General features: G+C 38.8%; 3 protein-coding genes across 4 annotated transcripts; 2 read left to right on the forward strand and 1 right to left on the reverse strand.

The window, feature by feature from the left end:
- Nucleotides 1-22896: 22896 nt before the first annotated feature.
- LOC114287193 (Ribosomal protein L9/RNase H1) lies at nucleotides 22897-31343 on the reverse strand. Of its 2 annotated transcripts, XM_082884535.1 has the most exons (7): nucleotides 31211-31343; nucleotides 31055-31098; nucleotides 30867-31022; nucleotides 30627-30761; nucleotides 25700-25807; nucleotides 24892-24963; nucleotides 22897-23408 (listed from the first exon to the last, which is right to left on the reverse strand). In XM_082884535.1, the coding sequence occupies exons 3-7, from the start codon at nucleotides 31020-31022 to the stop codon at nucleotides 23244-23246; spliced, it is 636 nt and encodes a 211-aa protein (XP_082740661.1). In that variant the 5' UTR covers nucleotides 31055-31098; nucleotides 31211-31343; the 3' UTR covers nucleotides 22897-23243. The 2 variants fall into 2 exon arrangements, with proteins under 2 accessions (XP_082740661.1, XP_028086270.1); XM_028230469.2 differs by having other exon boundaries at nucleotides 30867-31098; nucleotides 31211-31334.
- Nucleotides 31344-41758: 10415 nt separating this feature from the next.
- On the forward strand, nucleotides 41759-42574 carry LOC145819978 (uncharacterized). The gene is made up of 2 exons (XM_082914184.1): nucleotides 41759-42098; nucleotides 42378-42574. Exons 1-2 carry the CDS (start codon nucleotides 41759-41761, stop codon nucleotides 42572-42574), a joined length of 537 nt encoding a protein of 178 aa, XP_082770310.1.
- A 207-nt stretch (nucleotides 42575-42781) lies between these two features.
- On the forward strand, nucleotides 42782-43408 carry LOC114287181 (uncharacterized). Its single transcript, XM_028230458.2, has one exon. It carries the CDS (start codon nucleotides 42782-42784, stop codon nucleotides 43406-43408), a length of 627 nt encoding a protein of 208 aa, XP_028086259.2.
- Nucleotides 43409-72089: the final 28681 nt, after the last annotated feature.

The raw sequence follows: 72089 nt of genomic DNA on the forward strand, positions 1-72089 counted from the left end.
ATGGGTCGAAGAACTATCGAGTGTACTGTGGGCTCATCGAACTACACCGAGAAGATCGACTGGAGAAACGACGTTTGCCCTATTCTTTGGAACCCAGGCAATCTTACCCCTGGAGATCGGCCACCAGACACTCAATTCGCAAGTTTTTGATACAGGCCGAAACGACATGATGTTGGCTTTGGATTTGATTCTAATCGAAGAACAAAGACACCGAGTTCTTGCGTCCATGGCACGGTACCAGCAGCAGCTGGCAAAGTCGTATAATCAATGGGTTCAGCCGCGCCGCTACGCACCAGGAGAATTGGTCCTGAAGAAGGTGCTTCCAGCTAACAGGAAACCGGCCGATGGAAAATTGGGTCCTAACTGGAAAGGCCCCTACCAGATTGATTCAATCGCCGGAGTAGGGGCATATCAGCTCAAAGACATGTCAGGAAGGAGTTTGCCGCGGCCCTGGAATTCCACGCATTTACGCAAATTTTATTATTAACCCGACTTGTGGGACATGATGCTTGTTCCGAACTGTTCGCTATGTACATCTCTTTTTCTATAATACAAAGATTCCCATTCACCTACTACAGAATCTAGTTCAAAGATGTGTCGATAAAGCCTCCGGATTCGGAGCGCCCTTCGTGGCTATCACGATTGGCCAATTCAAGTCTCCGGATTCGAAGCCCCATCGGCGAATGACGTCTTTAGGCTGATAAAGCCTCCGGATTCGGAGCGCCCTTCGTGGATATCACGATTGGCCAATTCAAGTCTCCGGATTCGGAGCGCCCTTCGTGGATATCACGATTGGCCGATAAAGCCTTTGGATTCGAAGTGCCCTTCGTGGATATCACGATTGGCCAATTCAAGTCTCCGGATTCTGAGCACCCTTCGTGGATATCACGATTGGTCGATAAAGCCTCTGGATTCGGAGCGCCCCTCGTGGATATCACGATTAGCCAATGCAAGTCTTCGGATTCAGAGCCCCATCGGCGAATGACGTCTTTGGGCCGATAAAGCCTCCGGATTCGGAGCGCCCTTCGTGGATATCACGATTGGACAATGCAAGTCTCCAGATTTGGAGCCCCATCAGCGAATGACATCTTTGGGCCGATAAAGCCTCCGAATTCGGAGCGCCCTTCATGGATATCTCGATTGGCCAATTCAATTCTACGAATTCAGAGCCCCATCGGCGAATGACGTCTTTGGGCCAATAACACAATGATGTCGATTAAATCAAGCCAAACAATGTCCATTCAATCGTCTGGAATACGTTTATTTAAACATTTATATAAAAAAATGCATGCAAGCATGTGTGTGCCGAACAAAACTTATAACAAAACATTGAAAATAAAATGCTTTTTTATTCGACCAACCAATAATTACATAATCTTAGACGCGATCCGCGTTTTAACATTTATCACAAATATTTTTATTCGGCGTCTCCCTCATCATCGCTCTTTTCAACTTCAAAGGTGGAAAAGGGCAAACGATCACGATGATCCAGGTCACATAAGTTGAAATCGACACCCTTCGTTCGGAGAGCCTCCGCGGCCTGAAGAGCCGCAAGCCAACCATGCTTAAAGCCACGATTCTCACATCCGCAGACCTCCTCGGCAAGTGTCTCTTTCGTTTTGTCGATCCTAACTTTTCGGCTAGCATGGAAACCCTCCTCGTAACCCTTGGCCCTCGCATTTGCTACGGCAAACATGACTGTCGTATCTCGGTCGGCAATGGCATGACTCAATAGCTGTTGGGTCACCCTCTCGTCCACAATCGGGTTAGATTGACCCGCCGCATGCGAATCAGCGACTTTAACCTTCCTAAGCTCCCTAAGCTCGCCCTCCGCCTTCTCCGCACGAGCCTCCGAACTACGGACTAGTTCGTCCATTTTCTCCATCTCTCGTTGCGCGACACACAGACGCATGCCGACTTCGTAGGCGGTGTACAGCCCCTTCACCGCCCCATGAATTCCTTCTCGAAACACTTCGAAATCTCGTCATCCAACCATCGATTGTTGGACTTCCGGTGGAAAGATCTGTCGGGTGAACTCAACCGCTACACCCAGATCATTGATGATGGAATCTGCCTCAGTCATCGGTTTATTCCCCACAAGCAAAACCCAATGGTCATGGCGTCGCGTCTGACTCATTCCTCAGTTGTGGTCGCGGGGAGCTTCCCCATTGATGTTTCTCTCTTCGGGGTGATCTGCTTCGACGGCTTGAAGGTTGACGTTTTTCACTTTCCTTGGACGCCCTTCCTCCCACATGCGCAGGCTCGCCGCTGCGATTCATCGCAGTATCTAGCTCAGCTAGCGTTCGTCCCTCTCCTCTGTTGTTGAAGAACAGTCTGTTTGACATTCACCCTCGCCCCAAGCTAGTTCAAATCGAGTTTGAATAAGAATAAGTGGACCGATTGGCGCGAGCTCACCCCATTCATTCGTAGGCATGCAGCGACCCCGAGGAAATTTCATTAACGCTTTGGGCAGTCTCCAAACGACGGATGCCGACTGATATGTGCCACAGCCACTTCACGTACTGATTTTTGGCTTGTTAAAACGGCCTAATTATCTAAACGGCGATTATGGGCGAATGCCTTGAAGTCCATGCACTGGCTAGGGCAAGGGCAGATTTATTAATTCCATTCATTAGTAACAGCAAAGTACAAAATGAATTTTCATTAAGTAAATTGGGCACAAATTGTAACCATTTTACACATGAAAATTACTAGATAAAAAGCTGTAAAAAGCTGAAAATTACATGCAAATCCTAAAACAAAAAACAAGAGCCGCCCAAATTAGTCCTCGAAGTCAGACTCCAGCGGCTCAACAACCACTTGCTCGTATGGAATTGGCGTAGCCAATGTCACATCAGCAGCAGCAAGGGCTTTGAGCTAGCCGTGTTTAAATCCCCGATTCTCAAATTTGGGGACTTCGTCAACATATTCATCAAAAGCAGATTTTTTTCGAGCATCAAATGCGCTAGAAGCTTTCAGGTCGGCCGTTTCCTTCACCACCTTCATCTCTTCCAACCCAGCCTCCAATTTAGAGATCGCCTCCTGGGCCAATTTAAGCGCGTCGTCGCTCGCATCCGCCCTTTTCTCGGCGACTGATCTCAATTCTTCAGCATTGCGGGCTCTCTCCATCTCGGCCTCGGCACGGGCGCCTTCCGTCTACGCCCTACTCCTTTGGCCCTCAACCTCCGCTTGTAAACGGCCAATTAGCTCGACAGCATCGTGATAGCGACGACCCATGTCGACTATTCTTCCGACAGCCTACAAAATAGGAAGATAAGAACAAAATAATATTTGCGTAAAGAGAAAAGACAAAGTGCAGATATATACCAAAAGTGCCGATTGCACGGCCAACCCAATTGCAACCAGATTCGGCTCTGCCCGAAAAGCCGCCTTGTCAGCAGGCAGTGAAACGAACGTCGCCAAGCTGAGTGCAACCGCTGGATCTTTGATCACTGAAGCATCAGAGGAGATCAGCATATTCTTTATCTTGGGCTGAATAACAAAAGGTACGATCATATCCGAATCCTCCAAATGAGGTCGTTTGTCGGCACGTTCTTCTGAGCTGACCTCGACATCAGCAGGGCGTTTCTCCACCCTTTGCTCAGCTTCCACACTTGCCTGCACAAAAGGTTCTGCCTCGGTACTTCTGTTCTTTGCCGTCCCCTCAATAACAAGCAAGGAGGTCTGGGACTGAGATTCGGCAGCCCGAATCTCCTCCACCCTTCGCCGCGCGGCCATCCTTTCCGCGTTTGCCTTCTTGGCAAGTTTAGTGAGGCTCAACCCAGCCATATCTTCTGGGAACGTGCCGAGAAGGTCCTCTAGACATTGAAAAATATCGTCAAGCGGACGGTCCTCCCAACCCGAAGTGGACGGAGGATCAGCAGAATTGAGGCCGGCTTCTTCAAATGCTAACTTTAAAGCCTCGTCAACCTCAGTTTCGAATTGGTCTGACTCGGCGGCCTCAGCTATCTCTGGTCGCTCTGAATCTAATCCCTCGCGATCAATTTGCCTCAAATTTCTAAAATCAGTTAAGATAAGGGCGATAAGAAACTCCTCACCCTCCGGAATTAGAATTTTCTCCGCCGCCGAAAAGGTTGTATAAGTCGGTTCATAGCGGAGCAGAACGTGGGCCGCCCTCCCCTGCTTCTGAAGACTCGGTTGGCTGAAATACTTAAGCGCAGTCTTGATTTCCGAAAGGACGGTGTCGTCGGTCAATATCAAGACTTTCTTCAAATCGTTTCCTGCAAAAGCAAAACCATGAGGTCCCAAAAATAAAGTCTAATAAATATAACAAGTAAATAAATAAAAGAAGATACTCGGCCACCTGGTTCGCCCCTCTGTCTAGGAATACGATCAAGGCGATCCTCACCATCACCGAATTCCCAGTTTCCTTGGACGACAACCATAACATCATCGACTCGCTTCCCAGAGCTGGAAAGCATAGTCACTAGTTAATGGTCGGTGTCTTTGGCCCTAAGGAAATAACGACCGTGCCGACCAGAAGACTTGGCCAAGGCGTAGCAATGCCAAATAGCGGGAATGCCAAGGTTAAGCCTAAGGCGGCGATTTAGTGCGATAATCCCCATCACGATCCTATAGAAGTTGACGTTGGGTTGGGAAGGTGTAGACGTCCCTGAACGTCCCGAGGGAAATCCCCCCCGTTCTGTTCATATGGGCTCACTATAGTTCAGGACTCAAATGTCACGGTTCTTAATCTGATCTCATAATGTGCGATGTGAGATTGATAAATCACTAAAGAGTCCAAATTCGGCAAATCGTTTTGAAAAACAGATTTTTAGAAAGAAGTGCCAAACATGGACTGCTTTGCCAGATACAGAGTCGCCACCTAAATGTTTTATTTTTGGAAAATTTAGGAAACCCTGACTCGTTGCCTAAGGCCACGTGTCCGTCATCACCAAAGTTGCCTCGGCTCGGGAACTTGGGTACGATTGGGGAAGGTCAGCTATGAGCACCCCCGCGCGCCCGATCAAAGATCGGCCTCTACTAACCATGATATCTAGTTTTGAAAACATTATGCATTCTTAATCCGATTAATTAGCTAATCTTACTATGTGATGCGCACAACACAAAAGCATAGACTAGATCGCCTAATTTGGAACAAAGCATCGCATATCCGTTGTTTGGAAATGATTTGAGGTTTGCTACTCGCAAGTAGGTGTAGACGTCCCCGAACGCCCCGGGAGGGTGAGCTCCCGTTCTGTTCATATTGGGGTCACTACAGCTCAGGACTCTCAAATTTGTCACGGTTCTAAGTCTGAACCAAAGAGTCCAAATCCGGCAAATCGTTTTGAGAAAACAGATTTTGAAAGAAGTGCCAAACATGGACTGCTTTGCCAGATACAGAGTCGCCGCCTAAATATTTTTTAATGGGAAATTTAGGAAATCCTGACTCGTTGCCTAAGGCCACGTGTCCGTCATTACCAAAGTTGCCTCGGCTCGGGAACTTGGGTACGATTGGGGAAGGTCACTTCGTGAGCACCCCCGCTCGCCCGATCAAAGATCGGCCTCTACTAACCATGATATCTATTCTTGAAAACTTTGTGTGTCCTTAATCCGGTTATTAGCCTAGGTTACTATGTGATGCACACAGCATATAAGTATAGACTGGGTCGCCCGAATTGGAACAAAACATTTCATGTTTATTTTTTGAAAGATGGTTTGCTACTCGCAAGTAGGCTTAAAATGCAGATTTTGCCACCCGCAGGTGGGCTTAGAAGAGATGGTTTTGCCACTATCTAGTGGACTTAAAACAAACATTTGATGAATTATTCCAATTCAAAGTAACCCAACCTTTACCCACAGGCATTCAGGCAGTTATATCACATAAGCATATAGTCTCATGGTAAGCATGCTATCATGGCATTCACTCACACGCATGCAAGGATGCTAAAGCATAAAGCTCACCGGGTACTCCAAGCCAAAACAAAAACTACATTAGAAATCATGCATGATCCTAAATATACAGAAATGCCTAATGCAACACATGCAAAAATGCAAACTATAGCAGGCTCGGCTATTCTAAACATGGCATATGAGATGCTACAACTATCATGTATTCAATTTAGAATTGAAAAATACAATGCAGTTAGTTATGATGCGCCGAGCCCGGTGCATGCAATACAGATGAATGATGCAAACATGCTGTCATACTGTATGCTAATTGAAACATGCCCTAATCTAACCATCATAAGCAGGTAAATAAAAGGGAAGAAAGACGTGGGGTTGGAAGACATACATCACACTCACGCACACTTATTACAGTTGTGCCCTCGCGCAGAGGGTCCGAATAAATATACAGTCCCAAATAAAAGGATATTACAGTCCGAATATTACAGTCCAAATAATATACAAATTCCTAATTAATTAACAAATTAACTAAGAAAACTGTAAACTGGCGTGCAAGCCAGGGACTGCCTTGCTCCTGATGAATGATGCATGTCTGGGCTGCCTTGCGCGGAAATCCACCGGGATGCCCCAATTAGCCTCTGTTTAGCAGTTATTCTTAGAAAGCGTGCTAGACTCTGAAAAGTTGTTGATTCTTCATTTTGCTGCAACAGAGAGCAGGAACGGGGCATAGCAATGTATTTTCACAGATATATGCATGCCTCGATCCTCGTGCCACCAATCACGCATATCGATGCATGATGGCAGAGGAGTCGAAATGTGCAACTTAATATAGAATGAATGCACGTGTAAACGCAACAAGAACCTAACTCCATCATGGGTAATCCGGAGTGTCGGTGACTGGGAATTGAGACACGTTCCGTCACTCGGAGTACGAAACGCACCTCGTTTCCCGGGCCCGGGCTAACTCCTATCCCGAACACGATGCAATATGCATGACATGCATGAATGCAACTAAGATACAGCCTAGCATGCACAATGCTATGAAAATGAGATGCCTCGAATTGCGTTCACACGGGCACACAAACTGAGGCAATGGCAGAACGCGATCTAAGATACAACCTAGTATGCACTATGCTGTAAAAATGAGATGCCTCGAAATGCGTACATGCGGGCACGCAAACCGAGAAAATGACATACGCAATGCAAATGACATGAAAATATGATATGGGCTTATACCAACATGAGAGAGCCTCAGCCACACTCACATAAGAGGCCGATGGATGAAAATGAAGTGCCTCGAAATGCGTGCACACGGGCACGCAAACCGAGGCAATGGCATACGCAATGCAATATGGCAAAAATGGCATATAGAATGCAACATGGACTTATACTAACATGAGAGAGCCTCAGCCACACTCACATAAGAGGCCGGTAGATGAAAATGAAGTGCCTCGAAGTGCGTGCACACGGGCACGCAAACCGAGGCAATGGTATATGCAATGCAATGGCATGGAAATGATATGCAAACATGCTAATGGATTTTCAGCAATGAAAAGTGGGGGAAAACAGCCCCGAAATGAGGCGAAAACACACCCGATGCATGGAATCTCTCCCGAAATGCAAATTTAGGCGCATAGAATGAACTACAGCTATACAAAGCATGCATAATTGGTACATGGAATGAAAAGACAGAAGCAAGGCAGCCTCAAAATAAGCATTTTTTCAGTACAAATCATGGCCAAACAGCAAACAAGGATAGGGCACCAATGGCATGCAAAAATGGCCCTAAACATGAGATTATGAAGCAACTCATGGCTGCTAATTCCAAATAGGTTAGGGTCCTTCAACAACATTGAAGAGGGGCCAGAAATAAGCCACTTTACAGAACTGTAAAAACCCTAAAAACAAACATAGATATGGCTAAGCTCTTGTGCAAGAAAAAGGGCCAAAAGGTGGCCAAAGAGGCAAGTGGTATATGCAAAGCCCAAACTGAAAAATTCCCTTCTACAACATTGAAGAGGGACCAAAAATAAGCATATTTACAGAACTGTAAAAACTCCAAAACAGTATACAAACATGCTAAAAATGCAATGCAAAATGAGGCTCAAAAAGTGGCTATAACACAAAGTATGCAAAGCATTCACCAAACAGCCAAAGACCCTTAATGAAACATGTTAAGAAGGTCAAAATAAGACTATTTCTAGGCCTGTAAAAAGACCAAAAATAGAAGCATGATAGGCTGCCAAAGCATGCAAGAAAAGGGGACCAAGGAGGGATATTGAAGCAAGTGCAATATGGGGGGCTCAAACAGGGTTGAGCCCTTAATGAAACAAGAAAATGAGCTCAAAAAAATGGCCTTTTCAGTTTTGGTCGGAGCTCAAATCAATAAGCATGTATGGCTAAGGAAAGATACCAAAATAAGCTCAAAAAAGGAAGAACACTACTTACCCTTGAAGGCTTGACTTTGGTTGCCTCTTGGCTTGAGTTTGTGGTTCCCTTAGGCCTTGGAGAACACCTCCTTGCTGCTGGAAATGGAGTGGTGGTGGTGGAGCTTGGTGTTGTAGAAGAAATGGTGGTGTAGGGCTTGGAGTTTCTTGCTTGAAAGAGAGGGATAGAGAGAGATTTTTGTATGCAAGTTTGAAGATGAATTTTTCCAACCACTATCCCCAATGCCACCTGCTGGTCCCCCGGATACAGATCTTTTCTGGGGGAAAAGGTTACACAACTGTAAAGTGTATCACACAAGGAACATGGCCGGCCCATTATTGGACTTGGAAGTGGCCGGCCGGCCACCCCCCCTAGCCGGCCGGCTAAGGGTCAAAAAGGCCAAGTAGAAATAGTGGCCGGCCACCACATATTGGTGGCCTCCCAGGTCTCCTCTTCACAACCCTGTGGTTCGAATTTAGAAACTCTAAAACAGGAGAGAGAACAAGCCAATTTGAGGAGGGGTTCAAAAGGTTCAAATGGAATTAATGGCCGGCCATCAACTTTTAGGGTCCTCCCATGTGTGTACATCACAAATATGTGGTTTGGGGTTGAAGAAAGTGGCCCCAAGGTGTTCAACATTGGCTCGGAAGGAGGGGTTCAAAAGGGTCAAATGGAATTAGTGGCCGGGCACCAACTTTTAGGGTCCTCCCATGTGTGTACATCACAAATATGTGGTTCAAAGTTCAAGAAAAAGGGCCCAGGTTGTTCAACATTGGCTCGGAAGTGCGAAAAAAGGGCGCCGGAGGGCGAAAATGGAATATAACTGGTTGCTAAGATAATTGCTGGCCTCCCACCGTCCAGTGACCTTCCTGGTGATAAAACAGAGGCACCTGCCAAAAAAGAACGAAAACTGATGCAAAACGAATGCTCGGGGGCCGAAATACGCAGTTTGGGGTCCCGAAAATTGCCTGTTAAGCACCGAAAGTGGCGTTCGGCCACGAAGTGGGTTTCTCAGACCCAAGTGTCCCTCAAAAGGGAGTAAAAAGGAAGCATACCAAAAATCAGAGCAAACGGAGATGGTTAAGCGGTCCCGAACCGAGGCACACGGCCAACAGCCGAAAAACCGGAAACCGGACTCCGAAATGGGCAAAATGGCCTGCGGCCACAAAATGTAGCCCACGGCCACTGAGAGATGGTCTACAGGACCTCTCCCTCCCCTCAGGAAAAGAAACAGAGAAAATCGAGTCTGGTTCGCAAACCGAGACAGGGCACAGAAGAGGGTTCGGAAATCCGGAGGCAGGGCTCACGGCCGCGACTCTGAGACTTCTGAACGAGCACGATATGCAACGTCACCGGGCGCTCAATCGGTGATGTCTGAGTCTTAAGGTCGGTCAAAAATGGGGTGTCTACAGTAGGCTAAAATACGGATTTCAATGAATTATTCCAATTCAAACAATCCAACCTTCACCCACAGGCATTCAGGCAGTAAATCAACTAAGCAGTTAGCCTCATGGCAAGCATGCTTTCATGTTAATGTTCACATACATGTGAGATGCTAAAGCATAAACACTCACCGAGTACTCCGAGCCAAAACAGAAACTAGTTAGTAATCAATGCATGATCCTAGTCCATGTTAAGATGGCTAATGCAACACATGCAAAATGCAACTAAAATAGGCTCGGCTAATCTAAGAATGGCATATGAGATGCAACAATCGATACATGTATTCAACTTGGAATTGAAATACAATGCAGTTAGTATGATGCGCCGAGCCCGGTGCATGGAAAACGAATGAATGGATGCAAACATGCAAGCATAAGTATGCTAATTGAAACATGCCCTAATCTAACCATCGAAAGCTAGTAAATAAAAGGGAGAAAGACGTGGGGTTGGAAGACATGCACAAACGCACGCACACTTATTACAACATTGCCCTCACTCGGAGGGTCCGAACAAATAATACAAACCGGATAAATAATTAACTTCCCTAGCTAATTAAATATTACATAACACTTAACTAATTAAACAAATTAACTATGCTATGGAAAGTAGTAAAAGGCCTCGAGAAGAGGGATGCACGCATGCTCGGATTGGCTTCGTCCGGAAACCCATTGCCATGCCACTGTTGCCTCTGTTTGCGCTATTCTGCACCTCTGAGGGATGTGAGAATCCTTGGGATGCCTTTGAAATACTCCCCTAGCACTGTGGAATGTCACCGGCCAGAATACAAGTCCACCGACCATATAAAAATGACCATCGACCAAAAGTTGGATCACCAGCTGGAGTTTGGTAGTCGGTCGGTACTTAATGTAGTCGACCGGCCATATGTTGCTGCAGAATACTGGTTTTGCTGCAGCAGAGGACAAACAGTGTGTGGCAAAGAATTTACAAGACAATGTATGCACAACCACCCTCCCTATCATGTTTAAGACTCAAGGGAGTATGGTACTCGATCATCGGACCATCAATCGCGCATTTCAATGCGTGATAGCCAAAGAGTCAAGTATGCATTTGATATCGAATGAAATGCACATAAAACAAATAAGAGGCCTCCAACCCCTATCATAATTGATTCAAGAGGCTAGAGATGCATGCAATGATATGCAACTTAAACATGCAAGCTAAACATGCAACATGAGCATGTGAACATGCAATATGCATATAGGCATACAACCTAAACATGTGGATGTGTATAGCATGCAACAACATGCGAAATGAAACAAGCATGCGACAACATGGTGAGATGGACTTACACTAACATGGGTAGCTCTCAAGCATGCCAAAATCAGTGGCCAATGGGATGCAACAAAAGCATAGAAACATACATACAAGCATGCATGCACAAAGGCCTATCATCTAAGGCATAAAAGAAGCAACTTTTGAACACATTTAAAAGAGACTATTATGGACAAATGGCAAGCATACTAAGCTCTGAAGTTACATGAAAGATGATGCCAAATCAACTAATCAAGACTAGCAAAGCATGTTAATGGACTTAAAGCTCAAAGCAAGCCACGGGACTTGAACCATGGCCATGTCGACCAAGCCCCAAAGGGCTAAGGTGATCCAAAAAAGTCCCAAGGGAGGCCAAAACAAGGCTAGAACATGCATGGAATGAGGCCAAAACATGCTACAAAGGCAAGTACAAAACAAGACGCATACAAGGCCTAAAAGGGAAAATGCACTACACCTCTTACAACCAAACATGGCATGATTTAGGCAAATAAAATCAGAGTTAAAACACATCAAAATAAGCCCCAAAACCCAATGAGAAGGTCTTCCAAAGACCAAATCATGGAGGCGCATGCAATGGTCTATTCTTAAGGCATAACACACAAACTATCCCAAGCATGGAATGGATGATAAATGCAAGTGTGTGGCCCTAGAACATGGACTGAAATGGCATGGGAAGTGATTCCAAATCACTGAAATAGCCTAAATGAAGCATGATAATGACTCACACACTCGAAGCTAACAAGCTAGAATGCAAAGAAGCTATACAAAGCATGGCAAGCATGACCAAATCGACACCAAACAGAACTTAAACATGTTAAAACATGACTAAAAACTTCACAAAGCTAAGTCAAAACATGCAAGCATGGTGGTCCAAATGCAAGATGCCTTTCTAGGCAAAATAGAGGAATGCAAGGCAAGTGTATGGTGCATGCAAGGGGTCAACAAACCAACCTAAAACAGAGGTAAAGCATTCCTAAATAACACCAAATACCCACTGAAATAGAGCCAACACATGTTAGAATGAGGCGCTCCTTTGGAAGGCCATGCAAGGGGTTGTTCTACACATGCAAGATGAACATTAAATATGACAAAACCACCTTTGGACAGAGGTTATATAGGTCCTAAAACTCACCAAAAATGGCCTGAACCAAGCTTGGGATGCATGCAAATATGGGCTCCTTTGTAAGGCCAAAAATGCAAGTAAACAAAACAATAAGGAAAGGGGATGGCCCTCTCCTTCTTAGGACCTCAAAACATCATCTCCACCACTGAAATCCCTCTGGATTTTTAGTGGTGAGAAGGACAATACAAGGTGGTCCCGAAGCTCACAAAAAATGCACAAAAAAGAGGCCAAACAAGGCCTAAGAGGGGGTAAACAATCCCAAACACCAAAGAGACCTTAAACAAACATGTAAAGGACCTCAAAAGAATAAAAGAGGAAAAATGAGTTACCCTTGAAGACCACTTCCAAGAACACCAAACCAGCAGCCTCTTTGGATCAAAACCAGCTCAAAAACCCCTCAAACAACTCCTTAGCACCTTAGTAACCAAAGAGTAGTGTACTCCTAGGTGTTCTAGTGCAAGAACAAGAACAAAAACTCACTTTGGAACACTCTAACCCATACAAATGTAGAGAGAGAGGGAGATATAGAGAGAGAGTGATATATATATTTTATATATCAGATTTTTCAACCCTTGAAATGGAAGAAAAGGCCCTCTTTTATAGAGGAACAAAGGTCCAAGCTTCTCTTAGAAGCTTGGAGCAAATGGGCCAAGCTTCTCTTAGAAGCTAAAGCAAAAAGGGTCAAGCTTCTTGAGGAAGCTAGAGCAAAGGGGCCAAGCTTCCTCAAGAAGCTAAGAAAGGGTCAAGCTTCTCTTAGAAGCTTAGAGCAAAGGGTTCAAGCTTCTTGGAGAAGCTAAAAAATGGTCAAGCTTCTTGGAGAAGCTAAAAAGGGTCAAAAGGTTCAAGCTTCCTCAAGAAGCTAAAAAGAGGTTCAAAAGGTCCAAGCTTCCTCAAGAAGCTAAAATAAAGGTTCAAAAGGGTCAAGCCTCCCACAAGAAGCTAAACCAAAGGTTCAGAAGGGTCAAGCCTCTCCAAGAAAAGGTCTCAGCCAGAAAAAGTGGCCGATTGATCAAAACAATGGCCGGTCGACCAAAAACAATGCCGACCGGCCAACACCTTTGGCCGGTAGCAAGAAAACAGGGCCGGTGGCCTCAGGCCATTGCCGGTGAGGTGTAGGGATGGCCAACAAGCCATTCCCTGCCCTTAGAAGCAAAACAACAAGTGTTTGGTGCAAAACCAAACACAAAACAAACGAGTCGAGAGGTCTTAAGGCAAGGCGCATAGCCGAAACCTCCGAGAACTCAAGACGAACACAAACATGGATAATCATCGAGTGTTCAAACGATGACGTCCAAGTCTTGAGGACGGTCAAAAATGGGATGTCTACAGAAGGGATTAACCCCCAATGGCAAAGCACGGCCCTAAGGAGAGGGTGAAGGGGAAAATGGACCCCACCCTTTGCGATTGATAGAAGAGGGAAGACGATCATGGTCTCATCAACCCTCTCCATATAGAGGGTGCCGTCTGCCACAAATGACAGACGGACATCATCAGGAATGGAAAAATGACGTCGAAAGCCAGAAATTCGATCTGGTGAGAGGAGATCTTTTAAATGTTTTGCCATTCCCCCAGCCAATAGGATTATGCTAAGCCAAAAGAAAAACAAACCAGAGAAGGAGAGAACTTACAAAAGGCGAAGGAGATAGAGAAGAGTAGGAAGTTGCAGAGGTAGTTTGGAAGGCAATCCAGCGACGGGCGTCTAAAAGCATGTATGCATTTGAAAAGACGTAGAAATTTTAAATCACAATAAATAGAAATGTGCGAAGAGGCGGGAAGTTGAAACGATAACCGGGAAACGTGTGTACAGACATTTGCGTTAGAATACGGTCAGCCGCCGAATTTCGGCTCTAACTCTTCGAGTTCGAAACCAAACATTACAGCCAACTGTCGTTAGTTGAGTGCTTGGGGGGCAATTGTGGGGGGCGAGAACAGGGAGTCGTAGAGATTCTAGATAGTCGAATCTCGGAGAGTCGAGATTCGAAGCACTCGGCAATTTGCTCGCATGTTCAAATCCAACCTTATTCGGCCAAATAGCCGATTAGGCAAGGGGCCGAGTGAAGGTCGGTCTATTATAAGATGTGCCGAATATGAGTTGGAAATGGACCTAATCCCGAGGCCCATGGAAGAAAAGATATAAATAGAAGAACATTAGCCAGAAAGAGGTGTGTGAGAATTGTAGTGTTTAACTTAGAATATAAGTATTCTTGAGTGTGGTTACTGACTTGTCCGTCGGAGTACTAATTCTGGCACCCCTGCCGGAGTGTATTTTCCTTTTCAAGTGACCGGAAGAGGATTACGAGCATTCCCTAGGATCAGAAAAGTATTTCCAAACCACTTCTCCACAGTAATAAAAAGTGAGGCGTGACATTGGGTTTTTAGAAAAAGAACTTAATGTCATCGACAATGATAAAAAAATGATGGAAGAAAGAAAAAAAAAATATGTTCTAAAAGAAATAGAAACATTTTTTTTTTCCAAAAGAGCTGGTTGAAAAAATTAAACAAATTGTCAAAAAAAAAAGATGAACACGAAGAAATACTTCGTATCCTATCCTTAGTAGAATCCTTAAACTGGGATTATGATTGGCCAAATCTTAAGTTTGTATGTCATCCTTAGCAGAATCCTTAAACTGAGATTATGGTTGGCCAAATCTTAAGTTTTTCGTGGATAAAATTAATATGTATTGGATTGAACTTGAAATTGTTGATTTTTTGGAAATTGATAGAGAAGATTTTCACCTCTTAAATGAATTTCTAGTAATAGTTAAAGAAGCTATTACAATTACGGGGAGCAAGTCCGATGCTAATTACGACAAACATTGTGTCCACTCTGGTTGAAAGAATTGAAGCTCAGTTTTATCAACCATATCGAATTTGGTATCTATACCCAGTAAACAGTCAAAATCCTTTCAAAAAAAAAAAAAAAAAAAAAAAGATCATGGAAGAGATGTGATCCTACCATTGACCATAGGCACATGTTTTTCCATAATACATTGGAAACTCTTCTCCAACATTCAGAGCCAGTAATTTTCAATGACGGGAAGAGAGTTATGGTGGTAAGAAGCCAAAAAGTTTTTATTAAACCATCTAAGTTATGAGAAGACAAAACAAAGGAAATACTCAAGATGCTTCAAGAAGAGATAATTAAAGCACCAGACATCTCTGCAACTGTTTGGGAACTCTACAAAATCAATATGAGAGCCTAAATTTACTATGAATCAATGCAAGACATGGACCTCTGCATTTCTGAAAAATAAGAAGAAGTTCACATGACAAATCAAGCCAAAAAAAGGCAAGAATCCCTCAGAATAATCAGTCACATGAAGAACAAAGCCAAGAAGGGCTCACATAACAAAAGAAGCCAAGAAAGAAGAAGTCAAAAAAGAACTCACATAATGGATACAACCATGAAGACACAACAAAGTGGATCACATGGTGAATAAAGACAATGGAGTCATATGTTGAATAAAACCAAAGTGGTAGAGATACCACTACTAAGTTGTTAGTTTCAATAAATCAGAATGTAAAAAGTTTCTTGTCTTGTTACAAGAACCTTATCTTTTAATTTTATGCATTTCAATTCTGAAATTGAAGTCCACTCTTTGCTTATAAAAGGGTGTGGTTGCGTCTTGTAGAAGTGAAGTCAAGAAGCAAAGTCTTATAAGTGAGTAAGAGTGTTCTCTCTACCTTTCTTGTAATCTCTATAGTTTTTTAAGTATTCAATAAAAGTTTTCCATTTCCATATACACTTTGTCTAATGTCTTTTAATTTTCTAGAGATCTGAGAGTAGTGATACAAGCAAAAGTAATATTCACCAAGAGTGATAGATTACGCTTTCTACTCGTTGAAAAACTTGAAAAGTATTCGCAGCAGACAAAACAAAGTGGGCATGGAAAAGCAAAAATCTTAAGATAATTTTATATATAATCAGTATTTAATTTCTTTATTTACAAATATTATCTTTGTGACTATGATTAAAAATAAAATAAAAAATTCCACGTCACATATAAAAAGTTTTATTTTATTCCACATCATTGGGCCACATCATTGAGGACATAATTAGGGATGGCAAGAATAAGAGACGTATCATCACCCAGTCCAAAAACAAAAACAAAAAAAAAAATAGCTCAATAACGAAAGGAAAACTCTATTTATACTTACAATTCATTAAAAAAAATCACAAGAATAATGTGCCAGTGTCATTTTTATAAATATAAATTGCGGGAGGCAAAAAAGCGAGCCGATGTAAGGCAGGGCTGGAATTCCTAGGATGACAAAGAGAAGGCATCCCCACTAGAGTCAGCCCAGGATAGTTTGAGTCTGGCCTAACAGCCCAGGTCCAGACTAGGCCAAGGAGTTTTAGGATAGAAAAGAGGTGGAAGGAAGGGCGCCCAAGAGGGGCGCAGACCCAATCAACCCAAATTCTTATATTTTAGGCTCAACCAACTTCTAGAAATCCACACCTAGTGGAGCACAATCCCAAGGAAAAGGGGCTGATGTGAGGAGTGGGGGAGAGCCCAAACGGCCCATAACGGCTAGTGGAAGCAAGCTATAAAAGGGAAAGCAATTAGCACAATGGAGGTACGCAAACACTTCCACCTAAACCTCACTAGTAATCATGCAACCTTGTCTAATCTTGTCACTGACTTAGGTATCGAACGGCTCCCAGGCTGCTCCAACCACCCCTCTTACCTTTATTTGAGTGTTTTTCAAGTCAGGAACAAGGTTATCTCCACCGCATCACCACCGCAGGCTAATTGGTTTGATTTTTACCCACCACAGTTGAAATTCCAAATTATCCATGGCAGTGAAGATGCTAACCTATTTGCTGAAGACGAGAACGATGGAAATCTCTCCCCAAGCCAACGAAAGCGCCCTTTGAATGTAGGAACACCTCAGGAATGGCGCGAGCAACTTGCCACTGAAAACTCATATGGCAACCATTGGGCACAAGAGTTGGCTAGTCTTGATCCAGCCATATGTGTCATGGACCAACAACTCCAAGTGCTCACCGACCAAGTTAGGGCTTTGAAGCAAGACCAGAATCAATCGCTGGTGCCTCAAGGGAAAAATAAGAGGTGCTCGTGTTCCCCAAGGAAGAGACAGTCAACAATCTAAGGGGAGGATGCGAACTGAGGCAAATTAGAGACTTGTACTGACCCGTAGGATCGGTGAAACCAGCCGTGTGGCAAGCAGTATGCCCCGATCTAAGGGGCGTCACCAGACCTCTTCCAAATAAAAAGAATATCAAACAGAGGATTACCCCTATTCAGACGACGTAAGGTCCTTTCTGCACAAAAGGGAAGTGGCACGAGAGACAGGCCCAAGGAGGTCAGGTCCAGCCCAGAGTTCTGACTTCTCTATAGAAGACATGAGGGCACCTGGAGTCTAGAAAGGGTGACCCGGGACCAGACCAGACAACACTCTAGATCAGTCGTGGAAATATGAGGACAAAACAACCCACGGGATAGGCCAGGCCGCAAGGCCCTTAGTGGTAAGATCACCAGCCACAGGGCTCCACAAAAGACAAACACATGGCGAATAGAAAAAGTTACACAACCAGACCCCAAGATTCAAAGTCTTGTTCAGAAATAGATGGAGGGGATAGCTTTCCGAGCGACCAATAGGAGACCAGTCCTGTTAGTATCGCCATTCACGAAGAGGATTTCTACAGCAGAACCACCAAAAAGGTTCAGTATCCCAAAGTTCAAACTCTATGATGTAAGATCAGACCTCTTAGACCATCTAAGCCATTACCGCTATGCCATGGCCCTCTGGAACGAGAATGAGGCACTTATGTGCCAAATCTTCCCTTCCAGCCTGGGAAGAACATCCTGCGCCTAGTATGACAAGCTCCAAGTAGGATCCATCGATAGTTGGAAACAGCTAGCTGATAAGTTTTCTGAATGGTTCATAACAAACAATAAAAGGGCAAAAGGATTGGATACACTTATGGCACTAAAAAAGACAGAGGATCAGACCATCAAGCAGTATGCACAGCTTTACTGGGAGACTTTTCATGAGATAGTGTTCATTTCTATCCTATCGAAATATGCCTTGATGTATAGGGGCTTAACATGCTGAGTCATAGATACTATGGGATATGCGAAAGGATGTGACAAGGTAACTATACTTACCTCTTCATTCTCTTTATCACTTTCCATGGGTTTGGCCACTTCAAACTCATCCTGGACTATGCTAGTCTGTGAGCCCTCACTAGAGACTTCTATGGGATCATTCTCCTGACCCTCCTGATTCTCCTTTTCAGCCTGAGACTTCTACGGCAGCACATAGACCATATTGATTGGCATTGAAAAAATGAGCCAAACTGTACCAATGGCTACATTTGCTCCCCCTCTTTGTTGGTTTGACCTGATGCCTGCGATGTCCATGCTACACTTTGGAACCTCCAAGTTGGCATGATCTGCAATCTATTGTTGGTCTGCCATGAACACAGACTCCGTGTGCTCAGCCATGAAGGCCTCGAACATCTCATTCTCAGCCAATATCATCTCCTAGCTAGGTTCAGTTCTTTCATCTATCTCAGTCTCATCATTACTCTGCAATAAGGCCTTTTCGAGGCCTGCCAAACTTGATTTTTCCTTGGCTTTTAGTTCAGCATGAACCTCAACCAATTTTTCTCTGGTAGTTTGATTCATGTTGGTCTTGGGAATGGGCCTTGAACTTCCTTTTTTTCCTAATTGTCCTCTTGGTTATACCAAGGAAGCACCTTCACCCACTACTTCTAGATTCTTCTGACATCGTGTAAACCTTTGTTGGACCTTTCGTCTCTAGGATCTAGAGATCACAGGAACCATGTTTGGTTCCTTTTTCTTTGGGTTTTTGAGCAAAATCTAATTGTTTGGAGCCACCAAAGGAGGCCTGACCATTCTATCCTTACCTGCAAAGGCTTTGCCCTAGCTTGGTATCATTTTAGGTTTGTTTTGCATGACAAACCAGTCTGGTACTCCTGGTACCCATGAACCCACCATGCCAGGAGTTATGCCTATTGTTCTCCTCTTCGAGGGCCAATCATTGGCCTTGGTTTCCTATCTTGAGCCTAACCCAGGCCTACTTATAGGTTTGTTGATCATCTTGTAGTAGTTTGGTGGCCTCGTTTCATACAAAGGCCTCTTACCCCTTGACTGATTCCTGGCTTCCGGTGGCACAACCAAAGATAGTTGTTGCTTAGGACCACTTAGGTAAACCTTCCTATAGGTATTGGCTACCCTACGCTCCTTTTGCATGTCCTTGTAATACTGCTTCCCATCAGTTAGAAACCCTTTTAGCCACTTGTAGCTCAACATGCACCTTGGACACATCCGCTGCATCACTGCTGCTTCAAGTGAGTCATCATCCAGAGTGTTGGTTTCTTCACTGGAGCCATCCTACTGGTCTACGAAGCTCTTTCCACTTGTTGGTGAGCCTTGAGTAGCCTTCCTAAAGGCTGCTTGACTAGCAACATGCATCTGCACATCGACTTCCTCCAATTCTTTCAAGGAACAACTCTTTTCCATAGCATGAGCAAGGAAGTCTGGCAAACCAACATTGGCTACTGCTTCTCTAATCTTAAGAAATGAATCTATGTCAATCTCCATTGCCTTTTCTGCTTTGGCCAGAAATTTTAACATTCATTTCCGAATTTGCTCTTGAATCCTGTCTCGAAAAACAATACAATTTTTAGTTGAGTGAGACCAAGAATTATGCCATTTACAGTACATTTTGCCTTTAATTTCTTCTGAAGCTGTGATTTTAACCCCTTAGGCAATTTTAGAAATTGTGCTGGTAGTAAATGATCAAATCTTTCATCTACTTTTGATACATCAAAAGAATATTTTCTATATAGGTCTTTCTTTTTAAATTGATGATCAATAGTTGTATCCTTTTGAATTAATGTTTCGCAGGTCACAGGCTCCTTTCCTATGATCTCTGCTGCAGCAATTTCAAAGTTAGGGTCCCTATAATAGGTCCTATAAGATGCATTACCAAGATCTTATTCTTCTTCAAGGAAGGTCTCATATCTAATGACCTTATAATTAAGTTAGTTCTACTAGGTCTCGAAACTCTATTGAGTCAAATTTCTTTCAAAGTCTAAACTCTAACCCATTTTGGGTCAACCTCACAAATTCAGGTTCAGGTAATATGACCTTACATTTGTTTCGTGCTCTCTTGAATCTGGCAATGAATTGAGCAACCTTCTCATTAGGTCTTTGGCTCAACCTTGCCAAGTTTTCCATAGACACTTCGGGCTCTGTTTGAAAAAACTGGGCATGAAACACTTCTTCTATTTGTTTCCAGGTCTGAAAAGAACCAGGTGTAAAGTTTGTATACCACACAAAGGCTGCTCCAGTTAAAGAATTTGGAAAGAGTCTCAACTTCATGTAGTCATTGTTGGTAAATTCACCACATTGCCCTGTAAACCTTACAATATGTTCAATAGTTGACTGGTTTCCATTCCCATAAAAAGGGCAATGTTTGGTATCTTATACCCTCTTGGGTATTCATACAACATATCTACCCAATTTGGGTAAGGTTTTCTGTAGACAGGGGTTTGGACCCCCTAGGCCATAGGCCCACAAATTTCTCTAATAATGTCAGCAATTTGGTCCCTAGGTACAACATTTTATGTTGGTTGGACCACTATTAGAGGAACAAACACAAGGTTTAAAGGAACTCCTTGTGCTTGAAGCCCACTTGGTCCATGTAAAGGCACATGTGGGGCTAGTTGTCCCTGTTATACTGGTTGATTGAGGGTGTGGTTGCCCCTTTGGGGCAAGTATTTGTCCCACAAAAGGTGCTGCGAAGGGAACCACTAGAGGAGGAACATGTGTTGTTTCTCTTCTAACTGCAAGAATTCCTTCCAACACCCCGCGTGTAAGTTCGAACACAAGATTAGTGAATACTCAAGTGCTAGACATAGGTTCAAACATAGGATTTGAAAACACTCGAATGTCATTTCCTTGTGCCAACCCAAATCCATCAATGTGTGGTTTTACTAGTAGGCAAAGGTATGCTCTAACTTATTAGTGGTCTAAGAGGAGCTATGTACCATGATTGAGGCATAGGTGATAGTCTCTTATGATTTTGATTATTAGCTTGACCACTAGTTTGCCCATTATTTTGTCCATTACTTTGCATAGGTTGTTTATCTCAAGCCAATCTAATCTAAAATAAGTTTATATTTTCTTCAGTTTGTCTAATGGCAAGTGGTTGATAGGAGTTCATTCAATCCAAAAAGGATGTTGCCCTCTTTCCATTGTATGCATTAATTGTTGCCCCATAACATCAACCAATCCTCCCCACGGATTTACTGGTTGGGCAGGTGGAACAATTGAAGGTCCAGTTTCTTGGCCTTGTCTAACATTTGGACTTGTGTTGCATGCCCTGAAATACTAGTCTCTTCGACCAATTGTGCACGACCACTTGAAGAAGGCACATCCACAGGATATGACTCAACATTATCCTCTATGTTATGTGCTTCTAGATCTCCTTTTACACCTTCTTCGAAGCGTTCATTTTTTCTTTGTCTCTTACGTCTAGCCATTATAATGGAAGTCCCACCGGGCGTGCCAAAAATATATATTGGCTTTTTTGGCTTTCGAAAGTTAAAAATATGACTAGAGCGTGCCAACAAGAATCAATAAGTCTTTACAGAAATAATAAATGCTAACCAATTAATCAGTCAATTGTTTCGAAGTTCTTTTAGCCTCAATGAAGAAAACTTTTACTAGTGGCTTGTTTTAGGAGAAAATTCAGAAGAACAATTCACAAAAATAAAAGAATGAAGGGGAGAACAGTGTCGGAAAATAAATTTCATTAAGTAGACAGATGTTTACAAATGTACCTTCGCACTTCCACTATCTCGAAGGGAATTACAACATGAACAGACTAACTTAGAACTACTCCTAAGGAACTGAAATGCAGTGCGGGAAAAGTAAAGGACTGGAATGTAAAGAAATGGAAAAATAAAAAACTGAAAGAAAGTAAAGTAAAATAAAATAAACTGACTTCTGGATCTGGTTCTAGTTCCTCCACTATGAGCTTTCTCCTCTATTTATAAGTTGTGGAAGTAACCGTCAAAATGGCTGATAATTGTCGAAGTGGATAATAACCATCAAAAGCAACCTTCATGATAATGGGACATGGTTCAAGCATTTTACCTCCACTAAGTCATTTCTTGCAGTTGGGCTTCCTCTTAAATTTTAATTTAAATCTTCATGAGCCGTTTAGCCACGTCACCTTGCTCCTTTCAATTGTTCCAGTACTTCACAGATCTATTGACATTGATGTAATTTTGCCACGTATCCTCTGATGACTAGAGACCTTTACTAATTCCTCAAATAACCCCTAATGGATCACGTGTCCGGCTGTGATTGGCTGATACTAAATATATGGCAAACAATCACTTACACATCATTGAGTCTAGAAAAATATTATAACTTGTACATGATACAAACTAGAAAGTGTATTTTAGAATGACTTTTATTTTAGAATCCCAATTAAATCACATGATGTATGAAAATTCTATATAAATTTTTTATATATCATTACTCGTAACAAAATGGTGTAACATGTTTCTATTAGTGCAGATTAATGCTTGCAAGAGCACCAAAATATTTACAGGAGAGGTGGGGAGAGAGGGAGTACCCTGAGCAGCATATTGCTTGAAGCAAAAGCCCCACACCTCACAATCAATATAATATCATGTCAAGCAAAAAAGGTCAATATAATGTGTACCAAGAAAGTGAAACAAGATAAACCAGCATGCATTCCTATGAGAGGAACATCATGGATCAAACTGTTGTGATCAAGACATGCTTAAGCTAAGGAAATGGCAAGTTCCCACAATTTACAAGTGTGTTGTTGGCACAAAAAATATTTAGGAACAAATCCAAAACTCTTGCCCTAGTAGACAGAAATCAATCTCCAGTCATGGATGTGAGATTTGAGGGATTACATTATAAAAAAATAAAATAAAAACCGCAAGAGTCAAAACATTTTGGGTGGCTCTGACAAGGATTAATACTCAGGCCAAAACTGTCATCCGAGCAGGAATCAGGACCATACAACCCATAAGCAAAGAAACCTTTCTTCACTTCCTTCGGATTTTAACATTAAGAGTCCACTGAACTTTCCCTTCTGGCAAAGGAATGGACTTCGGCAGGCGGAGTGGCACCTCAAACTCTCCAAAAGACGACAAAGGACTTGGAAGTTGCAGGTTTTCGGGTTCGATTTGCACAAAAAGCTGCCTCGACACCTGATAATAGTACAACATAATCAGTACAAAGTGACTGGTATTCAATACCTGTTTGTAAGCATTATCCCGATATTCATGGCTAGAGCCACTCAATCCATTAAATTTCAAAAGAAAATGTACAAGGAAAATCGTCATTCATAGTACTCAAACATAAAAAATCAAATTAAGCTTTTGAACACATGTCCTATTGATATAACAGATCAAATCTGACACATTGATGGCCCCAACTTACACCTACATGGTAGATGAAAAGCATAGGCAAATGATCAAAATATACTTGTACCACAAATTTTAGGACAACAGAAATTTTGGACACAGTGCACATAATTTTTCAAATCAGATTTCTATGAGTGATGCAAGTCAAGATCCAATAATTGAATGTGAATTAAGACCATAAGCAAGGATGTGATTACCTTGGACTTAATTGAGGATCTGCTTTGCAAAGAAAATAACCAAAAAATTGAAATTCCACCTTACTTCCGCAAAAGATGGGATTAAGGCTCGTTGCATTGAATTTTATCCACAATCATAAAAAATAAAAATAAAAATAAAAATCTTAATGTTAGCAATCTCCAATAGAGAACCCACATTGCAGTGGGACTCAATACCTATAAGGGTGCCATTCATCCAAGAAGGATGCATGGGAACTCAACTTTCCAGTGCGACTCTCATCTTTAATTTGTCCCCAGCTTCGTATACATGTTCAAAGGAGGAATGTATCACATTCGCATCGAATTGAACAATGCAAATGGTGACAGAGGCACTTACTAATAAAATGTTATTCCCTACATGCTTTAGATGCTTCAGTTCTTTCACAAGTTGACAGATAGGTCTATCTTAGCAACATACATGTTACCAGTCACTTCACACCAAAGCAATAGTGAACCAAATGTGAAGCACACAAATTTGTTATATTTGTTGTCCTTCAATGATATGTACTGCTCAAAAGCAAGGCAGACTAAATTAAAGGTGAATTTTCAAAGTATAATTCAGCTTTTTTAGCACTTTGCAGTGATTGCGCTTACAGAATATTACATTTTATGTGAAAAATAAAAATAAAATGGAGAATCCACTGCTAGGTCCTTATATCCTGTAAGAATATTGGATTCCATTTTATTTTTCTTCACATAAAATATATAACTGAATACGGTATCAGGCAAGTGCCATGTTAACAACACATGTAAGCGCCATGTTATCAAGCAATCGCAATATCAACTTCCCCACCTAAACATTGACAGTAGCCCTATCATTGCCACCATCACCAACTTGAAAGCGCACCAAGGCATAAGGCCATATGTTCCACTAGGACATAACTTTCAAATGTTGCTACTACTATTACCACAAGCTCTAAAGTCCAAAAGTACCATTAGACATAGGGATTTTGAACAAATAGATGTCCAAAAAAAAAAAAATCATTTTGTTTTCTAGTGCGTAAACAAATCCACAAGATTCACAAATAAACACAGTAATGGTGAAACCACACCTCAGCTATAAGTTCATCTTTTGACACAGTTGAACGCAATTCATTGTCAACATTGCCAAACCGTTTCAGAACCTGTTAAAATCAAACAAAAAACATATTATACAGGTGACATGACAGATAGGTCATAAACATTCGTTTCTTGTATCAAAGAGCTTAGTGAACTTCCTAAAGCAATAATGCAGTTGTCACTCTTCATATACAATGGGAAACCATCAGATAACAAAGTAATTGTTATTCCTGCCTCTTCATATTCAATGGGAACCATCAGGTAACAAAGTAATTGTCACTTCTTTGCTTCCAAATTTTCAAAATGTTAAAATTTATCATCTATGACCAACTTCTGAATTGGAATAGTTGCTAGACATTTGTGCAAACGTTTCATTTGCACAGTAAAACACCCTAAAGCAAGAAAGCACTTATCACTCTTCATAGACAATGGGAACCATCAGATTACAAACTAATTCAGTTCTTCTCCTACAAAATTTTGAAAATGTTAAAAATTATCATCTTTACTCTAAGAACCAACTTCTGAATTTGAATAGTCAATTAAGGCCCTTGCTTCATTTGCACAGTGAACTAAATTCAAGTTTCCCTAAATTTGAATGCAGTTTTTTTTTTTTTTTTTTTTTTTTTAATAACATATAATCATTACCTATTGCAACCATAAAGTTAAAAAGATAAATAACATGTCTCAGTTTTATTAAAAATTAAAATTTATTTAATAAAAATTAAATTTCCATTAATAAAAAAACAATCAAATCCAAACACTTATGTCAGCATTTAAGCGCTTTAGAGATAGGTTACACACCAGCTTAGCACCATCGAGACGTTTTGCTGCTGCCTGATATTCTTTCATCCTATCTCCATCTGTCTTTTTAACTACTTTAACCTCTTCAACTTCCTTAGGTTGGTAAATCTGATCACAGCAAGTGAGAAACATAGGTTCAGTCAATTACCAATGGGAAATTGTGCTTGATATGAATCACAAGAATTTTAAAGACATTTTACAGCATTCCTGGCAGAAAGAAGAAAAAGGGTCTCCTATGTTGAAATTGTGCCTCAAACTCAGAAGATTAAAGTTATTATGGAACAGCTAAATCATGGGCACTACAGCAATATTAGTTTAAGGATGATTGAAGATAAAAATGACCTTCATGCTACTCAAAAGGCTTGTTTTTATCAATCTTTTAATCAGGACCTTCAGCAAAACAAGCATGAAGTTCTTAAATATACTAAACTCTGCGCAGCTGAAGAGGATTTTATAAGAAAAATTCCAGAATCAAGTGGCCTGCTTTAGGGGATAGTGAGGAAAAAGCCCCTGGGCTTGATGGCTATACCTCTGCCCTTTTTTAGAAGAATTGGGACTTGCTTGGTAATGATGTTATAGCTACTATTCAGTCCTTCAAATCTGGTTACCTAGTGACATAGAACTAGATTTTAGAAGCTTCTATATTTCTTGGTGTTTAATATTTATAATATAGTATTTGATTAGGAATATTGTAATTTGATGTAAATATTCTAGAATTGTTCACCTTGTTTGGTTTTGATTAATTTTTTGAAAACTAATTTTTTTATTTGTCATGTTTTTTTTTAGTGAATTTTTTTAATATTTTACATATATTTTTTACTTTCTAGATGCACCTGAAACATAAATATTTGTGAAAAAAATATTTTAAAAAATAAATACACAAGAATACAAAAATGTACTGAATTTTTTTATTTTTTATTTTTTTTTTTGAATTTGATGAATTTTTTAAAGATTTTTTACATAAATATTATACTTTTTAAGTGTATCTAGGTTAGGTCCATCTAAAAAATAAAAATAAAAGATTCTTAAAATATTAAAATATTAAAAATTTTGACTGAAAAAAAAATACGAAAAACAAAAAACTTAATTTTCTAAAAAGTAGTCAATTTTCTGAAACCCAAACAAGGTAATTAGATTTCTTAATTTGGTTTGATTTTGTTTTCCTACTTTTTTGGTTATTTGTTTTCCAAAATTAGATTAGTTAATTGTTTCCTCATTTCGATTGTTTGGTCTCTAAGACATAGTTTATTAGAAAAAGCCATGTAAGCCTTAGGGCAAGAACAACTTTTATCAATAATATTCAGAGTTTTATCTTCCTTGTGGATTCAAGGTTTTATCTTTCTTGTGAATTTGAGAGCCCTTTTTGTCTACTAAAATGATATACATGTCCCCATGCGTATGCCACTGCATCAATTGGTATCAGAACAATTCTCTTGGCTTGATATTATTCATCGGAGTAGGAAGGACAAGCTCTATTGACGAAGATCATAGGGAAATCCACGCCAAGGGACTTGCCCAAGGACAACCTGTTAATCACAATGTTAATAGAAATTGTGCGATGGGATTTGCTGAAACAAGCCTATTAGCCAAATTGTCTTTATATGTTCTTATTATGAAATCAATAGTGAGGACGAATCTGAAAATAAATTATTCGAGGATTATTGTGAATATCAATCAAAAATTCGGTGACATGTTTAATACGTATAATCACATGAATCATGATTTCAAATAATTAGGTACAACCAAAAATTCCCAATTTTAATGCTTATTGCCATGACAAGGATTTTACTTATTGGTTTAGTAAAATTGACAAATTCCTTGGGTATATGAAAACAAGTCAAATATGTTGCACATAAGTTGTAAGGTTATGTTTCTACATAGTGGGAACAATTGCAGTGTGATTGAAGAGAAGAGTATAAACAACCCTTAGGACATGGCAAAGATGAAGAAGTTGATGAACACCAAATTCCTTTAATCAAATCATGGATAAATTTTGTATCAAGTTATCAACATTACCAGAGAGAGCTCGAATATTGTTCCAAGGTAATTTTGATTCATATTATTTTTTGCAATTTGATAACTATTATGCAATCGTAGATACAGATTATTCGAGGAACAAGCCAACAAATTTGATGAATGTGGATTGGTCGAGCTCCACAAGCCAACAAAATTGTCATGATCAACAAAGCATTGAAGAAGAGAGGATTTTGAGTACTCCAATGTTTGAAAATTTTGAAGACCCAAATAGAGACTCAATGGAAGTAGGAGATCGAGTTGAATTCAATAGTGGTGAGAAGGATAAAATTGATGAAGAAGCAATGGAAATCGTCATAATTGAATCAAATGTAGCGATACATTGATGCTAATGAACAAGAGAAGATTAAAATCGATTTCAAAGAGGTTATGGAGAACAAAAAGAATATCCTAGTTGACGAGAAAATTATCCAATTTTAAGAGGAGATCAACTTATAGTCTGGTTGATTCATTACCTTAATGTTTAATTAAGGAAGAGCTTCACTAAGACAAGAAACACCTCTATATCTAATATTTGCTCCTTAGTTGCATGAAACGGGAGCGGGAAAACATGGCCACTTAGAGGAGTCATAGTTTGGGAGTGCATATGTATTATTTTTATTGATATTTTAATTTATCTATATAATTTTTATTTTTATTTTTAATTGACATGCATAACATATATTTTTGGGGGCTTTATTCAAATATATTAAAGTTCCTTATTTTAGTTATTTATATATTTTTTTATATAATATGACTATTATTTTAATGAGCTTTGAATGTAATATAATTAATTTTCAATATTTTTTGAATTTGCAAGCTAAGACCAACTATAGGCTCAATGAAGCCCATTTAACTTTTTAAATGAAGCCCGTGACCATAAGATAGGTCAAAATAAAATATTTAAAAAAAAAAAAGAAATATAGATAAATGTGGCCAGCTATGTCATCATCTTCTCTCTCTTTGAAGACGCGAAGTGTTCCTTCAACTTCTCTGGTTCATTCGACTTCTTCTTCCCCATATTTGTTTTTTTTTTAAAAAAAAAAAATCAGATTCCTTTTGTTTTTCTTCTTCTTCTTCTTCTTCTTCTTCTTCTTCCCTATATTTGAATTTTTTTTTTTTTTTTAAATCATATTCCTTTGTTTTTCTTCTCTTTGATCCCATCTTGGATAGAAGCGCGTTTCTCTCCCAAAAGAATAGCGTTTCCTACAACCTTCTTACTACAAATCGCAAAATCGCGATTCTTCCTAAGAATTATGACATGAATGCACGATTCTTGCAACTAAAATTTGCTCCAAAGCTCACAAATCATGACAAGATTTGTAGTGGAAAAGGGCTAGATGTTTATCTAAAGAGGGAGAATCTTAATCATGGGTATGGTGAAGGGCTAGATTTTTGGGGTTTCTCTCCATTGTGTTGTTTTGTACTATCATGATTCTTCTATAAAATTATAGCTTAGCAAAAAATAAAAGAAAGTCATGCAAGCTAACCTATCAAAAAGTGATCCAATAGAACATGTATGGCCTCTTAAGTAAAGCAATGCGTTTACAAGTCTTGAAGATAACCAAAACATCATAATGTGGCTTATGAATAGACATGAAAAACACACATATATAGGCTTAGGAAAACCAACACTTGACATGATTTTTTGCTACAATTAAGGCAAATGCAAAGACATTTTCACATATACGATAATGTAAAGCAGATTAGAAGTCACGTGATGACTAGATGATTTGGGACCAAAATAAACTCCCAAATAGGGATCCAACAATGTCATTCAGTAAGTATTTCACCAAAATGACAATTGATCTTCACAACTTCTAAGTGAACAAGCTGCCAGTTATAACACAAATGCCAAGTCACAAGTTGAAACAACAATTCTACTTTATCCTAATGGCATGTGAAGAACAGATACTCCAAAAAGACAACGTACAAATATCCAATGCATATCAAATAAAAATGGGAGGAAACGGGAAGGCTGTTGAAAGCAAATAAAATAAGGGTTTTTGTTTCAATTACAAATTCGAAGGATCTTATTTGCAAAATTTAAAATTAAAGTTCAATTTAGGCTTAACAAAAGAAGAAATCTAAATCAATTATATGGTACTTTGTTTCTTCATTGATTCAATCCCTAGAAAATTTTTCCACAACCAAAGCAAGCAATTGAATCCTAACAATCACATGTAAATCATGCTTGTCTTCCTCCAATGTTTCAGTAACCAACCAAGGCTCTGTTAAATTGTTAATCCTCTGTTAAGCGTTAACGACGATTGCCGAAAATTATTGATGATAATCCTCTGTTAATGCTGGCTGCTGAAAATTTAATGCAATGTCGTTGACTTTGTTTACAAAATCCTTAATTTTAGAAAAATAAGTTCAGAAAATTTAGGTTCAATGAGTGGAGATTCTTAGCTTAGTGGGAATTTACCTAAATAAAAAATTAAAAGGTTTCTTTGAAATGTATCATTGCTATACTCATATCCTACTTTTTGAAGTTGTCATATTGCTGTATTCATGCATTGAACACATATTGACATGACCAAACTTCCAAGTTTTCCTAAGATGGCAAGTCACAAAACCACTACTTGTTCCGTAGCTTATACAATTGTCAATGTCAATTACAAAAACTCATTACAACTTTCAACCAACAAACACGTCAACACCATAGACGTAGGCCATCATATGGAAGAGGTTATTCAAGATCGGACCAATAATTTCACGTGGACAATTTTAGTGCATTTACCATTTCAAAAAAAAAAAAAAAAGACAAAAACTCGGAGCCTTTTGCAAACAAAAGTAATTCACTAATAGAAAATTGCTACGCACATATACACAGCATAAGGACATAAAAATGAATGAACATATACATGTCTATATATATACATACACACATATAGATGCAATAGAGAATAACCTTGCGTTGCTCGCTAATAAGATGAGCGAATTTGTCAATATTTGGAACAGCAAGTAACTTGGGCATCAAATGGTTACGAAAATATCCGGGAGCAACAGTCACAGTCTCTCCAGCTTTGCCGAGCTTGTCTATGGTCTGAATGCATCATCAAATCAAAAGAATTAGAACAATTACTAATTGCTAAACAATAATCAAGTTGAAAAAGAAGCAAATTAGAGAAAGTATTAAATACAGACTCACCGTTGTGAGAATGACTTCCAATTTTCTGTATCTAACACCTTGACCAGCATATAACAACGGGTGATGCAATACATGATCAGAGCTCTGAAGAAAATTTGGGTCTTTGATAGTCTTCACATGGCGGAGGATATTTCTACCATATTGAATGTAAGCCATTCTCTCTCTCTCTCTCTCTCTCTCTCTCTCTCTCTCTCTCTCTCTCTCTCACACACACACACACACACACACACAACTGGATATTTCAGAAGGAGAAAACAAGGACAAGGATTTAATAGGAAATCAGATTAAGAAATGAAAGCATTTTGGAAACCCTCAGCGAGAAGAAGTGAAGAAGAATAACTCACCGGTTATGGCGACGGAGGTCGTGGCGTAAATCAACGGCGGTTGTTGCTGCGGCAGCCGCGGCAGAGTGGGAGGGCTAGGGCTCTGCTTCGGACTACTCCAACGACTGAAGAGCAGCACGGGACGCCGGGTACTTTCAAATGCGTTTAAAGGTAATCTATTATCCTAATTAAGTCCAATTGAAAAAATACGTATTAGTAAAATGGTTCTTAAAAATAATTTATTTTGACGATTTTTAACCTATATTATTAAAATTTAACAATTAATAATTTTTTTTATCATGAATTTTATAAATTGTTACTAAAACTTATAATTAATAATATTTTTTTGTGACGAATTTTTTAAATTGTCATTGAAAATAAAAATTAGTGACATTTTTAAATTGTCATTGAAAATAAAAATTAGTGACATTTTTATGACAATTTTTTAAACTATTGTCAAAATTTATAATTAATAACATTTTTTGTGATAATTTTTAAACTGTCTTTGAAAATTAACATTTAGTAACTTTTTTAATAGTGTTTGATGAAAAATACCATTAATTCTCACAGAACCTATTGGACAATAAGTCTGTTTATTAGGACCTACACGTAATTCATCTAAGTTTAATTTTAGGATAAACTAGGTCCTAATAATTAGACTTAATTCTCATCAAATCGTATTAAAAAAAAAGTTTTAATACAATCGTCGCTAAAAATAATTTTTTGTGATGATTTTTTTACATGTCTCTAAAAATTGACAATTAATGACCTTTTTTATTACGATTTTTATAAATTGTCACTAAAATTTACAATTAGTGACGTTTTTCAATGATGAATTTTTCAAACTGTCGTTGAAAGCTACAAATTAGTGACCTTTTTGTAACGAATTTTTTAAACTGCCACTAAAACTTATAATTAATGATATTTTAGTGATAAAATTTTTAAACTGTCGCTGAAAATTAATCATTAGTGACATTTTTTAATAGTGTATGATGAAAATATTATTAATTATCATAGAACCTATTACATAATAAGTCCACGTAGTAGAACTTACATGTAAGTCCCCTTAATTTTACTTTTATATTTCGGAAATTATTATGGGGTTATTATTCCATCTATTAATTAAAGGAGGTTTTTAGTAAATCTCATTCTCAATACTTATATTTTATCTAATTCATATTCTTAGGTAGGATTGTGCAAAATACCGCTCAATCTACTAAAATCACACCGATCCGCATTAATCCACACTGCTCTAACTGCTAGCCGCAATTTGAACTTTAAAATTTATAATCCGCCAACCGAACCGCTCTGTTCCGCTATAGTTAATATATATATATATTTTAACTTCCAATAAAATATCAATATAAAAATAAGTGTGAGAAATATTTAAAATATAAAATTTATTACAAATTAGTGGTTAGATATATATGAAACATATTATATAAAATTACTTTGTGTTATACATCTAAAAACAATTATACAAATTAATGTTACATATTATGCAAATGTGTGGTAATTAGTTAGAATATTCTTCAATCCCCCAACCCGCCAATCCACCAAAAACCGCCCAAACTTCAATTTGTCAATCCGCTAACCCGCCATTCGATTTGTAATTTTAATCTCGAACCGGCCAAACCACACCGCGCACACTCTTATTCTTGGGTCGTATTTGATAATATTAAGGAGACTTATGTGTAGGTCTTAATATGTTAACTTATTTTCTAATAGATTCTATGATAATTTATAACATTTTTCATCCGACATTATTAAAAAAATGTCACTAATTATTAATTTACAATGACAGTTTAAAATTTTTATCGCAGAAAATATTATTAATTATAAATTTTAGAGATAATTTAAAAAATCGTCACAAAAAAAAATACTAATTTTCAATTTTCAACAACAGTTTGCAAATTTCGTTACAGAAAAACGTCACTAATTATAAGTTTTAGTAACAATTTATAAAAATCCTAACAAAAAAATAAGGAAAAATTAGCCTAAGGTCTCTCCTGTACTTTTGATAGGAGGAGAGGTCCAAAATAATATATTTTGATAGCTAAGGTCCCTCAAATTTATTTTAGGTTATGAAGTACCTAAATTATCCTTCCTTTATAACATAAATTTGTTTGAATATTATATTGTTGACTTAACTGATAGATTTTGGAAACCGAATTTGTAGTGGAGATTTCGTCGGAGTTTTCGTCGGAGATTTCATGGTGGAGATTTCGTCGGAGATTTCAGTGGAGTTGATGAGAAAGATTGCTATGATTGTGTAGATTTCGTTGGAGATTTCGTCGGAGATTTCAGTGGTGTTACAGTGTGTTGATCGCGTAGATTTTCAATGGAGTTGAATCAGGTTTGTTTTCGATGGAGATACCACATATATTTTGATTTTTATTTTGAATTTTTGTTTAGTGAGAGGCTAGTTTGATAGAGTTGATTTTTATTTTTGGAATTAATTTTTTATTATTTGTTTTTTAATCAATTTCAAAGAGTGTTGATAGTGTGTGTTGATTGCATAGGTTTTTGAGTGGAGTTGAATCAGGTTTGTTTTCGATTTAGATTCCACATGGATTTTGATTTTTGTTTTGAATTTTTGTTTAGAGAGAGACCAGCTTGATAGAGTTTTTATTTTTGGAATTAATTTTTCATTCTTTGTTTTTTGATCAATTTCAAATAGTGTTTACAATGTAGGTGATTTTGATGTTTAGAGTTCGTTTTTTGTGCTCTGTTTTTTATCAACATGCTGATCAATGATAAGTTTTGTTCTATGTTTTTTCAAACCAGAGAAATTTCATTTTCTGCACTTTTGTTTGTGTAGTCCAGAGGAAATTATAAGTGCATATGGACATATTATTAGAAGTTTCTAATGCATATAGAATATGAGAAAGTGAATGTAAGTTCATAAATTTCTCTGGACTTGTATTTGTAGTTCAGAGAAAATTGTAAGTTTGTTACTCACTTTCAGTTTGTAATTCAGAGAAAATTATATGTTTGTAGAAGATGAATAGAAGTTTTTGTTTCTCTAAGGAAATGTTGTTTTTTTGTGTTTTTTCTTTCAGTTTATATGGACAATGCAGTGTTTTTTGTTATCTTGAAGGTGTATATAAGTTTGTAAATTTCTCTGAATTTTTCTATGAGTGCAATATTACAGAATGACGCATAGAAAATTGTTAGCTTGTAGTGAGGTGAAAATCACGGAGAAGCCTATAATTTCATAACAGATATTCTGTGTGATTTTTTTCTATGATTGTGTTTAATAGTTAGCAGTAAATTTCTCTGTGATTTATTAAGTTTCTGTGATTTTGTTTTTTATCATCTTGAAGGTGAATATCAGTTTGTAGATGTCTTTGGACTTTTATGTTGTTCTTGTGAAGTGTTTCTATGTTAAACAAATTATTTTTCTTGTTTTTTGTTTCAGTTTCAATGGACAGTGCAGTGTTGTTGCTGTGCAAATATGGGAATGATACTATTGTCATTAATGTTTCATGCGAATTGAATTTTGAGGAATTGGTTAGCATTTTGTGTAAAACATGAGAGAATTTGAAACCTGAGGTTATGTGTATGTCATATTCTATTTTGGGCCATCCGAATTGTATGGTTCGAAATAATATTGATTTTCTAAATATGTTGAGGGTTGTTTGTGCACGTGGTGTTGATATAGTTGATGTTTCAGTTACTAGATGTAGCACTTCTGATGAAGAGAATGAAGTGGGGTCTAATTGGGTAGATGTTGTGGATGGTGAGTGTGATAGGCTGATGGATATTGAAAGGAATTCACTCTCTAAGTTTTGTTCTCACCAAGAAAAGGTGTTATTGTCGGCTAGTTGGCGGAATAATATTACGAGTGTTGGATAAAAGTTTGAGGGTGGTGTGGTTGAGTTCCATACTTTTTTATGCATGTATGCTATTGAGGTTGGTTTTCAGTTTACGTATGTTAAAAATGACAAGCTGAGGGTTACGGCAGAATGTGCATATAAGGAATCAAGGGAATGTATGTGGCGTGTACATGTTTCTGTTGAAAAAACAAATGGGTTCTTCTACATAAGGACTTTGAACAATGAACATACGTGTGGTGTGGCGGTTCGTACGAGTAAACATTCGAGGATGAGTTCCAGCTTAGTTTCTGGGTTGATACTTGAAGAGGTAAGTGCAAAACCTTTAACTCGTCCAGTGGATGTTGTGAAAGAAATGAAAAACAAGTATGGGGTCTCAATCAGTTATAACTGTGGTTGGTTGGGTGTTGAAAAAGTAAAATGTAGTACATATGGGGATTCTTGTTTGTCATTTGATCAATTACGATGATATTTTGATGAGGCATTGAAGAACAATCCAAGTAGTCGTTTTGAGTTAGATTTTGAAGATAACAAGCGTTTCAAAGAGTGTTTGTGGCTTTTCATGCATGCATTGCTGGTTTCAAATATTGTCGGTCATTGCTTTTTCTTGATGGAACATTTTTGAAAAGACGATACAAAGGAGTTATGCTTGCTGCAACGGGGAAAGATGGGAATGAAGGTAATTATAAATATATCTAATTTTATCTAAGTATGTGAATTTTCTATACATGTAGGAATTGAGTGAATGTGAATTTTCGCTGGTTTTGGCCACTGTGTGGATTTTCTATGGTTGTGGCCACTGTGAGAATTTTCACTGGATTTTGGTCAGTGTGTGAATTTTCTCTAGATGTTGTCATTGTGTGAATTGTATCTGTAGGTGGTCACTAAGTGAATTTTCTCTGGATATTATGCTTGTGTGAATTTTCTCTGTAGCTGGTCACTAAGTCAATTTTCTCTGGATGTTGCAATGTGTGAATTTTCTCTGGAGTTGGGCACTAAGTGAATTTTCTCTAGATGTTAGCAATGTCAAACTTCTCTGGTTGTTTATTGTTCTATTTTTCTCTGCATGTGTATATCTAATATTCTTGTTCCTATTTGTTTTGTAGGTTTTTTTCCTGTAGCTTTTGCTGTTGTTGATGCTGAGAATAAAGACAATTGGTGTTGGTTTCTTGAACATTTATGTGGAGTATTGGGATCAGAAAGGGTAATAAATTTCATATCAAATCGACATTGTGGTATTGTGGAGGGAATTGCTAGGTTTTTCCCTAATTGCTTTCACGTATTTTGTCTAGAACATCTAAAGAGAAATTTGAGGGATAAGTTGTAAAGCCCCTGAAATATGTATTCACTTTAAAAATCCTAATGTTTGAATTATTTTGTTAAAGCCCCTCGTTTACTTGAATTAATTCGAATCTCGTCAGTTAGCATTACTGTTTTTATTTTTATCGAAACAGAAATTTCCCTAACCGGATTAGGTTCCCTAACCTAATTTAATTCTATCTAAGTTACATGTATTTAACTCCAAGCCCTCACTCTTTATTTAAATTCAAAACTTGCCCCAAAAACTAGTACTTGTACCTTGTACCTTGTACCTTGAAGTACCATCAATCTTGTTATATATATATATATACACCTAGAGGAGTGTGCCTAGAACCTAAAATGATTTAAATAATAACCCCATCACACTTCCCTAAAGAGGAGCCAATTTTCAAGAACCACCATCATGAACTTCTAGGAAAACACAACCTAGTGACCTAGACCTAGGATGCAAAATCCAAGAACTAGTCTCATTACAACTAGGAGTTGCCTAAACCAATGAACAAGCCTCCCAAAATCCCTTCCATTCCTTTAGAATTCAAACAAATCCTAACCTTTCCATCCATATCTAACTAAGGGACTTTTAGGACTTTTTGCCTCAAAGGTTTGTCTATAAATACCAACACACCCCCTAGCTTGCAAACACACACAACACACTCACTCATACACACATTTCGGTTAGAGAGAGGGAGGAGAGAAAGAAAGAGAAGTTTAGAGGACAAGAAGGAGGAAGAAGAGAGCTTCTTGTGCAAAGCTTAGTAAGTAAGCCACAAACACAACCTTCTCTTTCATTTTCCTTTTTTCAATACATATTTCTAAGGGTTCTAAATAATGTTTTCAGATCTGTTATTAATGAGTTCTTATGTTAAAAATGCTAAGGGTTGAGTATTGATTCCATCTCTCTTGTATTTTCTCCATTTTGGCACAAAACCATCTTTTTTTATACCAATCTCTCAACTTTCCAAGGGCACTCTTTCAAGAAAATTTTCTGAGTTAAATATATGTTAGTTAGCATGTTTTCTTCACAAAAGAAATGAAAACTTTCCCGTGGTGGAACCCTTTCCTCATAAAACTTCTTGTTTTGGGCATAGTACCTTAAAATCTATTTTTGCAGCCCACTTCCAGAAATTCTAGAAAAATGTACAAAATTATTCTGGACCTCTATTTTATGTCCAAAGCTTCCTTAAGATGTTATATTTCAACTAAAATTGGTTTCATCAAAAAACATCAAGCGGTTTGCAAGAAAATAAAATTTTCATAATGGTCAACGGATCTGGACAGATTCTGGACAGTGCTAGAATATTTTCTAAATAACTTAAAATCTGGAAAACCAATCCCATTTTTGAAAAGTGTTCTAGAAACTAGATCAAATTCTCTACGAACCATAGGGAGACCGAGTCCGGTGGAAGATTTAAAATAGTCCTTTTATCTCAATCTTCATGTGACATTAAATCTGGAAACTGTGTTTTGCATGGATGTTTTATGCCATTGAATTCATGAAATTGCCTACTTACATATGAGCATATCTTGGCATGTTATTATGTGTATTATGGTTATGTTATTTATCTTCCTCGCTTTATGGATGCATGTTTATGTGGATATTATTGTCTTGTAAGTTGGATTAACTTGATTTAAAGCATTTAATTTAACGGGAAACCAAATAGGGAGGGTATTGGGTTTTCGAGCTCTTGAATAATGTAAAGATGAGAAATGTGATATATGGATTGTTGGGATGCGTTCCCTATTTGAAAAGTTAAAGTCTTGCGCAAGTGGTTTTTTCGGAACCTTTGAACGGAGCGGTTGTATTCGGACCCTAGGTGGTTTGGTGTAAGGAGGGATTTCAGGCAAGGCCCTATTTTACCGTCTCTTTTGAGGCCCTGCGGTTGGCGCTACATGGTACATAACCGTTGGTAGGCATCCGAGGTTGGTTCTGCAACAAAGCAGCAAAAGAGGGGGCATACCGAATAATCCGCGTCTGATTCTTGTGGTTGGGAGGATGAAATCTCTTTGGGGGATTTCTAGTTGCTAACAATCTAACTCAACCCTTTATTTATTTATTTGAGTATCGTGCTTTACTACTTGATGCTATAATTGTGATTGTGTATTGGACTGGGAAAAATGGTTGGGGTGTGTGTGTGTTTACTGGGCATTCAAAGCTCACGGCGTATCATGCCAGGTGACGAAGCGGAACTTATAGCGGGAGACGATGAGCCGGAAACCTTCGAAGACTTTTGGCTATCTTAGGAAGGCTAGAAATTTCCTTTTGTTATTTTGTAAGACTCGTGTGAAGATTTAAGCTTCTTTTGGGATGTAATGTAATAAAACAAGCTTTTGAAATTAAGGATATTCGTGGTTGTTATGCACTTATACTTTAATATTTACATGTATGAACTTTATCGTTACTTATGAGACCTTGTGTCAATACCTTTTAAGATCTGTCAAAAGGGTAGTGCCCTGCCTAAGAAAGCTAGACTTAGAAGGGAGGCTAATCTGACTCCTCTGGTGATCTGGGATCTTACTGGTTATTGACCATAGGACTCATTAGTGACTCTCCCTGAACTGCAACCAATAGTGTAGAACCGGGGCGTCACAACTTGGTATCAGAGCATAGGTTCAACCCTAACCCATGCGTTTCGACCTGCGGTTAGAGACTACCTTGCCTTGACTATGTTAGAATCTTTCTTGACCTATCTTGGGGAATTTCTTCGAATTTGGGCACACCAACATCAACTCATGAGGACCTCCTTCAGAATCGTAAAATGGTTTTAACTTTGAGTAAGGCCTCACATCACGTAGTAGGGGCTACTATTAGTTTTACGTGTCTTCTATCGATTGTCGTACCCTCATCTTGTATTCATAACCTTTATTCAATGTCATCCTTTTCCAAAATTAAGTCTCGTCCATCTGGTCCTGTTTCATATACTACTATTTGTAAATTCGACCTCCTTTGACCCTTGATTATTTTATTTAGCCCAAGACTTCTTGTAAATAATTTTATTTTCTTTACTCGGTGATGAATCTTGGATATTCAGTTTGAAACGCGGATGGCCAACGCAGTTTCAAGTTAAATATCTAGTTTAGTCACTACATCTATAACCTTGATCACATTGAAGTTTGAAACCATAACATCATACCATTCATCCATATTTCAGTTAATCCTGATATTATCACCATAACTGCTTCGTAGTCTTCGTCTCCACTTCAATCCAATTTTAGGAATTTTGTAATTATTATTATGTATATATGAAGTTGTGCTGTGTGAACACCCTAGGATAATTAAACTCTAACTTAAGATTAGTTGCTTACCTATAAGGAATTGCCTCTGTAGTTAGAATTTGACTTACGCCTCACCCCATTCAAAGAACAACAAATGGTGGACCATACTTCGAGACAAGTAATAACATGAGCTTGCAAGCAACAATAGAAATGCGATACCAGGAAATCAAAACCTTAAGAATGGACTAGTAACTGTGGCTAAAATCCCGAACCCTATCAAGAATCAAATTTTGGAGGAGTCTTACCATCTTTGTGGAAATAATCAGCACAACATTGACTTCAGAATGAAAGGAGGTAGAATCCAAGAGGATTTGGAGCTTGTGGAAAGAAAACCCAACTTCATGAGGGACCAGAAAGGAGAAACCAGAAGGCAACCGGCAGAGTATTTGCCTTGCAAACCCGTCTGTAATTGAGGGTAATTTAGTGCTATACAATTCTTGGGTGCATGTTTTATTGATATTGGTGCATCACATTCTTTTATATCCTCTGCTTGTGCTAAATCATTAGAACTGGTAGGAGAACCCTTAGAAACTGCCTTAGATGTAATGTCACCTATGGGAGGATACGTTCGGATAAGATTGATCTGTAAGGACTGTAAAATAGGAATGTCGAACCTACACTTAACTTGCAACCTTCGTGTCATGGAAATGTCGGACTTTGATATCATTTTGGGCATGGACTAGTTGTTTGCCCACCGAGCGGTGATTGACTGTCGTCAGAGGAAAGTGGTAGCTCACACGCATGACGGAACACGTTTCCAGTTTAAAGGGGATAGACAAGACCCCATGGCTTCAACAAAATGTAGGACGCAGTGAAGCGATCAACTTGCGGGTAGGATAGCAAGTCTGATTCTAAATGAGGAGGGCCAAGGAGAAATAGAACTTCCACGCATAGTATGCGAATATGCAGGTATTTCCAACGAAGTTACCAAGATTGCTACCAACCCGGGAGGTCAGTTTTAATATTGAGCTACAACCTGGAACCACCCTAATATCCATGGCCCCGTATCGCATGGCACCAGCAGAACTACGAGAATTGAAGGCACAACTACAGGAATTGCTCGAGAGAGGATTCATTAGACCAAGTACTTCGCCATAGGGAGCACCCGTGTTGTTTGCTAAAAAGAAAGATGGGTCATTGAGGCTATGCATCAATTATCGTCAACTCAATCAAGTCACGATTAAAAACCGATACCCACTCCCAATGATTGACGACCTTTTTGAGCAGCTTAAAGGCTCAAGGTGCTATTCAAAGATCGGTCTCAGGTCAGGTTACCTTCAACTACGAATCAAGGAGGAGGATATACCAAAAACTGCCTTTCATACTAGATATGGTCACTATGAGTTTGTAGTAATGCCCTTCGGACTAACCAATGCACCGGCAGTATTCATGAGCCTAATGAATAAGATCTTTAGACCATGCCTTGACTAGTTTGTAGTAGTGTTCATTGATGACATCTTGGTATATTCAAGGTCTGAAGAAGAGCATGAGCAACATTCAAGGACTGTCCTTCTAGTTCTTAGGGAAAATCGGTTTTATGCCAAGGCGAGTAAATGTGAGTTCTGGTTGAATGAAGTGAAAATTCTTAGGGCACGTGGTATTAGAGAATGGGATTGCGGTGGATCCAACCAAGGTGGAGGCAGTATTAGATTGGGGACAACCAAAAACCGTGTCAGAAATTCTCAGCTTCTTAGGATTGGCCGGTTATTACCGGAGGTTCATCCAAGATTTCTCCAAACTAGCTAAACCAATGACTCGCTTGATGCAAAAAGGAGTAAAGTATGAGTGGGATGAAGCTTGTGAAAAATCCTTCCAAGAGCTAAAGAAGAGGTTAACTAGTGCGCCAATCTTGACCATCCCAGAACGAGAAGAAGGGTACACTGTGTATTGCGATGCGTCTAAAGAAGGATTAGGTTGCGTACTCATGCAGAATGGAAAGGTAGTCGCGTATGGATCCAGGCAGTTAAAACCTCACGAGCGCAACTACCCCACACATGACTTAGAGTTAGCAGCCGTAGTTTTTGCCCTAAAGCAATGACGACATTACCTGTACGGGGAACAATTTGAGATTTTCACAGATCACAAGAGCCTGTAGTATCTATTAACACAGAAGAACCTTAACTTAAGACAAAGACGATGGATGGAGTATCTTGAGGATTTCCAGTTCACTCTTTCATATCACCCCGGTAAAGCCAATGTAATAGCAGATGCTCTAAGTCGCAAGACCAGGGGGATGATGGCTAAGATCTCTGTCAAGGAATGGGATATGGTTAAGACACTCAATGAGTTCAGGATCCAAGTAAAATCTCAAGATACAAGAGCATATCTTAGTGCGCAGAAGGCGATGCCTAAGTTGATGAATGAGGTTATAGAGGCCCAGAAACACGATCAAGAGGTAGCCTACATCAAGGGACGTCAGGAATCAGGAGAACCCATGCCTGATTGGGTAATTCATACCGATGTGAGTTTAAGATACCAAGGTAAGTTGTTTGTACCAAGTAATGAGTTGCGTAGAGAAAAGGTACTAAAGGAATGCCATCATTCTACATTCGCGGTACATCCAGGAGGGACTAAAATGTACCAAGATTTGAAAAGACAGTATTGGTGGAATGGAATGAAGAAAGAAGTGGCTAAATTTGTAGCAAGATGCCTGACCTGCCAACAAGTGAAGGCAGAACATCAGAAACCAGGGGGAATGTTGCAACCTCTACCGATAGCCGAATGGAAGTGGGAGTACGTGATGATGGACTTTGTGACAGGGTTGCCTAAGTCACCTAGAAGACGCGATGCTATATGGGTAATAGTGGACAGCCTCACCAAGTTAGCGCATTTCTTACCCTATAAGATGATCGACACTTTAGAGTCTATGTGCAGACTCTACATTGGGGAGATCATTCAACTACATGGAATTCCGGTATCTATTGTGTCAGATCGTGATCCACGATTCACCTCTTGATTTTGGGGAAGCCTGCAGGAAGCTCTTGGTACGGAGCTATCTTTTAGCACCGCCTTTCACCCACAAACAGATGGACAATCTGAGCGCACTATCCAGACACTCGAAGATATGCTAAAAGCATGCGCGATGGATTTTCAAAGAAGTTGGGAATGATACCTACCCCTATTTGAATTCGCCTACAACAACAGCTTTCAAGCTAGCATCGGCATGGCGCCTTTTGAAGCATTATACGGACGACCTTGCAGATCGCCGATTTGTTGGACGGCAGTGGGTGATGCAAATCTGATAGGACCCGAACTTGTTCTAGAAACTACTGAGAAGGTCAAATTGATCCAACAACGGTTAAAGACTACCCAAGACTGCCAAAAGAATTATGCAGACACGAGGAGAAGACTATTGATGTTTGAAGTAGACAGCCACGCGCTTCTAAAGGTGCAACCCAGGCGTGGAGTCGTACGTTTTGGGAGAAAGGGGAAGCTGTTGCCACGATATATTGGACCTTTTAAGGTATTGGAAAGAGTGGGCGAAGTAGCATATAGATTAGCTCTACCCCCGCAGTTAGCAGGAATACACGTCTTCCACATATCTATGTTGAGAAAATACATCGTTGACCAGACACACGTCCTCAAATTTGAAGAGATCAGTCTTGACAAAGATATTACGTTTAAAGAAGGACCGGTAGCAATACAAGATCGTCGAGAAAAGAACCTTAGAGGCAAGACGGTTCACTTGGTAAAAGTGCTATGGCATCATCGGGGAATCGATGAATCTACTTGGGAACGCCAGGATTGGGTGAAGGCAAACTACCCTAAGATTTTCAAAGACAGTGTGTAGTTGAATTTCAGGGACGAAATTGTTTTAAGTGGGATAGGTTGTGAAGCCCCTGAAATATGTATTCACTTTAAAAACCCTAATGTTTGAATTATTTTCTTAAAGCCCCTCGTTTACTTGAATTAATTCGAATCTCGTCAGTTAGCATTACTATTTTTATTTTTATCGAAATAGAAATTTCCCTAATTGGATTAGGTTCCCTAACCTAATTTAATTCTATCTAAGTTACATGTATTTAACTCCAAGCCCTCACTCTTTATTTAAATTCAAAACTTGCCCCAAAAACTAGTACTTGTACCTTGTACCTTGTACCTTGAAGTACCATCAATCTTGTTATATATATATATACACCTAGAGGAGTGTACCTAGAACCTAAAATGATTTAAATAATAACCCCATCACACTTCCCTAAAGAGGAGCCAATTTTCAAGAACCACCATCATGAACTTCTAGGAAAACACAACCTAGTGACCTAGACCTAGGATGCAAAATCCAAGAACTAGTCTCATTACAACTAGGAGTTGCCTAAACCAATGAACAAGCCTCCCAAAATCCCTTCCATTCCTTTAGAATTCAAACAAATCCTAACCTTTCCATCCATATCTAACTAAGGGACTTTTAGGACTTTTTGCCTCAAAGGTTTGTCTATAAATACCAACACACCCCCTAGCTTGCAAACACACACAACACACTCACTCACACACACATTTCGGTTAGAGAGAGGGAGGAGAGAAAGAAAGAGAAGTCTAGAGGAGAAGAAGGAGGAAGAAGAGAGCTTCTTGTGCAAAGCTTAGTAAGTAAGCCACAAACACAACCTTCTCTTTCATTTTCCTTTTTTCAATACATATTTCTAAGGGTTCTAAATAATGTTTTCAGATCTGTTATTAATGAGTTCTTATGTTAAAAATGCTAAGGGTTGAGTATTGATTCCATCTCTCTTGTATTTTCTCCATTTTGGCACAAAACCATCTTTTTTTTATACCAATCTCTCAACTTTCCAAGGGCACTCTTTCAAGAAAATTTTCTGAGTTAAATATATGTTAGTTAGCATGTTTTCTTCACAAAAGAAACGAAAACTTTCCCGTGGTGGAACCCTTTCCTCATAAAACTTCTTGTTTTGGGCATAGTACCTTAAAATCTGTTTTTGCAGCCCACTTCCAGAAATTCTAGAAAAATGTACAAAATTATTCTGGACCTCTATTTTATGTCAAAACCTTCCTTAAGATGTTATCTTTCAACTAAAATTGGTTTCATCGAAAAATATCAAGCGGTTTGCAAGAAAATAAAATTTTCGTAACGGTCGACGGATCTGGACAGATTCTGGACAGCGCTGGAATATTTTCTAAATAACTTAAAATCTGGAAAACCAATCCCATTTTTGAAAAGTGTTCTAGAAACTAGATCAAATTCTCTACGAACCATAGGGAGACCGAGTCCGGTGGAAGATTTAAAATAGTTCTTTTATCTCAATCTTCATGTGACATTAAATCTGGAAACTGTGTTTTGTGTGGATGTTTTATGCCCTTGAATTCATGAAATTGCCTACTTACATATGAGCATATCTTGGCATGTTATTATGTGTATTATGGTTATGTTATTTATCTTCCTTGCTTTATGGATGCATGTACATGTGGATATTATTGTCTTGTAAGTTGGATTAACTTGATTTAAAACATTTAATTTAACGGGAAACCTAATAGGGAGGGTATTGGGTTTTCGAGCTCTTGAATAATGTAAAGATGAGAAATGTGATATATGGATTGTTGGGATGCGTTCCCTATTTGAAAAGTTAAAGTCTTGCGCAAGTGGTTTTTTCGGAACCCTTGAACGGAGCGGTTATATTCGGACCCTAGGTGGTTTGGTGTAAGGAGGGATTTCGGGCAAGGCCCTATTTTACCGTCTCTTTTGAGGCCCTGCGGTTGGCGCTACATGGTACATAACCGTTGGTAGGCATCCGAGGTTAGGTCTGCAACAAAGCAGCAAAAGAGGGGGCATACCGAATAATCCGCGTCCGATTCTTGTGGTTGGGAGGATGAAATCTCTTTGGGGGATTTCTAGTTGCTAACAATCTAACTCAACCTTTTATTTATTTATTTGAGTATCATGCTTTACTACTTGATGTTATAATTGTGATTGTGTATTGGACTGGGAAAAATGGTTGGGGTGTGTGTGTGTTTACTGGGCATTCAAAGCTCACGGCGTATCATGCCAGGTGACGAAGCGGAACTTATAGCGGGAGACGACGAGCCGGAAACCTTCGAAGACTTTTGGCTATCTTAGGAAGGCTAGAAATTTCCTTTTGTTATTTTGTAAGACTCGTGTGAAGATTTAAGCTTCTTTTGGGATGTAATGTAATAAAACAAGCTTTTGAAATTAAGGATATTCGTGGTTGTTATGCACTTATACTTTAATATTTACATGTATGAACCTTATCGTTACTTATGAGACCTTGTGTCAATACCTTTTAAGATCTGTCAAAAGGGTAGTGCGCTGCCTAAGAAAGCTAGACTTAGAAGGGAGGCCAATCTGACTCCTCAGGCGATTTGGGATCTTACTGGTTATTGACCATAGGACTCATTAGTGACTCTCCCTTGACTGCAACCAATGGTGTAGAACCGCGCCGTCACATAAGTTGTCATGTGGAAACACAAATTTAGTTAGGGAGACGATTGTGTCAAAAATTTTCAGAATGTGCATATGCTCCAACAAAGGCATCATTTCATTTCAAGTTAAATGAATTAAAAAGTGAGGGAGGAGACATTGTGAGTGTTTTCTTGAGAAGTTTACCATATGAAATTGGAGTGATGCATATTTTGTGGGGAAACGTTATGGTGAGGTGTATTTAAATGTTGCTGAGTCATTCAATTCATGGACACGAGAAGCTCGGCACTTGCCAATAACAAATTTGGTGGACATGATATGGTTGCAAATCATGAATATGAGGTCTGATAGGAGGCTGCTCTCTAGTAAATGGAATAAAATTCTATGTCCTCGTATGGATAATGTGTTGGAGAAGTCTTTTTTGGATGAGAGGACATGGAATGTGAGTTTATCATCTGATAATGTCTTTGAAGTGCATTGTTTTCCTTTGGTTATGGTTGATCTTGGGTTGAGAACTTGTTCATGTTGAAAATGGGAAATAAATGGGTATCCATGTCAACATGCTGTTGCTGCAATTTTTAGGAGTGGAAAGAATTTGAATTCATTTGTTGAACCATTTTTTCATGCTGATATGTATCGTCAAGCATACTCGTTTTCGATTGGCCCAGTTCCAACTGTTGAAAAACCTGTGTGTAGCATTGAAGATGCTATGATTTTACGTCCATTGAGCAAGAGACCTACTGGGAGGCTGAAGAAGAACAGAATTGTTTCTACTGGAGAGTTTAAAAGGGTGATTAAGTGTAGTCGTTGTGAGAGTATTGGTCACCATAATAAGAAAGCATGCAAGGAACCTTTGTTAAATAGTTGAAGATTATACATTTTATTGATTGAATAATACATTTGATGATTACTTTGTATATTTTGTTTTGTGAAATGTATTTTTTAGACAGCGTATATAATAATATCAATCAAATTCATCCAGAGAAATTTTCCAATATCAGTTAAAGTGTGCGTTGTGCTTGTTGATATATACTATAGGCAGTGGGTTTGTAATACCTATCAAATTTATCCAGAGAAATTTTCATATGGCAGAGAAAATTCTGTGTATTGTGTTTTGAAGCTTCATATTCATCCACATAAATTTGACAATGGCAGAGAAAAGTACTGTGTGGATTGTGTTTTTTGAATTTGATAATTGTTTTGTACTAACGCAGTGCATTAGAGCTTGAATGATCATATAAGCACCTTCTTTGGCGAGATATGAGTTAAATTTCTCTATGAATTTCTGGTAGCTTCATATCAGTCATTTGAAGAAATGTGCACACCAGACAAAGCATACAAAAAATTATTGTACAACCAAGAAACAAAATTAAGCACTTTTGAAATTTCTCTGAGTTGAGAATTTCTCTAGACCAGGGAAGAATTTCTCTGGACTCACTTTAACTCAGAAATTTGCGTCAAAGCCAGAGAAATTTTCCTTACCAACTCAGAGAAATTCCTCCTCTCCAAATCACTCAACCCAGAGAAATTCATAACTCAGAAATTCCATTTTCTGTCACCATTCGAATCCGTCAATTTCATCCAGAGAAATTTTCCACCATCAGAGAAAACTATCTGGGCATTGTGTTTTGAAATTTGAAATTCATGCAGTGAAATTTTCCAGTGGCAGATAAAATTACTGTGCGCTTTGTGTTTTGTTGAGTTTGATGATTGTTTTGTACCAACACAAAGTATTACAGATTACATGATCATATAGGCATCCCCTTGGGACGATACAAGTTAAATTTCTCTATGAATTTAAGGTAGTTCATACCAGAGAAATTTCTGTAGATAATTTTCTCTGGCAAATTTTCTCTGTGAATCACAATAACAAAAATATATATATATATATATATATATTTAACCATCGATAGGTATGAAATTTACATTAGTCGAAATAAAAAAAAAATGAAATTTAGATTAGTCAAGAAAGGATATATACATATATGTCAAGGAGCATCATTCCTTCAATGTATCAACAAAAAACTGAATGGTTAATACTGTATGGATATATACATATATGTGAGACAATTTTCTCTGTATAGATATGTACATTGTCTTCCTTTCACTAGCTTCACTATTACATTTGTGGTTCTTCTAGAGGTATTTCAATTGGTTCAGTCCATTACTGGCCAACTTCGGTCACAAATCTCTCTATGAGTTCTGCCCTCTTCAATCTTATCTCTTGTGTGGACAATTTGGAGCTGATAGGTTCATGCTTGCTATATTGTTTCATTGTATAGCAGACAAAGAGGCCACAATCCAGACTGCATACAAATTATAGGTATGGTTAGTTTTAAGAAACATGCAAATCAGATTATCTTATTTATAGATGTAAGAAACTTACGAATCACTTTCTTGTTGTGGAGCATTGTTGACATACTCAAAGTCGTAACTTGTGTTTTGTGAGTTTATTAATTTGAAAGAGGGTTGTGATTGAGCGTCTCTTTCAAGGCAAGCTTTAAAAAAATTCTCCACGTAATCTTGCTGCAAAAAAATAATTTTTAAATAACGGAGAAATTTACGGACAAATCAATGGGATTCTATGAAAATTATCATCACATAAAGATGATGATGGATTAGAGAAATTTGCACTCGTTACCAATTGTTTTGCATCTTTGACATATTTGTCTTCTGCATCATCCCTCCTTAGCCTCAGTGAGTTGTAGAACCTCCATAAATTGTCTTGTTTGTCCAGGGCAAGCAAGGTCCATTGATTTCCATGTGTGAACTTCTCATTACCTCCAATATTTATTGGGAAATGGAGGAACCTGTAGTTCCTCCATGCTGTTTCAATATGCTTGTCAAATAAGGACACTCGAAAAGTTTGATTTTCTGTCATCTTGATGAAATTCTGTGTTCAGAGAAAATCAAAAAATGGTTTTGTTATGACTGGTGACACAACTGGCTTCAAGAAGTATCTTAAGAAGAGAAAGTAGTAAGTAAATTCCAGAGAAAATCAAATAAAATAGTAGTAACATACTAAGCTCATGAATGTGAAAAAAAATGAGATTGGTTGTTGTCTTTCTCTCATTTGGTCAGCCAAAAGGATCTCTCCATAGCCATCAATGACTTGAAAAATATGATTTATAATTGTAATATTGGTTTATAAAGGCTGATGGAACATTGTAGAGAAATTTTGATGAAAGGAAAAGACTTACATTGTTGGCAATTTCTTTTTGCTTTATTAGGTTTCCAATGTCTTCAAAGGTAATGAGATTCAACTCACTTGTCCAAATTAAAGCCCTACAAGATGACAAAGAAGGGATTGAATTGTTGTTAATGCAATATAAGTCTGTAATTTGTTGTTTGTTATCTTCTATTTTGTTTGTTGTACTTACTCAAGCCCAGACACATTTGATATGTGCTGCAAGATGTCTTTTACATGATCTTTTATCAATCTTGAAATCGGAAGAGTTTGTGGAAAGACCCAAGATTTTCTAATGTTTATAGGTTGAGGCAAGACGTGCGCATCAGCATCAAGCACTTCTTTGTCCTTCGTGCTTTGCTCAGCTTGCTTTGCAGCTTGTTTTGAAGCTCTAGTCACTTTCGCAACTTTGGGATATTAGAATTCTAGATCATGCTGCTTTTCATTCCTTTCTTTTGCCTTTAAATTTTTTATCATTGATGTTGGATCTTTTTTGATTGCAGACAGTGAAAATATTAGGAAAAGTGAAAATTTTCTAATGTAACAGATGATATTTCAATATGTAAATTTATTCGATTCAATATTTTGCAGTTACCATAGACTTTTGTGTTTTGTTTCGGTTGTTCTTTGTGTGCCATTTGTTCTTGTTGGGTTGTTGGTTATTGTTCCACATGCATTCCAACTATACACAGTGAAAATCAAACAAGTCCCAAAAATGGAATAAGAAAATATACAGAGAAAATGAAATAAGCAGTAGAAATATAACTAATATGTTCAGAGAAATATAACTTCCAGAGAAAATTACCAATGACAGAGAAAATTATAATAAATAGAAATTTCTCTGAGTTATGTTGACACAAGGACATAACTTTTTGTGGCTCAAGATTTTCACTGACCTTGTGGTTGAAGTTGTGTTGGTGTTCGGTATGGTTGTGTTGCTAGTTGGACGGATAGTTCTTGAACTTGTTCATGCAATTTAGCATTTTCAGTTTCAAGCTCCGAATTTGAACACCTCAACTGTTGAATTGTTTTTGTATCGTCTGCTTTTTCAACCTCCAACATCCTTAGTTTCATTTGGATTGTGCTTTCTTTTTCTTGAAGTTCTGAGTTAAGTGATGTCAGGATTCTTATTGAAATATCATTTTCAGCAAGTAATTCAATCCAATTTCTCTCTTCCACTTTTTTAGATTGAGAAAGTGCCTTCAGTCTTTGACATAGATCAGCAATTTGGGCATCCTTTGATTCCTCAAATTCTTCAGGCGGATGCATTGTTGAGCCACAAATGCTATCACGTTGTTGGTCCATCGGCTCATTATGTTCTTCTTCATCACTTTCCTCCTTGTTTTCTTCTTGCTCTTCATCTTCTTGTTCACTGTCTTCTTCTTTCTGTTCATTTTGTTCTTTGTCTTCTGCTTCTATTTCTTCGCTTTCTTCTCTGGTTTCTTCTTCTCCGCTGCTTGCTTGATGTTCTTGTCCAATGCTGGCTTCATATTCTTCTACGTTGCCTTCTGCTTGTTCATTTCCTCCATCTTCAGATGGATCTTGTAATGTCTCCTTGAATTTGACAATTGCCTTTTTTGATTCTTTCTTCGTCTTTTTGCCAAGACAGAACTCCTCTGATGGGTTTTTGACTAGCTGCTTGTTATCTATCTGTAACAGAAGACTCTTTTATTAGAAAAATGTTACAAAATTCACTGAGAGAAAAAATTCAACTAAGGAAAATAAAATTCATCTAAATGATACTAATGAGAAACAAACTTCAGAGAAAATTGTATGGGCCAGAGAAAATTAGAGACAAGGAGTTAATTTTACGAGGCAGAGAAAATTATGAAACAAGCAACATAATTTAGATATCAAAGAAAATCAATCAAGGCATATAAGTTAATGTTTTACTATAATTGTGTCAAAGAAATTTGGATTCCAGAGAAAATTCATTAGAATGGTAGAAATAAACAGTGTTTATCAAAGATGCAAGGCACATAAGTTATGGGCAGAGAAAATTATACACAATGAGATAAAATTTTATGGGCCAGAGAAAATTATGAAACAACCAACATAATTCAGATATTAGAGAAAATCAATCAGGGCATATAAGTTAATGTGTTACAATTGTGGTCAGAGAAATTTGGATGGCAGAAAAAATTGATTACAATGGCAGAAATAGACCAGTGGTAACCAAAGAAGAAAACATAAATTGATAGTTCGGAGAAAATTGATCTTAATCAATCAATGCACAAAGAGGGAAACAAAGCAGTGGTCAGAGAAATTTTGGACTTTCACTGAGATTTCAGTAGCAATAGGAATCTAACCTGTCGAGGTGCAAGAGAGTGGACTGGTGTCTTCTGCAGCTGTTTCGTCAAGGTTTGCAGGTTCCACTTGGCACATCTTGGGAAGTTAGTTGTGTTACTGTCTTCCGAGTCAATGATAGTTGCATGTTCACATAGCCAATACTGTGATGAAAATTAAAGTAAATAAAATTTTCTAAACGCACAAATTTGTAAGTATGATAACTGCAAATTTGAATGGATATTATACTTACCAGCAATGCAATGACACACCCTGTAACTTTTTTTGGAGTTTTGTGCAATGCCATGATAGAATCAATCAATGTTGATGTGATTTCTTCCGGCCAATCATACTGTTTCATTGATTCAAGAGGTTCCACGTACTTTATAAAAACCCAACCTATCGAATTCCCGCTTGTTACAAAAAATAGGGTGAGACACAAGTACAATGTAACAATGATTGCTACATCTTTGAAGTCAGTTGGTTGCTTGCCTTTCATTGCTTTGACCAAGGCATTTTTAAGAACAGGACCAGTGAGCCTTGTGTCCTTTTGGAATCTTCTCCTGAGGAATGCAGATTTTGGCTTTTTAGAGTGTCTTAATGACATGGCTCTTTTACCTCCTTCCAAACCAAAAATCAAGGTCATGTCATTTGTTGTAAAGGTCAAGTTCTTCTTACCAACTGTGAATGCTTTTATTTTTTCATTGTAACATTGGATTATGGCAACTACATCATCATCGGATTTCCTAGATTTCTTTGGATCCATCCTTCCAGTGGTTAGAGCTTGGATCAAATACCAGAATGGGGTCTTTTGAAGCTCTAGAAGTTGTTTTGAATTGAATTTAAGCGTTTGAAAAAAGGAGACGACAGATGAGAGGTTGGATCAGAATTGAATGCTGTAGTGAGCTCTCTTTCTGTGGAGTTTAATAGGTTTTTTCCCCCTTGAGCTTGAGTCTTTTGAAGTTAGGGTACTCATCTGGATGCTAGTTGCTTCATCACCTTGGACTTGTGTGTTTTGGTGAGGAGTTTGTGGTGTTTTGCTGCTGGTTTTTGATCTTAGATGATAAGAGGACTGAGAGAGTGGTTCTTTCTTCCTTGGTGTTTCTAGTGTTTTGCTGCTGGTTTTTGATCTTAGCCCATAAGAAGACTGAGAGAGTTTCTGTTTTTTGCTTGGTGTTTCCGGTGTTTCGTTGCTTTTACGCTTTGCCATTTCTAGACAATGATTAAAACATAAAGATGTCAACATTAAATCCCAGAGAAAATTGGACATGTCAGAGAAAATTACAGATAAAGGAGAAAATTACAGAAAAGAGAAAATTGGAGATGCTAGAGAAAATTACAGATAAAGGAAAATTACAGAAAATTGGACATGCCAAAGAAAATTTGACATGCCAGAGAAAATTTGACATTAAAAATTAAATGTCAGAGAAAATCAACACAGCATCATAAACATGGGAGAGAAATTTTCAATAATTGTTAAAATTACATATAGAAGTAAACATACCAGAGAAAATGAATGATAGAAAAAAGTAAACATGGCAAGCGAAAGAAAATTTCCATTCCACAATTAGCAAGATAAAATAAACAAAGTAATGTAAACATGCCACTGAGAATTACACCATATTGAAACCAAGAATTGAACAAAATAAACATACCAGAGAAAAATACACATTCCGGAGAGAATTACATATTCTTGAGGAAATTTCCATTCCAGAGATAATTTCAATTCATAATGTTAAAATGCAAGAGAAATTTACATACACAACCAGAGAAAATTAACCATGATAGAGACATTCAAGGGAGGAAAGTGGTGTGATGTGGTCAGAGAAAATTAAAAATACCAGAGAAACTTAGACAGGGGCAAGAGAGTAATAGACATTGCAGTGAAAAATACATATTCCAGAGAAATTTACAAAGCAGAGAAATTCATAGACAAAATCACAAAAACATGTTCAAGAATAAGATCAAAATTCAGAGAAATAACTTTTTCTCAAAATAGACATGGTAGAGAAAATTCAAAGAAGAAACATTCATTCCAGTCCATAATATTAAAATTCCAGAGAAAATTAAAAGTGATAGAGATACACAAGGGAGGAAAGTGATGTGATGTGGTCAGAGAAAATTATAAATACTAGAGAAACTTAGACAGGGGCAAGAGAGTAATAGACATTGCAGAGAAAAATACATATTACAGAGAAATTTATAGACAAAATTACAGAAACATGTTAAAGAATAAGATAAAAACACAAAAAATTGTTTTTGTGAAAATAAACATGCCAGAGAAAATTGAAAGAAGAAACATACATCAAGCAAAAATCAGAGAAATTCAAATGCCAGAGAAATTTACAGATAAAATCACACAATCATGTTCAAGAATAAGTTCAAAACACACAGAAATAACTTCTTCCAAATTCAGGTAGCTTTTTATTACGAAATTGAAACCCTAATTTATAGAAGGTTAATATAAAATGTTATTAACTACGTTTCCAGAAAAAATCTAGTTGTATTGTAGAAAAACTGAACAGGGTTAGAATGAAACTTGAATGACGAGCTGATATGGCTCGAGATGAAGATGCGACGTGATGAGATGGACTGAGATGATGATGAGCAGTGAAAACGAAGCTTTAATCTAAGTCAGAGAAATTTGTGAGGAAGGAATGGGAATGATTTTTGGAGAAGATAACGAAGCTCTAATGTCGATGGTGAAGATGATGTTGAAACCCTAATTCTGTTGTTCTCCTGTTCGTGAAGATGCTGGATGTTTGGAATGGAACTCAGACGTCAGAATGAATTTCGTTTCTGTGTTGATTTTGGCAAGGGTATTTTGGTCCACAAAATAATTAAAAACGCGCGCCAAGTTGTTCAGGGACCTGATGCATCACCATTTTTTTTGGTGTCCTTTATCCTCTAAATTATTATTATTAGGGACCTTAAAAAAAATTCCCCAAAAATCAATAATCGTTAATTTTTAACGACATATGCCAAATATCATCACAAAAAATTATTTTTACTAATAATTTTATTAGGATTTATTTTCAATAGAATTTGATGAGAATTAAGTCCAACTATTAGGACATATTGCTATTTACCTAATATGACCAATCACTCTTTTAACTTTCTATGCTTGTTTTTAGTTTGAAATTAATACATAATAAAAAAATAACAACAATTTCTTATTCTCATTCTAGAGAGAATCTCTACATTCTATGAAGAAAAACTCTCATCATTCTAGAGAGAATCTCCTCATTCCAAGAAGAAAATTTGTAACACCTTGCCAAATGAACCTTCATGTTCCCCATCACATCTGGGCATTATCAATATAAGATAAACAACACAATGAAACAAAAATAGAAATGATACACACTAACAATATTTCCTTCCCTTTTGAACTATTTCCAGAACTTATAACATTGTTTCATTACATGTACAACCAAAATTAACACAGTTCAACAAGTAAGGAAAGATTCTGTAGCGCCCCGAAATAAATATAATAACTCATTCACAATATTAATAAGTAACAACAATGATAAAGTGATCATCTTTCATTAATTTCCAATTTAGCTTACAAAAGAGTAACATATGCAGATATACATTCACAAGTCTAACCCTAAATTTATAACATATGTTACATAATGAAATGAACAGAAAAGTTGAGGCATTTTTGTTTGGTAGCAGACAAAGGTTGACCCTTGGAAGCAGTGGTGTTGACCCTATATTTCAGTAGACAACCCAGAACAACACAAGAAGAGAAGGGTCAACCCTGGGAATCCATGGTGTTGACCCTAAATTTCAATAGCGAATTCCAGGAACACAGCAAGACAGGTGTCGATACCACCTAAATTGGTGTTGACCCAGAGGCCAAAAATCAGGACAAATGTCGACACCACCAAGACTGGTGTCGACCCTATTTTTCAATAGTTCCACCAGGAACACAACCACAAAGGAGTTGTCGATACCACCAACATAGGTATCGACCCTAGGAGCAAAACAAAACAAGGAAATAGAGGCAGTGGTGGTGTCGACCCCTGATGCCAAAACCAAGCAAGAAAAAGGAATGAACAATAGCTACGCACCTGATTTTCCGGATTTAAAAGCATTACATGGGTCGGGTCTAAGCCCGAATCACTATAACCTCCCCCCTTAAGGAATTTCATACCCAAAATTTTAAGTCCACAACAAAACCATGTTTAAACCAATTATAACAATGATAGCAATTTAATTTCATCACCATGACGCATCCATCGGTTATTCATTCTCACCATTGTGATAAACACGTTCTCATTACTAAATATACAATTCACATTTCTAAAACATATACAATGTTTATATTACATTAACATGACAAGATTTTCAATAGAAGTTCAAATATTAACAAATAGGCCCGGATATTTCTCACGGACTTCCACCTCATGTACCCACGTTGCTTCCTCAACCTCGTGAAGTTTCCATAGCACCTTCACCAAAGGAATTGTCTTGCCACGCAAGACTTGGTCTCAAGTATCTAAAACTCTAACCGGTCTTTTCTCATACGAGGCATCCTTATCTACCTCTAGCTCGGTCCAATCCAACACGTGCGACGGATCCGGCTCATACTTTTGGAGCATACAAATATGAAACACGTCATAAACCCCAGAAAGCTATGGCGGTAAGGCCAAACGATAAGCTACCTCTCCAATACATTCTAAGATCTCAAAAGGCCCAATAAACCTAGGAGACAACTTCTCATTCTTCCCAAACCTCATCAAACCTCGTCTAGGTGATATCTTCAAAAAGTTGTGATCTTCTACCTCAAAGGATAACAGTCTTCTCCTACAGACGACATAGCTCTTTTGACGACTCTGAGTCATGACCAACCTCTTGCGAATAAGTGCAACATTCTCTGTTTTTTCCTGGACTAACTCAAGACCTATCATTGGTACATCACCTACCTCGGCCCAACATACAGGATATCTACATGGTCGACCATACAAGGCCTCGAATGGTGCCATGCCAATGCTCGCCTGAAAACTATTGTTATAGGTAAACTCCAGTAAGGGCAAGTGCCTCTCCTATAACCCCGTAAAGTCAAGAACATAACCCTGAAGCATATCCTCAAGGATCTTTCTGTCAGTCTGAGGATGATAAGCACTGCTAAAAGTCAACTTAGTGCCCAAGGCGTTCTATAGACTCTGCCACAACCAAGCTGTAAAACACAAATCTTTATCTAAAACAATAGTCACAAGGACCCCGTGAAGTCGAATTATGTCCCTAATATAAAGGTCGGTAAGATAATCTACCGAGTCACTCGTGCGTATAGATACAAAGTGCGCTAACTTAGTTAATCGATCAACTATCACCCAAATGGCATCATTACCCCCAATGAGTCTTTGGAAGACTCATAACAAAATCCATTGTGACATGTTCCCACTTCCACTTGGCTATAGGCAAGGGTTGCAACAAACCCGTTGGTCTCTGATGCTCGGCCTTCACTTGTTGACAAGTAAGGCACATTGATACAAACACTGCCACATCCTTCTTCATACCCCTCCACCAAAATTGGTGTCTAAGGTCATGATACATCTTTGTGCCTCTCGGATGTACCATAAGGCGTAAGTGGTGAAACTCTCAGAGTACCTCCTCTCGATAAGACTCCGACATGAAAAGACGGTCAAGGTATCTAACACTCGAGTTAGAATACACATTCAAGCCCTTTTCTACCCTCTCACTAGTTATCTTCTCTCAGAGAGTCTTTACCTCGATATCACCCCTCTGTGTTTCTATAGCCCGACTCACAAGTATAGGCTGTGCAACCACCGAAAACAAAGTTGCCGACTCAATGGACTCACTAAATACAAGTCAAACTCGCCAATAGTACCCAACATCTCCCATTTTCGGATAGCAATACTTACTACACTGCTAATGGTCTTTCTACTCAAGGCATCGGCCACTACACTGGCCTTCCCTGGATGATAGTACATCTTAAAATCATAATCTTCCATACACTCCATCCACCTTCTCTGCCTCAGATTCAGATCTTTCTGTGAGAACAAAGACTTTAAACTCTTATGATAGGAAAAAACCTCAAATCTCTCACCATACAAGTAATGTCTCCAAATCTTCAAGGCAAAGATCATAGATGCTAACTCTAGGTCATGAGTAGGGTAATTTCTCTCATGTGTTTTCAATTGATGTGAGCCATAGGCTACTATCTTCCCTTCTTGCATCAAGACGCAACTCAAACCTTCCCAAGATGCATCACAATATACCGAATAACCCAAACCCCTCTCCAGGATGATCAAGACTAGAGCAGTGGTAAGTCTAACCTTAAGTTCTTGGAACGACTTCTCACAAATCTCATTCCACACAAATTTGATACCCTTCCTCGTAAGCCTAGTCAATAGTGCAGCTAATTTAGAGAAATCCTTCTCAAACCAACAGTAATACCCGGCTAACCCCAAGAAACTACGAATTTCAAAGGCGTTCTTAGGTTGTTCCCAATCTTGCACTGCTTCTATCTTAGAAGAGTCTACTGTCACTTCTTCCCTAGATACCACATGGCCTAAGAATTTTACTTCCTTCAACCAGAATTCACACTTCCCGAGCTTAGCATACAACTTGTGGGCTCTGAGCAACTCAAGCACAACTCGCAAGTGTTCCTTGTGCTCGTCTTTAGAGGGTGAGTAAATCAAAATGTCATCAACAAAGATGACTACAAAACGGTCTAGGAATTCACAAAAGATCCGGTTTATCAAATCCATAAACATGGAAGGTGGGTTGGTTAACCCAAAAGGCATCATTAGGAATTCGTAATGGTCATACCGCATACGGAATGCCATTTTTTGGATATCCTCTTCCTTTATTCTCAACTGATGATAACCCGATCTTAAGCCTATCTTAGAATAGCAACAAGACCCATTTAACTGATCAAACAAATCATCTATACAAGGCATTGGGTATTTGTTCTTAACAGTTACCCGATTCAATTTTTGATAGTTAATATAAAGTCGTGATGTGCCATCTTTCTTCTTGGAAAAAAGAGTCGGTACTCTCCAAGGTAAAGTACTAGGGCGGATAAAGCCCTTATCTAATAATTCCTAGAGTTGAATTTTCAACTCACTCAACTCGGCGGGTGCAAACCGATACGGTGCCATAGAAATCGATGTCGTGCCAAGCACTAAGTTAATAGAAAACTCAATCTCACAGTGAGGTGGTAAACTAGTGAGATCCTCACGAAAGACGTCTGGGTATTCATAAACTAGTGAGATCCTCAGATAGGAGACTAAACTTGCCCCGACCACACGGATCACATGCTGGCAACAATGCTCTATTAACTCTATCCCCTAAGAAATAAAAACAATCACCACTCGAGGTACATACAATAACCCTCTGATGGTAATAGTCTATAACAACCCAATAAGATGACAACCAATCTATACCCAATATAATATCAAAGCTTAACATATCAATCAACACAAATGCAAAAGAAAGTCAACGATCGACAACCTCTATCTCACAACCCCGACACCTTTGGTCCAACACAACCTCACCATTAACTGGTGACTCTACCCTAAGTGGAGATGTTAACTGAGCCACTTCTAACCCTAATGCCGATGCAAATGCAGACGAGATAAAGGAATGGGATTCACCCATATTAATCAACACATTGGCAATAGAATTATATAACAAAAAGTTACCTCTCATTATCGAAGGTGCTGGCACTAAATCTGGCGTGGTAACAACATACACACGCCCTGTAGGTCTCTGCTCTACCTGCTCACCCCTCAGAGTATAAGTCTGATGCACAGATTAAGCCGAAGAGGCTCCCTGATTGGCCCTCGAGGCTTGTATTGACTGGGTAGACTAGTAGCTCTGTGTTTGCCTTGAACCCAACGCACCAGGTGTGCCACATAACTGAGGGCAAAACCTCTTCACGTGCCCCGACTGCCCACACTAATAATAGGTAGGTGGCTGCCCTCTCTCCTAATTCTGGCTCTGAGAACGAGCCATAGACGGTGCAGACTGTTCCCCTTCTCCTCTTTGCGGGCAAGGTAAAGACTTGTGTCCCAGCTGGCCACACTTGAAACAAGTAAAACCTCCCAGATTACCTCTCCCTGAACCCGAACTAGGCATAGGAAAAGTGGATCTAGCCTGTGCTGCCTGGGATTGCTGTGGGGTGGGACCCCTCTACCTCTTGTTATCCTTAGTGTTCCCATAAATATCCTAGGACCTTTGCCTTGAGCCCCTCATCCGCTCCTTCTCCGTTTGAATCATGGTCTCTAAATGAGCCATCGCCTCCACAAGGCATCCGTAATCTTTAATCATGGGCGTGGCCACCTTGAAAAATAGTCTGGTTCTCAACCTCTTTTCAAACTCCTAGCAACGGCATTCTTCCGTCACTACCAACTCCGGTACAAATCTCAACAAACTAGTGAAAGTAGCCTCAAACTCAGCCACCGGTGTATTTAATTATTTGAGCTTCAAGAACTGCTCCCTTAACTTCTCCCTAATAGTGGAAGGTAAAAACTTGTCCTGGAAGGTGTAGACACCTCATTTTTGACCGACCTTAAGACTCAGACATCATCGTTTGTGCACGCGATGATTGCGCATGTTTGTGCTTGTTTCGAGCGCCCGAAGGTCTTGACTGAGTGCCTTGTTTTTGAGCCTCTTAAACCTCTGTGTTTTGACCCGGTTTTTGGACCGAACCTTGGTGCCTTTGCCTGGAGGGAGAGAGAGGCCTGTCGGCCACTTTTTGTAGCTATAGGCTACTTTTCCCTCTTGTAGGCCACTTGTCGTGGCTGGTAGGCTAATTTCAGGAGCTTTCGGCTGAGTGCCTTGTCTTGGGGCCTTTTAACTCTCTTATTTTTGGTTTGTTTTGGGACCATACCTTGTTACCTCTTGCCTAGGGGGGGAGAGGGCCTTGCCGGCCACTTGTGGCACTTGCCTGCCACTTTTCTTCCTTGTAGGCCACTTTAAGTGGCTGGCCGGCTAGGGAAAGTGGCTGACAGGCCAATTAATTGGTCGGCAACCACTTTTTCTCCTTTTTAGATATTTGTAGATCTTTTCAGCCAGCTGTGGCTCACTGAACTCATCCTCCATACACGTGTATGGAGGGATTGAGCAAGCCTTTTGGCTTGCATTGCCTATAAAGGGAGCTTCCTCCCCCTAATTGAGGGTTCAGCATTTTCAGAGAAAAATATATCCCCTCTCTCTAGAGTTCTCTCTCTCTCTATATATATATATATATATTTGTGCTATTTTGTGCTTAGAAGTGTTATTTCTTCACACTTTTGCACACAAACACCTAGTCAAACACCATAACTTTGGAGCTGAGGTACCTTGGGGCTTATTTTGAGGTCTTAGCATTGGTTTTGGTCTGAAATTGTTGCTGAAGCTGCTGTCTTCTTGTTGTGCTACAAGGATAAACTTCTTCTCCTCTTAAGCTTGTTTGTTGTATGCTAGCTTAAGCCACCTTTGCATGCTTATTTTGGCCTAGTTGTCAACTTCAAAAAACTCTATTTTTAGGTGTTAAAGATGGTTGTTTAAGGCTTTGTGGGAGTTGGGGGTGTTTCATCCCCTTGTATGCCTTATTTGCTAAGCTTTTGAGCCATTCTCTCTAAGTTTTTGTTTCTTCCCTTGCTTGGCCTTCTTACCACTGAAACTCAAAGAAATTTCAGTGGTAAAAGGTTGCTCTTGTGGTCCAAAATAGGAGGGGGTGGTCCCCCTCCCCTTTTGTCTTGCTTACATGCATTGTTGGCTTCATACTTGAGCATGCTCTTTTACTCTTTTATGACCTAGCTCAAGCTTGTTTTTGTGACTTGTGGGACCTGCCTTAGATCTGTTTTTGGTTGGTTTGCTCATTGGTTTCTTGCTTCTTACACTTGTAGTGTAATCCTTGCAAACTAGCCTTGTATGCTTAATGTTTTAACTCATCTTTCTAGCATGTATTGGTTCCATTCCAGCATGTTTTTGGTTATTATTTAGCATGCCTTAACTCTGATTTTGGTTGGCGGAGTCACCTCTTGCTTGGTTTTTACACTTGTAGTGTAATCCTCTTTGTTGGCCTAGTATGCTCCATGCTTCATGCCCCTAATCCTAGCTTGTGTTAGCTCTATCTCAGCATGTATTTGCTATTATTTTGACCTGCCTTAGCTCTGTTTTGAGTGTTCTTGGCCGTGTGGGGCTTGTTGTGCATGGTTGTAGTATAAGGGCCTTGACTAGCTTTGAGTTTCAAAGACCTCTTGCATGCTTACTTGTGATGATTGCATGCCTTAGCCTCATTTCTCACATGATTTCAGTGTGTATAGCATAGTCACACTCTCACGTATTCCACTATTTCATAGCTTTTGTGAGTTGTGCTTTGTGCCTCGTTTATGGGCCAAAGTGACGTGCGCCAGAAGCTGTATCAGACTCTCTTCACTTAGTGTATCTATCACACATGCTCACTTAGTGTATCTATCACACTTCGTTCACCTTTCCTGTATCTATCACACATGCTCACTTAGTGTATCTATCACACTTCGTTCACCTTTTGTGCATCTATCACACATGCTCACTTAGTGTATCTATCACACTTCGTTCACCTTTTGTGTATCTATCACACATGTTCACTTAGTGTATTTATCACACTTCGTTCACCTTTTGTGTATCTATCACATATGCTCACTTTATGTATCTATCACACGTTCACTTTGTGTATTTATCACAAATGTTCACTAAGATTGCACAATTTTCTTTCATCCTTTCTGCATAAAATGTAGTTCGATCTGTAATTCCCACGCGTGGCGTGTTTACTTATTTGCTTGTGTACGAGTTTGCTGTAGCATTTCTTTGCATAACATTTGCATCTAGAAGTTTCATTACAGCCCTCTTTGCATAATCATAAGTTATGTTCTGTATCGTGCATGTCATTTGCATCTTGTCCCTGCCTGCGGGCACATCTCTTTGTTATCTTGCCTGTTTGTCTAAGTCTTCGGCCTTGTCAAAAATGGGTCGTTTCTGGGCTTTGACATTTACTCCCGTCATTTCATGACTTCCGAGTTCTGTCAAAGAGGGGCAACTGTAGACACCCCATTTTTGACCGACCTTAAGACTCAGACGTCATCGTCTATGCACTTGGTGATTGTGCATGTTTGTGCTCGTTTTGAGTTTCTGGAGCCTTCAGCTGAGCGCCTTGTCTCGGAACCTCTTAACTTTCTCCTCTTGGCCTAGTTTTTGGACTATGCCTTGTTGCCTTTGCCTAGAGGGAAACAAAGGCCTGTAGGCCACTTTTTGTAGCCGTAGGCTACATTTCCCTCTCGTAGGCCACTTGTAGTGGCCCGTAGACTAGTTTTCCGGGCTTCCGGCTGAGTGCCTTATCCTGCGGACTCTTGTCTTTCTTCCTTTTTGGTTTGTTTTTGAAACAAACCTTGTTATCCTTTGCCTAGAGGGTGGAACAAGGGTGTAGACCAGTTTTCCCCTCTGTAGACCACTTTTATTCCCTTCTAGCCACTTTTAGTGGTCGGTCAGCTAGGGTGGGTGGTCTGTGGACCACCTAAGGTGCTCTGTGGACCACCTAAGGTGGTCGGCAACCTGCCACCACCTTCTAATCTCTCTATAGACCCTCTTCCTCCCTTGCCGACCAGTTTTATTCCCTGAAGACCACTTTTGGTGGTCTGTCGACTAGGGGAGGTGGTCGATCGACCACTTTAACTAGTCGGCGGCCTTTCTGCACTTTCTGCAGATATTTTCCTTGCCAGCTATGCTAGCTGTTGGGCACAGAAGGCATCCTCCATACACTATAGAGGGATTGCACCAAGCCTCTAGCTTGTCTAACAAGCTTGAGGCATGAATTCTATATAAGGGAGCTTCCTCCCTCTAATTCAAGATTCAGAAATTTGGGATTAGGGCTAAACATATCTCTCTCTCTTGATTTCTCCCTCTCTCTCTATATTTGTGCTATTTTGTGCCTTAAAGTGAGTTTTGTTCACACTTTTGCACTAAACACCTAGTGAAACACCATCACTCTTGAGCTGAGGTTCTTAGAGGTTGCATTTGAGTGATTTTGGCTTGGTTTTGCCTCAGAAGTGGCTGTTCTTGTTGTTCTTCAAGGGTGAGTCCTATTCTCCCTTTTTAAGCTTTGTTTTGATTGCATACTTAGCCACCTTTGCATGCTTCTTTTGGCCTAACTTTCAACTGCAAAAACCTTTGTTTTAAAGTGTTTTAAAAGGTTGTTTGAGGCATTGTTTGAGTTAGGGGTGTCTCTCACTCTCTTGTGTCTTATTTGCTTAACTTGTTGCTATCTTTTAAAGCTATTGGGACCACCTCTTTTTGGCCTTCTTACCACTGAAACTTAGAGGAATTTTAGTGATAGAAAGGTGGTTTTGAGATCCCAAATAGGTGGGGGTGGTCCCCTCTCCTCTTCTCTAGTTTGCATGTATTGGTGGCCTATCAAAAGAGCATGTGTTTCTACTTCTTTGTGGCTTTGTTTAGGTTCATTTTTGTGACTTTTTAGACCTGCCATAACTCTATTTTTGGCTTTCTTGGTCACTCTTGCATGCTTATTGCACTTGTAGTGTAATCCTACTTGTAGCCTTGCAAAGTAGCATGTCTTTGTGCCTTGAATTTGCTTAGTTAAAGCATGTTTTTAGTCATTATTTTCCATGATATAACTCTATTTTGGGTTGGTTTGGTTGCTTCTTACATGCTTCATGTACTTGTAGTGCAATCCTCTTAGTTAGCCTAACATGCTCTATGCTTTGGATCACTATTTTAGCATGTTTTTTACTCCACTCCAACAGGCTTTTACTCATATTTTGGCATGCCTTAGCTCTGATTTTGGTCGACAAAGTCACCTCTTGCATGGTTTATGCACTTATAGTGCAAATTTGTTCACTAGCCTAGCTTGTTTGGTGTTTTGACCTATTGATCTAGCATGTGTATGCTTTATTCCAGTACATTTTTGGCTTTGATTTAACATGATTTAGGTCTGATTTGAGTGGTCTTAGTCATGCATGCTTGGCTTTGCATAGCTATAGTGCATTTGGCTTTGCTAGCCTTAAGCTTTGAGACCTCTAGCATGTCATATTTGAGTTTTGTGCATGGCATGGCATCATTTGGCATGTTATTTTAGACCATATACCTCTACCATATTCTCGCATTTATCATCCCTTTGTTGTGTTTGAGGGTTGAGCCTTATGCTTCACTTATGAGCCAATATGTATGCATGCTTGCCTAAGCTTTTGGGCTACCATCTCAGCATGTTTTTGGTGTTATTTTACCATGTTACAACTTTGATTTTTGTTGGTGAAGTCACCTCATGCTTGGTTTTGGTATGTGTAGTGTAATCCCACTCATTGGCCTTACATGCGTCATGCTTTATGCCTCCCTTTCTAACATGTGTTAGCTCTACTCCATGCATGTTTTGGCATTGTTTTGACCTACCTTGGGACTGTTTTCAGTCATCTTGGCCCTTTGGGGCTTGCTTGATATGGCCATGGTGCAAGTACCTTAGCTAGTCATGAGTTTTGAGCACCCTACTATGTTATATTTGTGATGGTTGCATGTTTGGGCATCGTTTAACATGTTATTCAGAGCATGCACGTGTGTCATGCTCTCACTTCTTTCATTCCTTGAGAGCTTTTGAGAGTTGTGTCTTTGTGCATTGTTAATGAGCCATCAAATGAGCATGTTCTCCTTGCGTTGTATGCCTTGATCTTAACATATTTCAGCCACTGTTTTGGCATGTTCGACCTCTGTCTGGGTTGGTTTGACTATTTGGGATTGATAGTGCATGCCTCATGTGTAGTATGTTTCATTATCTTTGATTGCCTTAGCTTTTAAACATGCCATGCATGCATTGTTTACATGATAAAGTCATGCACATGTCACTTTAGCATTGAAGGTTGATCATCTTGTTTGCATTGCATGTGTTTGGATTGGATGTTAATCCAAACACGAGGAATGTCGCACGTTTCATACTCAAAGTGATGAAACGTGTAGCATTTCTTGGTCGCCGACCCTCTTGAACAAGCATGATAGAGGTGGAGGCCCTTATGTGTTATTTGTGCATTCATTGACATTGACTTGTGCAAACTTGGCTTCTTGGCCATCGTGCATTGCGATGCTCGGTTGGTGGCCTGAGAGTCGAGTACCACCCTCTCTTGAACTTGAGAAATGATAGGGAGGGTGGTCGCGCAGACATATCTTGCAAATACACTGCTATGCCCCTTGTTGTTCTCTGTTGCAGCAAAACTGGAGCTTGGCAAATCAACTGGTCGATCGACTAGTAGGGGTGGTCGACCGACCACTTTTTCTGGTCTACAACCAATTTTTCTGGTCTACAGCCCCATTTTCTGGTCGGCAGCCCACCAGGAGGTCCCCATGTTGGAGCAGAAGCAATCTGGAAGTTAGTGCACTTTTCAAAGATCAAATCAAATGCAAACAGAGGCAATTCTGGGCATAGCAATGGATTTTCGAGCGAGGCGATCGAGCATGCATGCACCCCTCGCCCCGAGGACCTCTTTTAACTGCTTTAGCTGCTTTACTAAGTTAGCTAATTCGTCGGTTTTGTACTTAATTAGTTAATGTGCTTAATTAATCGATTTGTTTTGTAATAATTAGTTAACTAGGAATAGTTAATTAATTTTGGTTTGTAATAATTAGTTTAATTAGCGTAGCTAGTTAGCTTATTATTCGGACCCTCCGTCGAGAGGGCAAATGTTGTAATAAGTGTGTGTGTGTGTGTGTGAATGTCTTCCAACCCCATCTCTTTCTCCCTTTTATTTACCAGCTTTTGATAGTTAGTTTTAGGGCATATTTTATTTAGCATACCTTATGACAAAAGCCTCCCAAGTCCCTCAAATGCGTCCCCGCACAAACTTCCACCACTGACCCACATCTCCCTTCAATTGGAAGGATGCAAAGGTCACTCTCAACTCATTGTCCTCAATGCCAAGCATCTTGAACGTCTTCACCATTTGCTCGAGCCATTCATCCGCTTTCAAGGGCTCTTTCGGATCCCTTATAAACTCGTCCGGGTTAGACCGAAAGAACTCTCTCTTTAGAAAAGATGGCCCTGTTTTCGCCACTTGGGTCTGGACTTTATTCTCAACTCTGAGAATGTCCATGGATTCCCACAAAGCTCCGACCATTTCACAGGCCAAATCGCCCATGGCCTGTTGACCAATCGGTTTGGCCACATTGGCCTGACTAACCCTTTCCTCATGCGTCGAAATTTTATCCGGTAACGGCACCTCCTACCGTCTGGGCCTGCTACACCTACTACCACCACATCCACATCCACATCTTGATATCCTAATAAAGGTGACACCAGAGATTATCACATTTACAAATGTACCGAAGCTACTCACTGGTGTCCAAATGCGGTGGACAATAGGTAATTCACTCTACATAAGCACACAATCACATAAGCACATACGAACTTCCTTTTTAGAAAATGACTGTTCTGTGACGTTGCCAGAGTTCCAATTAGAAATAACAATGATCAAGAACTCTTCTAATAGGACTTCTAGAAACCCGTATACCTAATCAACATCTTAGAAATTAAATTCCATATCCACTTAATCACATAAGCATGTTATCACATAGCACACCATACATATAACTATCTCTATCAAGCGAGATAAACCCATTGTGGTAGAAACCACTTCCCACGTACCCAAAGTATTCAAATCTAGTATGCTCAAATACCAAGTTGTAACACCCCGAAATAAATACAATAACCCATTCACAATATTAATAAGTAACAACAATGATAAAGTGATTATCTTCCATTAATTCCTAATTTAGCTTACAAAAGAGTGACATATGCAGATACACATTCATAAGTCTAACCCTGAATCTATAACATATGTTACATAATGAAATGAACAGAAAGAAAATAAGAAATGCCCTAAGGGCATACAGTTTTCCAAGATGGTGCTTGGTTACAACAAAAGAGATTTCTAAATCCAACACAGTTAAAGCCTTAGGTGTGTATAAATACATACAACAAAATAATAAATGAAGCCCTTGCTTCCAAGTCCTCCCAAGTTATTGCCTTGGTAGAGGCATATCATTAGCACCTGAAATGGTTTTCTCACCTAGAGTGAGCCAAAATCCAGTAGAAATAGTCCAACACAACATATGAATCTTAGCAAAGATATAAGGGTGAAATGGATATGCAATCTTAGTGACAAAACTTTTTATATCTTTCTTAAACCATGCAATGACAGGCTTATATCACAATTCGAAGATCATTTCCTTTACATTAGAAAATAGGGCAGTGAATCATAACTTGGGGAATCTCCAAAACAGGTATCACATTTCACGGAAATTTCTTTCGCTAGAAATCGTAAACCAAAACCCATGTAAACGTAGGCCAAACAAGCACTACTATTGCCATTTTACAGATATTTTATCCGCGGGATCGGCACCTATGTATACACGTGGTTTTCGGGACTTTCGCCCTGGACACACAAGCCAACTTATTTGATGTAACAACAACTTTCTTTCAGCTTCACCCCTTTTCTTCAAGACATCACATATTCATCCGTGTATTAAAGGTGCAATAATGCCAATGCAAAAACATGAGAAAAATAGTTTCAATTTGCTTAATCCTCATGCAATCTCTACAACAATCATAGCTATCTTCTATCGATAGCCCAAAACAGATATCTCTAGACAAAAAAATAATAATTTTTTTATGAAGATAAAACTTCTAAGTTCCAAGATGTGAGTGGTAATACATACCCAACTCCACCATCCTCATCAACATCATCCTAATTTCACAATTTTAATATCTTTTCTTATCAACACAAAATCAACATTTGAGATTTTTAGGGCAAAAACCATTTTTCCTCTATAAAACCATTTCCCAAGGTAAAAACCCTTCATTTTATCATGTCTCAACAATAAACATCTTTTCAAAAACCATCCTCAATAATCCATTTGAAAACCCCTCATTTTTTATTTCAAAACAAAATCTAAGATTGTTCAAAAATGCATTTCTTTCACAAGTGGTTTTATAAAAATAAATACCTGAGTTAAAACTCATAAAGAAGTACAAAGAATCCTTACCTCAAGCTTAGAAGATGGAAGAGAAGAACCCGGAAAAACTCAACATCAACAAAACCATGAACCCTTCATATCAAAAGGAAGTTCTTAAGACAATTTACAATCTATTTTCAAAGGACCAAGATGGGAAGGTACCTCTAAGTGGGTAGATCTAAAGATTTAAGTAAGAAAAAGTGAGGTTTGAGAGAAAAAGAGAGAGTTACGGGTGAGAAAAAGGAAAAGAGGAACAACTCCTGAGAGAGAAGTGCCTTTGGGCCTATTTATAGTGACTAGGTATTTAATAGAATAATTGTTCCAAAATCAAATGAAAAGAATAAGTCAAAAATCCCCAAAAAGTAAGGCCCAAGCCGAACAAAATGTTGAAACTGACTAACAGGGGTCGACCCTTGTGACAGTGGTGTCGACCCTTGAGAAAAAAAGTTGACACTTGTGTTTGGCAGCAGACAATGGTTGACCCTTGGACGCAGTGGTGTCAACCCTATATTTCAATAGACAACCTAGAACAACATAGGAAGAGAAGGGTCGACCCTGGGAATTCATGGTGTCGACCCTAAATTCAGTAGCGAATTCCAGGAACATAGCAAGATAGGTGTCGACACCACCCAAATTGGTGTCGACCCCAGAGGCCAAAAATCAGGACAAGTGTCAACACCACCAAGACTAGTGTCGACCCTATTTTTCAGTAGCTCCACCAAGAACATAGCCACAAGGAGGTGTCGACACCACCAACATAGGTGTCGACCCTCGGAGCAGAACAAAACAAGAAAAGAGAGGCAGTGTCGACACCACCAAGGATGGTGTCGACCCCTGAAGCCAAAACCAAGCAGGAAAAGGGAATGAACAATAGCTACGGACATGGTTTGTCGGATTCAAAAGCATTACATGGGTCAGGTCTAAGCCCGGATCACTATAGATTCGACAAAAATTTCTTTATTCTTGTTACATCAAAATATCTAACTACATACAGTCATTTGGAAACTGTCTCTGGCACACACAAAATATAATTCTATACAAGCCTTTACGTCCCCAAAAAAAATATTCTTCAATCCAAAACGTTCATTTAGGAGGCATTTCATCTTCATTTCCTAAAATTTGGTTAGTTTTGGGGGAGACCAAAAGCTCAGTAAGTAATGTACTTAACAAGTTATAACTTTAATTGAAAAACACATGATCATGCAATACGTCATTCTATAATTCTTGTATTGTGTTTATGCATGAGTATGCAAAATGTTAGTTAAGTAAACATTTTCTGAAATTGGACCAGGCGGTAAATATACCATGACCTTCCAAGTAAGAGCCGAAATTCAAAATACATACATAGATATATATTTTGTATACTTAAAATAGTCCCACATTTGCCGGCTCTAGAAACAACGAGGAGATGGGCACCCAAAAACATTTTTTCTTTCTGCATTTGTCGACTCCAGAGGCGAACACCCAAAACTATGTTTTTCCACATTTGCCAACTCTAGAAAAGGCAGGCTCGTGGACACCTAAAAATATTTTCCCACATTCATTTGGTGAAATATGTGCAGACATGGCAATTGGGCACCTTGATTCCCCGCGGGTGTAACAAATAGAATACACAACTCCAAAACCACCCAACTCACTACCCGGACTCATAGACTATTTACCCCTTTTTTAGCTTTCCACTGTTTGCACCATCCATTGAATCACAAGAGAAATTTAGTAATGCATATGATGCATGAATTTGTAAATACTCCTTTTTCCCTAAAATGATTTCCAATATACACAAAAATTACTATTTCACCTTTCAACATTAAACGTGGTTCATTTAACAATTATCGCCAACACAAGATGTATGTAGAAAACAAACATTTCCAACCTCAAAGTTAAGCAATCACCCTCAATTTCATGTTTTAAGAATCAATTGAATAAAACCCCTTTTTTAAAACAAGTTTCAAAACTAGGGTTTATAGAAAATTTAAGGGTTTCCTCTCTTTCATGAATTAGAGGCTAAATTTCTTCACCAACAACAATAATCATCAGAGATAAACATAATTCCATCCTTAATCATGAATCATTACTCCTTTCCTTCCAAATCATTTGATAGCAAACATACCATATATATATATACATATATATACAAAATGAATAGCTAATGAAATTACAACATATGAGTTCCAAATTAAAGGTATAACTAGTTAAGGCCACCCCTACCTCAAAAATAAAAGCTAGAGTGGAGAATCTAAGAAAAACCTCAACCAAATTGCAAAACAATCGGTGAATAGCTTGAACTTGACTTGCTCTTCAATTATCTTGATGGATCTTGAGTGAATAGTCCACATTTTGCTCTTCAATTATCTTGAAGGATCTTGAGTGAATCTAGAGCAAAATGCTAAGAAATCAAGTGATTTGGGGCTAGGGTTTCAGAATGGGTAATAGAGAGAGAGAGAGAGAGAGAGAGAGAGAGAGCAATTGGAAAAAGTGAGGAAAGAATGAGCTTGATCGACTTTTAAGTGAACTGTCCCGAACAAACGCTCAAGCGAACTTTCCATCGCTCTAGCGAACAACACAATTTCGAGGGGATCGCTCAAGCTACCTTTTTACCGCTCGAGCGAAAAAAAAGAGGTTCCAGAAGTTTTGCAGAGCTACAATGAAATTACTAGAAGCATAAAATCCATGCTTAAGAGACCACTTCACCGCTCGAGCGGTCTCGCCTGCAAAATAACAACTACTGAGAGCTACAAATCTTCGCTCAAGCGATCAAATGACTGCTCGAGCTGTCCTCAAAACTCAACTGTCACTCGAGCAGTCCTCAAAACTCAACTATCACAAAATCTCTTTCTTATTCCATAGAGAAAATCTCTCTCTCATTTTAGGGGAAATAATCTCTCACTTATTCCACAGAAAAAATATCTCACATTTGCAAAATCCTATATCATCTATCTGCTGAAATCTCTCACTAAATGTTGATGTGAATCTTCGCATTACAAATGCATGCTAATAAATAACATCTACTCATGGAATCTTACACACACTCAATGGTACATGAGTGTGTGAACATTAAAATTGGGTGCGACTACCTATTAATGTGAATATTGACATCTCTAAGTACACACTATGTTTATAACCAAAATAACACTGTTGTTTGTACTAGTATGACTATTAATATACAATTAACCTTTGAAAAAAAACAAAATATAAAGTGCAATATGAATGTTCATCCTAAGCAACAAATATATAACTAACCTTCAAATAAATAAAACTTATATCAAAATACAACTTGAATATTTACAGTTTACAATTAATATACAACTACCCTTAAAAAACTAAACACATACCAATGTGAACAATCACACTGCCATGTGAAAACATAAAAAAAAGTGAAAATCGACTATTTCAATTGTTTAGTGATAACAAAAATGGTAGTTCAACCAACAAATATAGTAACAAAAACAACAAATATAAAACTAACCTCTTAAAAAATAAAATTCATACCAAAATACAATGTGAATATTCATAATTTACAATTAATATACAACTAATCTTAAAAACAATGAAACTCATGCCAAATCTGAACATTCATATTGCAATGTGAAAACACTCAACAAACTT

The sequence above is a fragment of the Camellia sinensis genome, chromosome 1, assembly GCF_055761805.1.
Source record: "Camellia sinensis isolate YWXY chromosome 1, ASM5576180v1, whole genome shotgun sequence".
Classification (NCBI taxonomy): domain Eukaryota; kingdom Viridiplantae; phylum Streptophyta; class Magnoliopsida; order Ericales; family Theaceae; genus Camellia; species Camellia sinensis.

Coding starts and splice junctions, on each gene's coding strand:
- LOC114287193 (XM_082884535.1), bottom strand. CDS start 31,022: ATGGCTTACATTCAATATGGTAGAAATATCCTCCGCCATGTGAAGACT. Junction 30,762..30,866: donor TGGAAGTCATTCTCACAACG/GTGAGTCTGTAT, acceptor TGATGCATTCAG/ACCATAGACAAGCTCGGCAA. Junction 25,808..30,626: donor TTATTAGCGAGCAACGCAAG/GTTATTCTCTAT, acceptor TGCTGTGATCAG/ATTTACCAACCTAAGGAAGT.
- LOC145819978 (XM_082914184.1), top strand. CDS start 41,759: ATGGAGTATCTTGAGGATTTCCAGTTCACTCTTTCATATCACCCCGGT. Junction 42,099..42,377: donor TGTGAGTTTAAGATACCAAG/GTAAGTTGTTTG, acceptor ACTTTGTGACAG/GGTTGCCTAAGTCACCTAGA.
- LOC114287181 (XM_028230458.2), top strand. CDS start 42,782: ATGGCGCCTTTTGAAGCATTATACGGACGACCTTGCAGATCGCCGATT.